Consider the following 60,948-nt stretch of genomic DNA (forward strand, 5'->3'; position numbering starts at 1 on the left):
AAGCTCATCCCTTTTCACCTGGGTCCCTCTGGGCATTTTTATCAGGCTGTTTATGAACGGTTTTCATAGCCATTGCGAGGGCTTCCACCTGTTCCTTTGTCTTTTTTTCTTTCTTTCCCTCATATTCCCTACCATAATAGACTGTTTGAGCCAGATGAAACAGATTATATAAAGTCTGATTTGGTCCATACGCCCATTTTAATAGCTTACAGCGGATATCTGGAGCCGACTGAGTGAGAAATCTATCCTTTAAGATCACTTTTCTCTCTTCACTTTCGGGCTCAATCTCAGTGAATCTGCGAAGGGCTTCTCTCAGTCTATCTAGGAATTTACCAGGAGCTTCCTTTTTCTTCTGTTCTATGTCTGCCAATTTGCCATAGTTTAAAGGCTTAGCACTTGCCTACCTGAGTCCTTTAAGAATACATCTGACAAAATGACTCTGATCCCATCTTCTTTTAGCTGTGTTGTAGTCCCAGTATGGTTCTGTAGTTGTGACCGCCTGATTCCCAGTGGGGAGGTTGGTTATCTCATCCTCCCTCTTCCCTACTGATTCATTACCAAACCATTCATCTCCATAAGCAACCGCTTTTCCCCAAAACTCGAGTCTTTGAGTCGGGAGTCAGCGTTTGTCCCAAGATGTATATCACATCCTTCCAAGTAAAGTCATAAAGCAGAGTAACACCTTTAAAAGCTCTAATATATTTTTCTGGGTCCTCTAAATAGTCTCCCAGATCCCCCTTGATTCTTTGTATTTCTTGATAAGAAAAAGGCTTATTAACTCTCATAGACTGATTATTTCTCCCGGTGGGTGTTTCATAAAGAGGCAACAGCTTGTGTGGCTGTTCCTCAGTCTCTTTGGCTGCTCTGCGCATATGATCCCAGGGACAGATTGAAGAAACCTGCTTTTATTTATCTCTTTGTCTCCTGTCCTCCATCTCATCTAGCAAAGTAGGGAGGACAGGAGGGAGCTGAAGGAGTCACACCCAAATCTGTACCCATAGGACATAAGTCTGGCATATTTCTCAGAGAGGAAAAGGGCAACACATATGCTACTTCTACCCATTTTCCTTGTTTTCTACAGAACCGCTGTAATTGTAAAACAGTGTTGTACTTAAGAGACCCTCCAACCAGCCACCATTCGCCATCCTCCAATGGGTACCACAGCCATGCAGTATCACATAGGAAGACCAGGTGTGTCTTATTTAAGCCCTGGGGATCAAATCTATCCCAGTTTTTCAGGATACAGTTCAAAGGAGTGAGGCTGGAATTGTTAGCTCCCATCTGTAAGAGAGAAAAAAAGCGACCAGCACCATCTTTCTACCAGAGGTGTCCCTCCCTGCTCTAGATGGGGGTGTAGACAGACTTTACACCAAATCTTTTCTTTCCTGGTCGGACTTTACTGACGCAGGTGATATACCATCGCAGGTGACACACCAACGCAGGTGACATACTCATTCCTCCCGGTTCTACCACCAAGACGGGGTGGAGATGCACCAGGGGTAGACCTGATGGAATCCCTGACTGACGTTCAGCTCCTCACCTTGCTTGCCTCTGATGCAACCCGGGATGCAATCAGAGTAACCTTCTGGAATACCTCCAAGGCTAAGACCACTGGGGGCACCTTTCATCACCTGAGTGCCTGTGCACGACCCTGAGTATATTCCTGACCACAATAAGACTGATACGAACATAAAACTGAGATGTTCCTTCCAAGCATCACCACACCAGTATAAGAGTCTCCTCTGGTCCACTAAGAGCCAGCGTTACCAAAGGGAAAAAAAAATCCATTGTAATTCCAATCTGAGTAACCTTTAACCTCAGAGATGCTCTTGGAGCTAGTGCTCCATCTAGCTTCCAAATTTTCCATGCCTAGAGAGGCTAGGTGCTTCCTGACAACCAATCCAAGTTTGGGATCTAAGTCACAGTAACAGTACAATCACAAGTCCCTTGAAAGTCTATGAACCGACAGATTAGTTTCGTACTTCTAATTCCCAAGGAGTTATGAAACGGTCAAAGAGACCGAAAAGTTTGACCGAGAAAGGAGAGTTTGGTCCACATGCTTTATCCATTTCTGGTCAGTCCCCAAAGGAGACATTGGGTGTCTCTTGGCATTGGCAGGTTGGTATAAACCCCCAACAGGTTTCTGCCATAAGCTGTATGAGGTCACCACGGAATCACAGAGCAGGGCTCCTCACTTGCTTCATGCAGGGCATTTCATTCATTCATGTAAGCACACTGTAGAGTTAGTAAAGCACAGCAGAAAACGTGTTTGCTAGGAGAACAAAGAACTAGAACTCCAAGCATCCTTACCTTGTCCTGAAGAATCCCGTATGAGCCCCCAAGATGAAAGGTTGTTGCTGAACCATGCAAAGACGCCGGGATTCTTGGCCTCCCGAGGAGAAGAATTCAATCTGGGGCCAGAGACAAGGCTTGATTGCTCAGAGCTTTTGTGTAATAAAGTTTTATTAAAGTATAAAGGAGATAGAGAAAGCTTCTGACATAGGCATCAGAAGGGGGTAGAAAGAGTACCCCCTTGCTAGTGTTAGACATGGAGTTATATACTCTCTAATTAGTTATTACAGTGAATCAATACACTGTTGGTGGGAATGCAAACTAGTACAGCCACTATGGAGAACAGTGCGGAGATTCCTTAAAAAACTGGAAATAGAACTGCCGTATGACCCAGCAATCCCACTGCTGGGCATACACACCAAGGAAACCAGAATTGAAAGAAACACGTGTACCCCAATGTTCATCGCAGCACTGTTTATAATAGCCAGGACATGGAAGCAACCTAGATATCCATCAGCAGATGAATGGATAAGAAAGCTGTGGTACATATATACAATGGAGTATTACTCAGCCATTAAAAAGAATACATTTGAATCAGTTCTAATGAGGTGGATGAAACTGGAGCTGATTATACAGAGTGAAGTATGCAAGAAAGAAAAACACCAATACAGTATACTAACGCATATATATATGGAATTTAGAAAGATGGTAACGATAACCCTGTATGTGAGACAGCAAAAGAGACACAGATGTGTAGAACAGTCTTTTGGACTCTGTGGGAGAGGTGGGGGGCGGCGCTGATTTGGGAGAATGGCATTGAAAAATGTGTAATATCATAAAAGAAACGAATTGCCAGTCCAGGTTTGATGCAGGATACAGGATGCTTGGGGCTGGTGCACTGGGATGACCCAGAGGGATGGTATGGGGAGGGAGGTGGGAAGGGGGGTTCAGGATGGGGAAAACGTGTACACCCGTGGCAGATTCATGTTGATGTATGGCAAAACCAATACAATATTGTAAAGTAATTAGCCTCTAATTAAAATAAATAAATTTTTTAAAATGGCAATTATTATATATATATATATATATATATATATATATATATAAAGAATGTCTGGAAGTTGTAAAGACCTCACTAGACCTACTCCCATAATTTACAGCTTAAGATAACAGGATTAGCCAGAAGGTTTTTTCCAGAGACTGTCTTCAAGCAGGATACATTATTGTTATATAATCCTAAGGAATGTAGAGGGACAAAAAAGTTTGTCCTTTCTTCCTCCTTGAGAATTCCAGACCCCTCTCTCCTTGGGACCCCTAGACTTATTATCAACCTGCCTAGGAAATGACTCTCTCAATGATCTTCATTTTTTGAATGTTGCATTTTAAGCCAGTTTTTTCACTCTCCTCTTTCACCCTCATCAAGAGGCTCTTTAGTTCCTCTTCAATTTCTGGTATCATCTGCATATCTGAGGTTGTTGATATTTCTCCCAGAAATCTTGATTCCAGCTTGTGATTCATCCAGCCTGGCATTTTGCATGATGTACTCCGCATATAATTAAATAATCAGGGTGACAATATATAACCTTGTCGTACTCCTTTCCCAATTTGGAACCAGTCCATTATTCTACGTAAGGTTCTAACTGTTGCTTCTTGACCTGCATACAGGTTTCTCAGAAGACAGGTAAGGTGGTCTGGTATTCCCATCTCTTGAAGAATTTTCCATAGTTTGTTGGGATCCACAGTCAAAGGCTTTAACCTAGTCAATGAAGCAGAAGAAAATGTTTTTCTGGAATTCTCTTGCTTTTTCTATGATCCAAAAGATGTTGGCAATTTGATCTCTGGTTCCTCTGCCTTTTCTAAATCCACCTTGAACATCAGGAAGTTTTCGGTTCACGTTCTGTTGAAGCCTAGCTTGAAGAATTTTGAGCATTACCTTGCTAGCATGTGAAATGATCACAATTGTGTGGTAGTTTGAACATTCTTGGGCATTGCCCTTCTTTGGGATTGGAATGAAAACTGACTTTTCCAGTCCTGTGGCCACCGCTGAGTGTTCCAAATTTGCTGGCATATTGAGTGTAGCACTTTCACAGCATCATCTTTTGGATTTGAAATAGCTCAGCTGGCATTCCATCACCTCCACTAGCTTTGTTCACAGTGATACTTCCTAAGGCCCACTGACTTCCCACTCCAGGATGTCTGGCTCTAGGTAAATGACTATACCATTGTGGTTATCCAGGTCATTAAGACCTTTTTTGTATAGTTCTTCTCTGTATTCTAGCCACCTCTTCTTAATCTCTTCTGCTTCTGTTAGGTCCTTACTGTTTCTGTCCTTTATCGTGCCCATCTTTCATGCCCATCTTTGCATGAAATGTTCCCTTGGTATCTCCAATTTTTTTTAGAGACTTGGACTATGCTAGAAACAAATAAGACCTAATTCACATATAGAACAATCCACCCAAAAGTAGAATATAAATTTTTCTTAAGGGTACAGGGAGAATTTACTATACCATAAAACAAATTTTCAATTTTAAAAAGTACAAATGATACAAAGAATGTTCTCTGCCCACATGAAGTAAAATTACAAGTGGGATAAAAAGCAGAAAACTCACAAATATATAGAAATTAAACAAAACCCTCCTAAATAACAAATGGGTCAAAGAAGAAATCAAAATAGAAATCATAAAATAATTTGAAATAAATGAAAATACTTTTATGAAAATTAATAGGATGCAGATAAAGAACTGCTCAGGGGGAAATTTATAACTGTGAGTGAAAGTGAAGTGAAGTCGCTAAGTCATGTCCAACTCTTTGCGACCCCATGGACTGCAGCCTACCAGGCTCCTCCCTCCATGGGATTCTCCAGGGAAGAGTACCGGAGTGGGTTGCCATTTCTTTCTCCAGGGGATCTTCCTGACCCAGGGATGGAACCCAGATCTCCCACATTCCAGGCAGACGCTTTAACCTCTGAGCCACTCCTGGAAGTTCAGAGGTAAAGAATCTGCCTGCAATGCAGGAGACCCCGGTTCGATTCCTGGGTTGGGAAGATGCCCTGGAGAAGGGCATGGCAACCCACTCCAGTATTCTTCCCTGGAGAATCCCCATGGACAGAGGAGCCTTCCGGGCTGCAGTCCATGGAGTCACAAAGAGTCGGACACGACTGAGCGACTAAGCACACACAGCACAGAGAAAAAGAAGATCTCAAATCAATAACCTAACTCTACACCTTAAGGAACTGGAAAAAGATGAATAAACTAAAAGTAAATCACACATAAAGAATGGAATAAGATTAGAGCAGAGATAAATTAAATGGAGAGCAAAAAACAAAAACAAAATAGAATCAACAAAATCAGAAACTGGTTCTTTGAAAACAAATTGACACCATCTTTAGCTAGATTGACCAAGAAGAAAAAGAAGATTCTCAAATCACTAGAATTATAAATGAAAGAAGGGACATTACCACTGACCTTACAAAATTTAATATTCCATAAAGTAATACGATGAACAATTGGATGCTGACAAATTGGATAACTTAGATGAAATGGAGATATTTCTGCCAATACACAAACTACTGAAACTTACTCAAGAAGACATAGACAATCTGAACAGAGTTATAAGAAGTGAAGAAATTGAATTAGTAATCAAAACACTACCCACAAAGAAAAGCTCACACTCAGATGGCTTCATTGCTAAATTCTAGCAGATATATAAAAAAGAATTAATACTAGTTCTTCACAAACTTCCCCAAAAAGCAGAAAAGGAAGGAATTTTAGGAGGCCAATATTCAGTTCAGTTCAGTCGCTCAGTCATGTCCAACACTTTGCGACCCCATGAATCGCAGCACGCCAGGCTTCCCTGTCCATCACCAACTCCCGGAGTTCACTCAAACTCATATCCATTGAGTCGGTGATGCCATCCAGCCATCTTACCCTCTGTCGTCCCATTTTCCTCATGCCCGCAGTCCCTCCCAGCATCAGAGTCTTTTCTAATGAGTCAACTCTTTGCATGAGGTGGCCAAAGTACTGGAGTTTCAGCTTTAGCATCATTCCTTCCAAAGAACACCCAGAGCTGATCTCCTTTAGAATGGACTGGTTGGATCTCCTTGCTGTTCAAGGGACTCTCAGGAGTCTTCTCCAACACCACAGTTCAAAAGCATCAATTCTTCGGCACTAGGCATTCTTCACAGTCCAACTCTCACATCCATACATGACCACTGGAAAAACCATAGCCTTGACTAGACAGACCTTTGTTGGCAAAGTAATGTCTGTGCTTTTCAATATGCTATCTAGGTTGGTCATAACTTTTCTTCCAAGGAGTAAGTGTCTTTTAATTTCACGGCTGCAGTCACCATCTGCAGTGATTTTGGAGCCCCAAAAAATAAAGTCTGACACTGTTTCCATATTACTCTGATGCTAAAGCCAGAAGAGGACGTTACAATAAAAGAAAACTATAGACCAATAAATATCATGAATAAGAATGCAAATATCCTCAATAATACTAGAAAATCAAATTGAAAAACATTTTAAAAATTATATACCATGATCAAGTAGGATTTATACCAGGAGTGCAAGGTTAACTCAACATCCAAAAGTCAATTAATGTAATACATTATATCAATAGAATAAAATCACATGATTGCCTCAAAGATGCAGAAAAAGCATTTGACCAAATCATAAGGAATGCACTAAAAAAAATTGGGAATTTCCTGGCTCTCCAATGGTTAGAACTCAGTGCTTTCACTGCCAGGCCCCAGGTTCTGTGCCTGGTTGGAGATCTAAGATCTGCAAGCTCTGCAGTGCAGTCAAAATAAAAAGACTGAAAAATGCTATGAAGAATCCAAAAATGTAAAATTAAGAAAGCAGATAACTTAGCTGAAGAAGTTCAAGACTTGTAAACAGAAAACTACAAATCTTTATTGAAAGAAAATTTAACATACCTAAATATATTGAAAGATATTCTATGTTCAAGCATTGGAAGACTTAATTTCATTATGATGGCAGGCAGTATTCCCCAAATTGATCTATATATTGAATGAAACCTCAATCAATATCACAGCTGCCTTATATGCAGAAACTGACAAGCAGATGCTAAAATTCATATGGAATTGAAAGGGGCCCCAAAATAGCCAAAAACAATCTTGGGGAAAAAGGAACACAGTAGGAGGCTCTTGCTTCCCAATTTCTAAACTGACTACCAAGCTACAACAATCAAGACAATGTGGTACTGGCAGAAGACTAGACACTAGACATAGAGCAATGGAATAAAATTGAGAGTCCAGAAATAAACCAGTCTACGGTCAACTGACTTTCAACAAGGGTGTCAAAATCATTCAGTGGGGAAAGAATAGTCTCTCCAACAAATGGTGCTTGAACAACTAGATATCCACATGCAAAAGAATGCAGCTGGACCCCTACCTTATAGCATATATAAAAATTATCAAAAAATGAAATATAGACCTAAATGTATGAGCTAAAACTACAAAACTCTTTGAAGAATGCATAGGAGTAAATCTTCATGTACTTGAATTTGGCAAAGCCTTCTTAGACATGATATCAGAAGCACAAGCAACAGAACAAAAATAGATAATCTTCATCAAAATCTAAAACTGCACTTCAAAGGGCACCCTTAACAAAAGTCAGAAATGGACACACAACATGGGAGAAAATATTTACAAATTGCATATCTGATAAGGGACTTGTACCTACAATATATAAAGAGCTCTTATAACTCAATAATAAAATGATAAATAACCCAATTTTAAAATGGGCAAAGGGGCAATTCCCTGGTTGTCCAGTGGTTAGGACAACACACTCTCACTGCCATGGTCCCAGGCTCAATCCCTGGTGGGGAAATAAGATCCCACAAGCTACTTGCTCACCACTTGGCATGGCCAAAGAAAAGAAAAGAAAAAGAAAGAAAAGGCAAAGGATCTGAGTCTACATTTCTCCAAGCCAGATATGCAAATGGCCAATAAGAATGTGAAAATATGCACATTGTCATTAGTCATCAGGGAAATGTAAGTCAAAGCCACAATGAAATACTACTTCATACTCACTAGGATGTCTAGAATCAAAAAGTCGGAAAATAAGGTGTTGGAAGATATGGAGAAATCAGAATCCTCATGCATTGCTGGTAGGAATGTAAAATGGTGCAGCTGCTGTGGAAAACATTCTAGCATTTTTTCAGAGGATTTAGCATAGAGGTACTATAGGTCACAGGAATTCTGCTCCTAGGTTAAAATCCAAAAGAGTTCAAAGCTGGGTTTTAACAAAAACTTGTACATGAATGTTCATAGCAGCATTATCCATAATAGTCAAAACGCGGAAACAACCCAAATGTCCATCAACAGATGAATGGATAAACAAAATATGGTATGTCATACGATGGAATATTATTCAGTTATAAAAAGGATCAAAGTCTTGATACATGTTACAATGTGGATGAACTCAAAAACATTATGATAAGTGAAAGACGTCAGTTACAAAAGTCCATATATTGTGTGATTCCATTTATCTGTAATTACATCAGATTGGAAAGAATTAATACAGAATATCACATATGATGCTTGAAGTAATGCCAAAGAAATGGTCTTTTCAAGCCTCACTGTTAGGGCTTTTAACTGCTGTAAACTTGTTGCTGAAACTTGGCCTCTGTTCAACGGTGCCAAATAGGAACAGGGACACAGAGTTCTAGGTAAAGTAGAAAATAATAGTTTTTTTATTGCTTTGCCAGGCAAAGGGGGCCACAATGGGCTAATGCCCTGAAGACCCTATGACCCTTACTACCCTGGAGCGGGTAGTAAGGAGTTTCTATAGTGTTCAAGGAGCAGGGTGTGATCAGCTTGTGGACAGTTCTTGGATTGGTTGACATCAAGGTGACATTTCAAGCATTATCAGCCTTCTGGTTTCAGCCAGCCTCGGGTCTGTGTTCTTGAGGTCAGCAGTTTTCATCTGGTGGGAGGGTGGTGTCTGCTTCCTGTAAAAACAACTTAGGAATATGTATCAGGCCTTTATCTATATCCTTCAGGGAACTGGGACTTTGGGTGATTCTGTTATGTGGCAGAATTATAGTCTAAATTGTTACCAGTTCCTTAGCCCGACAGCTATTCTTTGTTTCTAAATCTTCACATTTTCCAATCATTGACTCAACTCAGCATTTTACTTCAAAAGACAAGGCCACAGAGGCTTGAACACAGTTTTAAACTTTGTACTGGTTTTGTCAGGAGTAAAGTTAATGATTTTAGTACATCATATTCAAAGACTACAAGATGTTCACTCTGCAATTTATAGTCTTGGGAGAGCCAGACACCCCACTGTACCCGTCCCACTGTGGCAGGATTTAATTTTATTAAAGTAACTTCTGATAGTTTTCCTAAGAAAAAGAAAAGAAAAAAAGAAATGGTCTTTTCAAATTTTGCCAACTAGAATTTAAATTGCTAAGTATGTTTTCAAAGTATAATGGCCATATCTATAACATTTAAAATATTCATACTCTTTGACTTTTTGGTCTTTCTTTTTAAAACCCTATTTCATAGAAATAACATATGTGTTGTTTATCCATCTATCTGTTGATGGACATTTGGGTTGTTTTGCAGCATTGTTATGGCAAAAGGAAACTGAGTTGGAAATAAAGAGATGTCTATGATTCTTTATTAATTGCAAAAAGGAAATGTCAGAACGGTCCAGTTTGATCAAATTTGTGTAAAATCAAACAGCAATAAATGTGTATATGTATATATTTTATAGAAATACATGTGGAAGAATATATAGCAAACTTCATATTTCTTTTCAGTATATTTGTACTGTTTCACTAGTTTTAATGAAGAGGTGTTACTTTTGCTATTTGAAAGATAGAGAAAATTTTTAATTAAGAAAAGGAGGTGGGTGGAAGAAAGGAAGTTGTTGTTCAGTGGCTAAATCGTGTCCAACTCTTTGTGAACCCATGGACTGCAGTACACCAGGCTTCACTGTCCTTCACTATTTCCCGGAGTTTGCTCAAAGCATTGAGTGGGTGATGCCATCCAACCATCTTATCCTCTGCCATCCCCTTCTCCTCCTGCCTTCAATCTTTCCCAGCATCAGGGTCTTTTCCAGTGAGTCAGCTCTTCCCATTAGGTGGCCAAAGTATTGGAGCTTCAGCCTCTGCATCAGTCCTTCCAATGTATATTCAGGGTTGATTCCTTTAGGATTGACTGGTTTGATCTATTTCCAGTCCAAGGGTCTTTCAAGAGTCTTCTCCATCACCACAGTTCAAAAGCGTCAATTCTTCGGTGCTCAGCCCTCTTTAGGGTCCAACTCTCACATTCATAGGTGACTACTGGAAAAACCATAGCTTTTACTATAGGTACCTTTGTTCACAAAGTGATGTCTCTGCTTTTTAACAGGCTGTCTAGATTTGTCATAGCTTTTCTTCCAAGGCTTCCCTAGTGGCTCAGACGGTAAAGAATACGCCTGCCAATGCAGGAGACCCGGGTTTGATCTCTGATTCGGGAAGATCCCCTGGAGAAGGGAATGGCAATCCACTCCAGTATTCTTGCCTGGAGAATCCCATGAACAGAGGAGCCTGGCGGATTACCACCCATGGAGTCGCAAAGAGTCTGACACGACTGAGCGAGTAACACTGTCTTCTTCCAAGGACCAAGCGTCTTTAATTTCCTGGCTGCAGTCACCATAGCCTTTGATTTTGGAGCCCAAGAAAAGACAGTCTGTCACTGTTTCCATTTTCCTCCCCCCATCCGTTTGCCGGGGGAGTGATGAGACCGGATGCCGTGCTCTTAGATTTTTGAATGCTGACTCTTAAGCCAGAAAGGCAGGGAACTAGCTTCTGCGCCCCCAACCCCCGCCCCCGCCCGCCCCCGGCCATTTCTGTGTGCGCTGCTCTTACAGACAATGCGGTGCTGGGCGTCGCCTCTACCTGGAGGATTACAGTAAGCCTGTTGTCAGTGATGAGTCAGAGTGCGTGGTGCTGATGCTGCTGCCATTTCATCACCTCCGCGAGCGCAGCATCCATCCCTCGGTCCTCCCCGCGCCTGGGCCTACCTGGCCTGAGGCTCCCAGGCCAACGATGCCCTCGTGGCCGATCTAGATCAGGACCGAGCCGCGCTCTCCGAGGCCCAGGCCTGGCGCCCCCATCTCGCCGCCTGAGGCCCGGGCCAAGGAGACCTGCCGAGCCTCGGCAATGGAGGCCATCTGGCTGTATCAGTTCCGGCTGATTGTCATCGGGGATTCCACGGTGGGCAAGTCGTGTCTGATCCGCCGCTTCACCGAGGGCCGCTTTGCCCAGGTTTCGGACCCGACGGTGGGGGTGGATTTCTTCTCCCGTCTGGTGGAGATCGAACCCGGAAAACGCATCAAGCTCCAGATCTGGGATACCGCGGGTCAAGAGAGGTTCAGGTGGGAGCGCAGACTCGGCCCGTGAGCAGTGGGAGGTCTTCTGGGTTTTCCCGATCCCCGGGGGAAGAGGACTTCCTGGTCCCGGTCGCCGCCCTTAGCGAAGGTAGCGAGGCTCTGAGAGTTTCTGCTCAAGCCCACCTTCAGCTATCTGGGAATTCAGTTCAGGGAAAGATACATCCTGGCAGTCAATAATGCATATTGCTCGTACCACAACTCCACCAACTTGCCCCCTTCGTGGTTAATCAACTCGCTGGAGTTGATCTCTGTCATTCATCAATTTCAGTCCCTATGCTACATTTCAAAAAATGTTCCCAGGTCATCCTAATGTAGGATGACAGATCTAGATAGGTGATGTAGAGATAAAGATATAGATAGAAACATAAATACTAGATAGAAATAGAGATGTATGTGATGATGGATTCTTTCTTGCAACTAGCATGCATGCAATGATCATTCACTCTCTGCCAGACACTGCACCTATCACTGGGAAAACAGCCTGAGGAACCTCCTGTAAGGGGATGCCATGTAAACAAAATAGACACAGGCATTGCCCTCCTAGAATGTCTCTGCTAGCATAGTGGAGGGGGAACTAGGTCAGTAATTACACAAAAGAGTGCCTTGTTCATATTTGTAGGCTCACCACCTATGATAACACTTAGCACATAATGAGTGATAAATAAACAGGTGGAATTTTCTCTTCCAATACTTTGTTTCACTTGTAGCATGTATCACGTGTAATTATATGTATGGACACAGATGAGGGAAGGCTTACTGGAGACAATGACGCCTGATGAGTGCGAGGAAACTGCATGTATAAAGACAAAAGTCAGAGCAGCGTACGCAGAAAACTTTGAGCTACAGTCATGCAGAGCAGCCGAAACTCGATCAAGAGGCCTCAATAAATCATCATTTATCTAGTGAACAAGAATCAAACATAGAAGATATTGGTCAGCTGGTTGAAGAGGGGTGGGGAGAAGAGAAAAGTTAGACTTGTCTCCACTTCCCCACTTCTGCAAACAAATATCCTTGTCCAGGTTCACTTTGAACTTGTGATTTCATGTTTCATATTATAACCAAAGAAAGGCATCTTTTGTGTTTGTCACAATTTCTTTCTGTATGAACAGCATTTTCATATCCACAGATTATTATTTATTGGATGATAGTGACTTCTAAGGGTTCTTTGTATATTAAGAATATTAATCCTTTTCTGTCATGGATGTTGTAAAGTGTTTTTTCAGTTTTTCATTTGTCTTTTAACTTTGTTTACATTAAGAAAATTTTTTGCTGTTTTGTTCTTACCATCATCTAGCTAGGACTCCAATTCCCTGGACAATGTTTGTTCTGTTATTACTGGGCCATTTGTCCTAAGGCTTAAGCTATCGAGTCCTTCATTGTTTATATTCTTCATCCAAGGAGAAAGAAAAACTAAAAATAGACATAGGTCAAAAAGCATGGTAGTCTAAGGAAAGTGACTGGATAAGCAAATAGTTCTACAATGTCTAAGACGCCCTGAGAAAAGTACCATAATGCACATTGAAAATTAAGCTCCTCAAATCAAGAAGCGAAAATACATGTGGTTTCTTCCATTTCAGAAGTAGAGAAAATGTATAATAGGTTTTAGAAACATTCTGATTACAATGCTTTAAATAAATCATATGATTTTAAGGGGAAGCTTTGTCTATTTAGGCAGTTTCTCCCACCTGGTGGCTCCTGAGTCAGCCTTTCTGAAGTGGGGCAGACAGACAATTGGCTCAAGGTCTTTGCAGACAATCCCTCTTTTTCCTATTCCCACATGGCCTGCAAAGTAAAAAAACAAAATCATGTTCCTCTTCACAGAAGAGGTTGAAGACCTCTGGTGAAAATAAAAAGGTAACAGAGAAATACGGTAATGATAAATGGAGCACTTTTGTGATATATACTTGTATTTCCTGTCAACTATCATAAATTCATTTTTCTTTTTTAGAAAATCCTATGCCAACTATGATCATTTGTAATGAGCTCTCCAGGTGACAGAATACTTAATCCATTATTTCATTTGCCTCATGATAACCTGTTACTTAGATATCCCACTTAGCAGAAAAGGAAATCTCATTCAGCTCTTCAGTGGCGAGAATGGACAGGTTAACTATGGTTTGACCTAAGCTGAGGGAAAATGCCTGTATGCACATGAGCATTCATTTCTAGAAGATACCATGTCAAAGTTTAGCTCAATTGAAAAGTTTAGCTCAATTGCAAATTCATGTATCATTATTATGATGGAATGATGTTTGTATTCCTTTGTTACAAAGAGAAAAGCATTTTCACTGAAGGACTCTGTCGCTAACCAGAGACCACTCTTTGAGTTCACTGAAGTACAGGAGTTTGGGCTTGGCATTCAATCTTGACTTCTCTCTTGTGTTCTAGATCCATCACTCGTGCCTACTACAGGAACTCAGTAGGTGGTCTTCTCTTATTTGACATTACCAACCGCAGGTCTTTCCAGAATGTCCACGAGTGGTTAGAAGAGACCAAAGTACACGTCCAGCCCTACCAAATTGTATTCGTTCTCGTGGGTCACAAGTGTGACCTGGATACACAGAGGCAAGTGACTCGCCACGAGGCTGAGAAACTGGCTGCTGCGTATGGCATGAAGTACATTGAAACGTCAGCCCGAGACGCCATTAACGTAGAGAAGGCCTTCACAGATCTGACGAGAGACATATATGAGCTGGTGAAAAGGGGGGATATTACCATCCAGGAGGGCTGGGAAGGGGTGAAGAGTGGATTTGTCCCCAACGTGGTTCACTCTTCAGAAGAGGTAGTCAAATCAGAGAGAAGATGTTTGTGCTAGTCAGCCCTTGTGTCTCCAAAACCTGCTGTCCCACCTGGACTTCCAGCTGATCAAAATGATAGAATCATCATGCGACTCAAGAGAACTTAAACCTCTATATTGGATACCAAGTGAGCCTCTTCCCCAAGGGGCCCTCAGACAGGTGATTGGTAGGTGGGCGGGGGAACCTGGAACTGGAACTGGCCCTGTTTTGTGGCCCAAGCTGTGCACTGGCTGCTCTGTATGCCCTTTGTAGACTGTATGTCAAGAAGCTGAGGTCCAGGGAACCAGGCCCCCCAGGAAAGTACACCCACAGTCAGGACAACTATTTTTCGGTGTTGCATAGGTCACGATCATAATAAAATATGTAAAGGGGATAAAAGTATCACATCGGGAACAATGATCAAACCTACAAAAATGAGAGATATCGACCCAACCAATGAGAATATCCTGCACTAAATGTATGTGTGGGGTTTGGTTAAAAGGTACCAATTAGCTCTCCACAGCTCATATGTAAAATGAGGGGTATGGGCCAGTCTTTTCATAAGACCCTTTCAAGGCCTGGTGTTCTGGTAAAAAAAAATGGTGTGAATGTCAAGAGAGAGTCAATTTATACACTGTTATTATCACATTCAAAAAAATGTACAGTCTTGTGCAAGAATAACCAGCACTGTGTAAGAAATTTTCCCATGCAAATTATCATGGAATTAGAAGAGAGAAATACTATTAATACCGATGTCATCCCCCTTTTGCCTCTGACCACACCTGGGGTTTCACTGCTTTGGTGACTATGATCTGAACATAAACACCTGCTTAGGAGGGGCTGTAACCCTTACAGACACATTATGGTTCACTGAATGACCTGTTTGATCATTGTAAGAGGCCATGAGGTTTTCTTCCCCAGTTTACAAAAAAATTAACTGAGAGGCAGAGGAGAGTCACTAGGCCAAAGTGAAGGTCTTCTGACTCCTGGTTTTTACTTCACTGCATCATCCTGCTGCCCAATGAATAAACTGTTATTGTTTACTTTGGAAGAGATATGACTGCAAATAAATATTCTCTACATGTTAGGATATGTTTCCTTATTGATTATAACTCAGCTCTAACCCTGAGGAAACCTGGGCATAAGTCAAAGGTAAAGCCCATTCAGGTATTATTGACAAGAGGATTTTACACAAGTGAATAATTGCACAGTGAACACATGTTAGAACTGTTTGGGTTATGTGTTCTTATCGCTGAAATGCAGTGGATATATTATTGAAAGGAACTAAATACAGCAATGGGGAGTGGGGTGGGGGTAAATACTCACTTCACAATGACCTTGGCTCCTTGTTTGCCATATGCCTACACTGGGCTCCTATCTACCCTACAAAGTTAACTCTTAATTCTCAGGTGAACAGACAGCTAACTAGTTGCATCAGAAACTTGAAATGGTTGCCTTGCAGTTCCATTATCTTCTTGAAGAGAGGTGATGCTTTAAATGATTTTTTGATTGTAGCCAGTTCAGCTAGGCAAAAGCCATACTTTTTGTAGTAAAACAACCAATTCTGATTAGAGTCAGGTTTCTCATTTCCATTGTGATAGGAACGCCTAAGGATGGTAAATTGCTTTGAAATATGGTATTGAATCTCAGAATGGATGTAACTGAATCTGAAATTTGGAGGATTTACTTCAGCCAAAATAAAGCAGTAAAATCATGAAAATTATGGGAACAAACCACCTTAGACCTACCTGCAGCATCCACTACAAGTGACCCAATCATCATCTCTTCCTTGGTTTAGCGTGACCTAGCTTGGGTGGAGTAACTAATTTGCCAGCTTTGTGGTTGTAGAAGACAAACAAAAGATAGTAAATTGGGCTAACACAAAGTTTCATCAACTGCTATACTTAATTATGTTTAGAAGATTCTGAAAGCAAGATTATCCAGTGGATAGATGAGAGTTGACTGGATTCTGTCAGTTCAAGAAAAAAAGGATAGAAACAAAACTCTCTACCATTTTCTTGACTTAAATACATCATATGTATATTTTTCTCATTCTTTGCATTTTTAGGCAGGTTTAAAAATACTCATCATAGATTCAGCAGAAGTGGCTGAGCTTAACTGCTTAAACAAATTCTAGAACTTTAAAACTCATTTTAGTAGAATTCAGTGCTGTTGTCACTGCAATAAGTGGGTTTTGGAAAATGTGTGAAAAAGTCAGGTGTTAGTACAATATTAAGGGTAAAGCTCTAGAAGCTATTTTACTACATAGGTGAAGACAAGATAAACTAACTTGTAACAAAGACCACAACTGCATGTTGGATTAGATTGCCTCATATTCCAGAATAAAATGTACTGTGTACTTTTCCTCACTTTGTTGTGCACTGTAATGAAATGTGAAAAACTTTAGCTGTATGTGAATGAAAATATGCTTGTATTTAGTAAAATGGTTGATTATGTGACTGTAAGATTCCAAGTGTGTGTTGTAGCTATTTCCAGAGGAGTCTGTCCCTACAGTGTAGCAACTGCTACCAAGAACATCAGGTAGGTGGGACATATGCACAACAGTATTCACCAATATCTTAAAGCCAGAAAGTTACAGGATCATCAGGTTGAAAGTCACAGAGACCTCACTAATCCCTGGAAATGCCGTATGACTTTTGCAAACATTTGTTCTGTGAAGCCTAATATGAATCGTTGCAATTTTTAGTCAAGGGTTTTTTGTTTAAATTTAACTATTTTTGTTAAATAGCTCCTAAAAATTGGGGGGGGGTTGTTTTTTAATTGAAGTATATTTGATTTACAATATTATACTCATTTCAGATTTATAAAATAGTGATTCAGTATTTTATAAACTATACTCCTTTTAAAGTTATTATAAAATATTGGCTATATTCCCTGTGCTGTACAATATATCCCTGTAGCTTACTTATTTTATACATAGTAGTTTGTCCCTCTTAATCCTTTACCCCTATCATGCCTCTTCTCTTTCTCCCTGCTAGGAACTACTGATTTTTTTTCTATATCCATGAGTCTGCTTCTGTTTTGTTATATTCAGCAGTTTATTGTATTTTTTAGATTCCACATGCAGGTGATATATTTGTCTTTCTCTGTCTGACTTACTTCACTTTGGTATGATAATCTCTAGGTCCATCCATATTTCTGCAAATGGCACAATTTTGTTACTTTTTATGGCTGTGTAATATTCCACTATATATATATATATATATATCACATATCATATATATGTGTGTGTGTGTGTGTGTGTGTGTGTATATATATATATATATCACATCTTGTCTATTAATCTGTTGATGGCCACTTAGGTTGCTTCCATGGCTTGGGTATTGTACATAGTGCCACTGTGAACACTGGGGTGTGTGTATCTTTTAAAATTAGAGGTTTTATTTGCTTTAGATAGATGCCACGTAGCTTATTACAATTGTTTTCCCTAGAAAGTCTTCTTTTCTCAAGGCTACATTGCTTCTATCTTTTCAAATACTACTAAGATGTGCATTTTGTGTCAGGATCACTTGCAGTATGGTGCCCAGATCGCAACACAAGAGTTCCATACACTGCCTAGGGTTTATAGCACATATTTGGTGGAGGAGTTAAAAAAAAAAAAAAAGGAAGCCCTTCCCAATAGCTCAGCAGTAAAGACTCCATCTGCAATGCAGGAGACACAGGTTCTATTTCTGGGTTGGGAAGATCCCCTGGAGAAGAGAATGGCAACCCACTCCAGTATTCTTGCTTGGAGAATCCCATGGACAGGGGAGCCTGGCGTGCTACAGTCCATGGTGTCACAAAGAGTAGGACACAAATGAGCGACTGAACACACACATGAAAAAAAGGGAAAATGTTTGATTCAGAGTCTGGGCATAAGCTTTATCACTTTTATAATCATGAGTGAATGAGGGAGGTAGGGAGGGCGGGGAGAAAGGAGGGAGGGAAGGACCAAAAATGCAATATCATTCAGTTACATGACTGTAAATATCATCTGTCAGCCAATGAGTCCTGAATTTCTATCTCCAGCTCATCTCTTTCTCCCTTGAAGTTTACACATTTAGAACCAACTGTGTAGCCAACGTCTCCATTTGAATGTCTATTAGGGTCATAAGTGTAACATGTCACACTGTCGTTTGTTGCCACGGTTGTTGTGATCGCTGATCTCCCTGCTTCCAGAGTCTATTCTCCACACAGCAGCCAGAAGGAGCCTGATAAAACATTTATTATCAGCAATCAGCTGCTCGTAATGCCCCAGTGGTTATCCATTTTAGTCAGCTGAAAACCCAAAGTATTTCCAGTGGCTTTCAGAAAAACTTTTAAAAATGAAGTTCAACCCCTTTGCATCACCTGTGTGGCCTTGTTCATCAAACACCCCCAGCACATTCACACCTCAGGGTGTTTGTACTTGCCCTTCACTGAATCTTAGATTCTCTACCTTGAGATGTCTGCATGGATTTCTCCCTGACCTCCATCAAGTTCTGAAACCAACAGCTGCTGAAATCTGCAAGCAGCTTCCTGATCCTAGAGAAGATGTGGCTTGAGAAGTTGTTCCTGACAGTGCAACCTATAATCTAACTCCTTAGTCTGCCCTGGGAAACAACAAGGTTTAGGGAAAGGGAACTTCAGTTCAGTTCAGTTCAGTTCAGTCACTCAGTCATGTCCAACTCTTTGCGAACCCATGGACAGCAGCACACCAGGCCTCCCTGACCATCACCAACTCCCGGAGTCCACCCAAACTCATGTCCATTGAATCTGTGATGCCATCTAACCATCTCATCCTCTGTTGTCCCCTTCTCCTCCCGCCTTCAATCTTTCCCAGCATCAGTGTCTTTTCCAAAGAGTCAGCTCTTCCTATCAGGTGGCCAAAGTATTGGAGCTTCAGCTTCAATATCAGTCCTTTCAATGAACACCCAGGACTGATCTCCTTTAGGATGGATTGGCTGGATCTCCTTGCAGTTCAAGGGACACTCAAGAGTCTTCTCCAACACCACAGTTCAAAAGCATCAGTTCTTCGGTGCTCAGCTTTCTTTATAGTCCAACTCTCACATTCATACATAACTACTGGAAAAACCATAGCCTTGACTAGACAGACCTTTGTTGGCAAAGTAATGGAACATAGAAGGAGAGAATGGGAAACTTTGAGAGCACAGTTTCACAGGAAGGAGTAGACAGTAGTATCCCCAAGCAGCAGTGGGTTCAGAAAGACAAGTCTGAAAATATATCCCTAGGATTTCAGGGAGCAGGAAGGCATGCATGACCTTTGCCAGTATAGTGCTGGTGGAGTGATTTCTGCCGACACCAAGCCTCTTAGTAAGTTGATGTTCTTAGTTCTGTTGGGGGCCCAATCTTTTATGATTTTAGTCACTGTCTTTGTATTGATGACTCCCAACTGAAGGATTCCAGCCCACTCTTGTGTGCACTATACCAATACAACCAACCTGCCTACTAAACACATCCAGAGATTCCTCAAACTTGACATATCCAGTATGAAATCAATGGTAGTCAAAACGAGCTCCTTCAACCTCAGACTTGCTTCTGTAAATGACACCACCATCTACCCCCTTGTTCAACACAGAAACTTAAAAGTTATTCTATTTCCTCACTTCCCCTCACTTCCCATATCAAATAGGTCATCAAGTCCTATCAATTCTTTCTCCAAAATATAGCCAACTCTGCCATTTCCTCTGCCCCTATTGCTATCACCTTTGTCCAAACCACTATCAACTCTTTGCTGAACTACTTACTATCTTTCTAAGTGGTCTCCCTACTTCAGCTCTTATTCCCATGATACATTCTCAATATAACAGCCAGAATGATCGTTTCAAAAAGGAAATCACATCAAGTCATTCACCTGCTTGAAACCCACCAACAGTTTCTCATCACATTTAGAACAAAGTCCAGACAAACTTGACATTTCTTAACGTGGCTACAGGCCATGCATGATCTGGCCTCTGGCTACAGCTCCAGTTGTAAGGTCCATGAAAGTAAGAACATTATTCATCTTGTTCACAGATATTTCTATTCTACAATGTGTACTATAGATATAGGTTTGAATCATGATTTCTTCTTGCCCAACTTCAATTCAGTAAGAAAGATATACCCACCTGAATGCAGAGTTCCAAAGAATAGCAAGGAAAGCCTTCCTAAGTGATCAGTGTAAAGAAATAGAGGAAAAGAATAGAATGGGAAAGACTGGAGATCTCTTCAAGAAAATTAGAGAGACCAAGGGAACATTTCATGCAAAGATGGGCTCAATAAAGGACAGAAATGGTATGGACCTAACAGAAGCATAAGATATTAAGAAGAGGTGGCAAGAATACACAGAAAAACTGTACAAAAAAAGATCTTCATGACCCAGATAACCATGACGGTGAGATCACTCACCTAGAGTCAGACATCGTGGAATGTGAAGTCAAGTAGGCCTTAGGAAGCCTCACTATAAACAAAGCTAGTGGAGGTGATGGAATTCCAGCTGAGCTATTTCAAGTCCTAAAAGATGATGCTGTGAAAGTGCTGCACTCAATATGCCAGCAAATTTGGAAAACTCAGCAGTGGCTACAGGACTGGAAAAGGTTAGTTTTCATTCCAATCCCAGAGAAAGGCAGTGTCAACGAATGTTCAAACTATCACACAATCACACTCATTTCACATGCTAGCAAAGTAATGCTCAAAATTCTCCATGCCAGGCTTCAACAGTACATGAACTGAGGACCTTCAGATGTTCAAGCTGGATTTAGAAAAGGCAGAGGAACCAGAGATCAAATTTCTAACATCCCTTGGATCATATAAAAAGCATGGAAATTCCATAAAACATCTACCTCTGCTTCATTGACTACACTAAAGCCTTTGACTGTGTGGATTACAACATACTGTGGAAAATTCTTCAAGAGATGGGAATACCAGACCACCTGACCTGCCTCCTGAGAAACCTGCATGCTGGTCAAGAAACAACAGTTAGAACCAGACATGGAACAACAGACTGGTTCCAAATTGGGAAAGGAGTAGGTCAAGGCTGTATATTGTCACTCTGCTTATTTAATTTATATGCAGAGTACATAATGTGAAATGCTGAAATGGATGAAGCACAAGCTGAAATCCAGATTTCTGGGAGAAATATCAATAACCTCAGATATGCAGATGACACCACCCTTATGGAAGAAAGCAAAGAGGAACTAAAGAGCATCTTGATGAAGGTGAAAGGAGAGTGAAAAGGCTGGCTTAAAACTCGACATTCAAAAAGCAAAGATCATGGCATCCAGTCCTATGACTTCATGGCAAATAGATGTGGAAACATTGGAAACAGTGACATATTTTATTTTCTTGGGCTCCAAAATCACTGTAGACGATGACTGCAGCCATGAAATTAAAAGACACTTGCTCCTTGGAAAAGCTATTGTAAGAAAAGAAAAGCTTGGAATAAAATCTAGACAATACATTTAAAAGAAGAGACATGACTTTGCTGACAGAGGTCTCTATAGTCAAAGCTATGGTTTTTCCAGTAGTCATGTATGGATTTGAGAGTTGGACCATAAAGAAAGCTGAGCGCTGAGGAATTGATGCTTTGAACTCTGGTGTTGGAGAAGACTCTTGAGAGTCCCTTGGACTGCAAGTAGATCAAACCAGTCCATCCTAAAGGAATAAACCCTGAATATTCATTGGAAGGACAGATGCTGAAGCTGAAGCTCCAACACTTTGGCCACCTGATGCGAAGAACTGTCTCACTGGAAAAGATCCTGATGCTGGGAAAGATTGAAGGCAGGAGGCGAAGGGGACAACAGAGGATGAGATGGTTGGATGGCATCACGGACATGAGTTTGAGCAAGCTCCGGGAGGCCTGGCGTGCTGCAATTCATGGGGTCTCAGAGAGTCAGACCCGACTGAGCGACTGAACAACATAGCTGCACACAGACTGTCTAGATTAACACATGAATCCTTGTAGGTAAATTTTGGTAATTTATATTTTCTTTGAAACTTGTATCTTCCATCTAGAATTTCAAATGTATTGGCATACAGTTGAGCTTAGTATAATTTTAAAGTATCTGTATTTGTGGATAGAAACCTTTCATTTACAATGTTACATGTTTCTGTTTATTATTCAGAGGCATTATATTAGAGGTCTGCCTATTTTTATCAGTATTTCCAAAGAATCAGTTGTGTTCTTGGTTTTATGCTTTTTTACTTCTTCTGCATTGCGATGTATTAATTACTATGTTACCTACGTAAAAGGCCTTCCTTTTTCTGTGCTCCAGTCAGAATTCCCAACCAAGCCAACATGACTGAAGGCAGAAGGGGAGGTAAGAACAGAGTGTTAACTGCTGTACAAGTATAAAGCAGGGCTGTCTCTAGTAAACAGTGGCATCCATACTAGAGTTTATTTTTCTGGGCTCCAAAATCACTGCAGATGGTGACTGCAGCCATGAAATTAAAAGACACTTACTCCTTGGAAGGAAAGTTATGACCAACCTAGACAGCATATTAAAAAGCAGAAACATTACTTTGCCAACAAAAGTCCATCTAGTCAAGGCTATGGTTTTTCGAGTATTCATGTATGGATGTGAGAGTTGGACTGTGAAGAAAGCTGAGCCCTGAAGAATTGATGCTTTTGAACTGTGGTGTTGGAGAAGACTCTTGAGAGTCCCTTGGACTGCAAGGAGATCCAACCAGTCCATCCTAAAGGACTGAATATTCATTGGAAGGACTGATGCTGAAGCTGAAACTCCAATACTTTGGCCACCTGATGCAAAGAACTGACTCATTGGAAAAGACCCTGATGCTGGGAAGGATTGAAGGTGAGAGGAGAAGGGGACGACAGAGGATGAGATGGTTGAATGGCATCACCAACTCAATGGACATGAGTTTGGGTAAACTCAGGGAGTTGGTGACGGACAGGGAGGCCTGGCGTGCTACAGTCCATGGGGTTGCAAAGAGTTGAACATGACTAAGCAACTGCTGAACTGATACTAGAGTTAAGTACTCATGGGAAAATAAAGCAAGGAAGAGGGGTAAGGACACACATTAGTGTGTGTTGTGCAGGGGGCCAGTCCTTTCCAACGTGTGTACGGTGGCCTTAAGAAGCTCATTTAGGAAGTTATCTTTGAGCAGAGACTTGAATTTAGAAGAGTTCAGGGGGAAGCTATGTAGATAACATCTGGACAAAATGGGGAAGGATTTTCCAGGAAGAAAGAATAGCAAGCAAGAAAAGTCCTGAAATAGGAGCAAAATGATTGCCCATTCCAGGAAGAGCAGAACCAGGCATGCTAAAGCAGAAGGCCCACAGGGAAGGGTACAAGGTAGGCAAAGGGCCGGAGTGGAAACCAGCTCATGTCAGTGAATTTAGATCATTGTCAGGATGCTGGCTTATGCCCTGAGCTCTGACCTCTTCACATGGTGGACCACAGAGAGACAAGCGTGGAAGCAGAGAGCCCACCTCAGAGGCTGTGGTGGTGATCCAGGCAACAAATGTTGGGACTTGGGCCAGGATTGTAGCTGAGGAGGTGATGAGTCAGTCACATTTTGGATACACCACGATGTTAAGAGTCAGGATTTGCAGATGGATGAATAGGAAATCAGAGTATGTTGGAATGTGGGTAGACTTGAATTGGAGGTGAGGCAAGGGAAGGAGTTAAGTTTTTGACACGTTGAGCTTGAGATGCCCATGAAGTTTGGCAGATGGAACTGTCAAGTAAGCAGCTGGATACAGGCGTCCAAAATTCTGAACTCTCAAGGTCCAAGTTGGAGACCAAATTCTGAGGCTCACCAGGGCAGGAATGTTTTCCAACACAAAATGAGTGAAGTCACTCAGTCGTGTCCAACTCTTTCGACCCCATGGACTGTAGCCCAGCAGTTTCCTCCATCCATGGACTTTTCTAGGCAAGAGTATTGGAGTGCATTGCCATTTCCTTCTCCAGGGGATCTTCCCGAGCCAAGGATCGAACCCAGGTCCCCTGCATTGCAAGCAGATGCTTTCCTGGCTGAGCCACCAGGGAAGCCCTTGCAACATGAGGGTGAATGACAAACCAGAGGTCTAGGAGATAGAAGCGCTGGCACATGAATGTGAGAAGAAGCAGGCAGAGAGTTGAGAGGAAAACCAGGCAAGGATCCTAAAAAGCCAAGAGGGAATCTCAGGAGGAGAGAGCAATCTTCCATGTTTGCTGCATCTGACTGAGAACAGGAGAGAAAAAGGAGAAACAACGGGGACCATGAGTACAAACACTTTCAGGACAATGCTTTCTGCGAAGGGCAGAGAAATGAGGATGGCAGCTTGAGGGGAAGAGAGGCCAGGAGAGAATTGTTTTTAAGATAAGAAAAATTCAGTGGACAAAGATAGAGGATGCAGGAGAGAGGGGCCCTGGTTGCAGGGAAGGCGGGTGAAGTGGAGAGAGGCCAGCTGTTCTGCTGTGGACCATGACACGATGCCCATGCTCCTCTGACATTTCCAGAATCTGCAGGGCCATGCTCTGCCTCTGATGGGCTGACTTGTGTCCCCCCAGCAAGATATGTTGAGGTCACCACAGTGAATCTGACCTCGTTTGGAGACAGAGTCAGAAGCTGTCATTAGAGGGGTGGCCCCATGGATCCGTTGATGTCAGACTTCGGCCTCCAGAAAAAACTTGAAGACATTTCTGTTGTTTAAGACTTCCCTGGTGGCTCAGAAGGTAAAGCGTCTGCCTACAACACAGGAGACCTGGGTTCGATCCCTGAGTTGGGAAGATCTCCTGGAGAAGGAAATGGCCACCACCTCCAGTCTTCTTGCCTGGAGAATCCCATGGACAGAGGAGCCTGGGGGGCTACAGTCCACAGGGTTGCAAAGAATTGGACATGACTGAGCATCTTCACTTCCCTTCTAGGCCATCAGAGGCCAAGAGTTACAAGGACGAGGGAACAAACAGGTTTGGTCACTGGCACTGGGGACAGAATGTGTGCACTACCCAGGCCAGAACCTGGCTGAGCAGATATGGCCCCCACACACATTCAAGATGCTTCACATACCGCCCAGAATGCCTATGATGGTCCACATGTCTTGGCGAGGGTAGGGTGGCCAGAGGCTGACAGTAGGCAGAACTGAGTTGGGTGAGACAACTGTGGACGGAGGCAGTCATAGGCTGGGGGCTGCACTCAGCAAGGGGCCTCCTGCAAAAGCTTTTTTAAAAAAATTGTTTTAATTGGAGGCTAATTACTTTAAAATAAAAAAAGTTACAGAGAAACCACAGCACAAAAAAAGCTTCTGTCTTTTACAGCCAAAGAGACACAGATGTAAAGAACAGACACTTTTTTTGGGGGTGTGGTTTCTCTTTCACTTTTTCTTTTTGTAAATTTATTTATTTTCATTGGAGGCTAATTACTTTACAATTAAAAAAGCTAAAGAGAAACCACAGCACAAAAAAAGCTTCTGTTCTTTACAGCCAAAGAGACACAGATGTAAAGAACAGAAGCTTTTTGGGGGGTGTGGTTTCTCTTTAACTTTTTTTGGGGGGGTAAATTTATTTAATTGGAGGCTAATTACTTTACAATATTGGAGTGGTTTTGGCCATACATAGAAATGAATCAGCCACGGGTGTACATGTGTTCCCCATCCTGAATCCCCCTCCCACCTCCCATCCCGACCTATCCCTCAGGTCATCCCGGAGCACCGGTTTTGAGTGCCCTGTTTCATGCATTGAAACTGGACGGGTGATCTATTTCACACATGGTAATATACATACTTCAATGCTATTCTAACTTTTTTTGCTTTTGAGTGACAGAAGCAACAGCCAAGGCTGACAGATATTGACAGCTAGGAGCAAGAATCGGGGCGTGGAGGTCTGAATGGCTGACTTACGGATGGTGGAGCCTTGCACCCCTGACTTTAAAGTGCTGGGAATTTGCTGTCTGATTAAACAAGACACTGGCTTAGCCAGGTCAGGACGGCAAAGCAGGAGTGGAACCAAAGCATGTGTGGTGTGTGCAAGGACCTGAACAAGATAGACCATGAAAGAAGTAAAGATGTGGGGGACAGTGAAAACCTGGAAGGGAACAGAATGGCTTGAGGTGGAGATTAAGAAGGCACTGCAGGGATTGACAAGGTCTCAGCTGTGACTGAGGCTGAGAGATGGGGAGATGACAAGACACCCCAGAGAGGGAGATCAAACAGGAGAAACACTGTCCTTACCTTAAGGACAGACCAGCTGCAATCTCTATTGAGAAAGGCAACAGAAGTTAGTTTGTTTGACATTTTTGTTTCAAGTTTCTATTTTCATCCAAATCCCTTGTTCCCAAGTTGCCTATGTCCACATTCCATTAAATTCTGCAAGACACAAAATTGATTCTCCAAAACCTCCCACTGCTATCTCACTTGAAGTGTTCAAAACATTTTAAAAAATGTTACTCTGAAAAACTTCATTTGTATTAATGACAATTCCATGCAAATATTTTTTGTGGGTGGGAAAAAAGCAGAAACAGGTGGGTTAACAAAAGTCAAACTAGATAATGTTTACAATATGAATACTGATTTCCATAACCAGCGTTCAGTATACCCCACCACTTCTAAAGCTTAATATTAAATATTGGTATATATTTGCCATTATTCAGCTACCTGAATCATTTTTCCTTATGACATACGCAGAGTCATACATGAAAGTTTCGAGCTACACAAAAGCACTCTGACCATATTCCTGCCCTTTTTAAAACTCTTCCAAGCTTTGTTACTATCTGCTTTTAAAATATCGTTTCCCTTGGTCATTCCTGCTGCTGCTGCTAAGTCACTTCAGTCATGTCCGACTCTGTGCGACCCCATAGACGGCAGCCCACCAGGATCCCCCGTCCCTGGGATTCTCCAGGCAAGAACACTGGAGTGGGTTGCCATTTCCTTCTCCAATGCAGGAAAGTGAAAAGTGAAAGTGAAGTCACTCAGTCGTGTCCGATTCCTAGCGACCCCATGGACTGCAGCCTACCAGGCTCCTCCATTCATGGGATTTTCCAGGCAAGAGTACTGGAGTGGGGTGCCATTGCCTTCTCCGTTGGTCATTCCTACGGGTGAACAATTCTCCCTATGGTCACTAGTTATCTGGATTTCTCCCAGAAGTATGTTGGGACCCATCAACTTTCAGCAGTTCGTGGTGTGACCACCTGAATACGTATAGGATAGGAGGAGAGTCAAGGACGGGATCTTCCAGGACTATTTTATCTTGGACCAATTCTTATTTTTCCGGGACCTTCTTTGTATCATCTGAACTGTGCAGATTCTATCCTTAAAGCCAAGGTCAGTCCTAGACGCTGGTCATCTCTTGCATAGCTGAGGACCAATGGAAAACAAGGGCAACTACAGTCCACTTGTAACTGAACCCTGGAGTCGATGTTTCAGGGTGACACCAAGTCGATCCTGAAAAGCTAATATTGTCACTTTGCTGTGGTATTGCAAGCAACAGTGATCTTGGAGTTGAAAATTACATGTCCCGGGTCAGTTAAAATGTAACTCTTAAGCTGCCTCTGGACCACCTGGCTGAGAATAAACAATTGCCCAAGCCACTCCAAACATGGACCTAAGTAGCCAAAGATGTAGGTATTGACGAAAAGGAAGAGATCATTATCTCCTGACCTTTAGCTTTTTAAAATTTTTGTGTATTTTACTCTCTAGAATCCACAGCTTTGAGCTGGAGAAAATAAGCTGATTCAGCCTAAAATGGGTTTACTTGGAGGTGCTAATAGAACCAGGAAAAAACTCACGGCCCCAAAGACAAGTTGTTACACAACCTACTGAACATAAGCCATGGCAAGGAGGCATGATCCTTTATACACAAACTGCTCAAATACACTGTGCACACAAAACAAGAAAGAGACACAAATAAAAGTCAATTCTTTACATGAACTTTGAAGCACTATCCACACCTCAAAGGAGTCGGCTCTTCACATCAGGTGGCCAAACTATTGGAGCTTCAGCTTAATATTATATCAACTTAGTAATATATTACATATTATATTAGCTTAATATTAGCTTATCATTATACTAGCCTATTAGCTACTAATATATAATTTTAGCATTAGTTTATTGTTAGCTTATTAAATATACACAATTTATATACATATATATCCAATTTATATATATACAACTTATATAATTACATAATTTTGTATTATATTAATACAGAAGTGTATTAATATAGAGATGTGGCGAATTAGCAAGCCCATGTAGTCTATGATACTGGTTGTGGTTATAAGATTTCAAAATAATACATGTACAAATTCAAAAGTTTATTGACTAGTTTTGGCCACAAAACTAAAAAGTCACTCTATGAGCTCCTGAAGTTCAGTAAATTTATAGCAACACCTGGCTTTGGGTTAAGGAGAAAACAGCTCTCCAATCTATCATGTCATTGTCAAACTTGACCTCTCAGCTGATTCCTGAGTTTTGCCTCACCTAGACAGAACTTATTCCATCTGGCTCTTTAAAATATCTTAACTTTTTGTTGATATTTTAAAATAAACAAGATTATTGCTTTTGTTTTTTTGCAGAGGCAGATACTAGCTAAGCAGCCTTATGAAGAGGACTAGAAAAGGAAGTATCCCACTGACAAAAACTGACCATGATCATGCAAGATCCAACAGGCCAGGTGAGAGGTGTTGAAAAACCTTTTCTCCCTCAAGCAAGATGCTCACCTTGGATCAGCTTTCTAGTTTGGTTGTCCTGGAAACATGATGAAGGTGTATGGTCCTCTGTGGGATTGCTGGGCCTGCTTCCAGTACAAAGTCATGGGTACCTGACTCCTGGCCTGGGAGGGCTACAATTGAATGTAAACATCTGCTGGGGGCCACAGCTCAGGGTCCCTGAGTGCAATGGACCTCTTGTTCCCAGGCCTTGACCCTAGCTGGGACCCAGGCTGTGCACAGGGGGCTGTTAGAAGATGGCCTCTAAACCCAGCAGCTCTTGCACCCATCTGTGTCGTCTGTGGGGACCACTGCAAGAATTTCCACCTAAGGATGATGCTTCAAGCTGACCCCTGGCATGGTGTCCATGGGGTCTTGCCTGTCCCGTATTCTTCAGAGTAAACTGGTATTCAGGCATGGCCTATCCAGGTCTTGGGAGTTCAAATGTGTTGTTAAACACAACTCTAACTATGATGAGTATTGCCTGTGCTCTTGGCAGTCTTCAGAGACAATACACCCCCACATTTAGCACTAAACAGACAACAGACATGGCTCCATAGGGGATCAGGACCAACCAAGATGAACCTTTAAGAAATGATTTGAGACCCTTAAAGATATTGTGAGGTACAGGGCCAAGAATAGCAAACATAAAAGAACGGAGAGTATTCATTCATTAAGGAACTGAACTTAATGAATTACTCAGTATGTGCCATGGTACAGAGGGAAGGAAATTCACCTGGGAACCAGACCTTGGTTTCACTTTGGCTATGTGGTTGTGGCCGTCAGTATCTATAGTGTGTCAGACATTTTTTTTTGGGGGGGGACATTTATTTTTGTTTCAAGTTCCTGTGTTCATCTGAATCCCCTGTTGCTTCCCATCATCCCCTTACCAAACTCCTCTCAGTTAACCCCAGAAAATAAAATGCTATGATCTTTGACTCTGTAATTCTATTTTTGGTAATCTAATCTCAGGAAAAATCCTAAATACAGGAAAAATCCTTTTGTAAAAATGTAAAGTGCTGAATTATTTACTTCACACAAAAAAATTTTAAAACATCAAATGTCTATAGGTCACAGTTTACTAGGGTCCAGCTATTTAGAATACTGTTAAACCAGTAAAATAATGTTAATTTAAAAGCATTCTATAATAGGCAGATTGCAAATTCCATGTTAAGAAAGTATGATAAAAATTATACAGACAAAATAATTTAAATTATGTTTTTTTAAAAACCTATGCACAGTAAAAGAAATGGAAGCCATAGAATCATTAAGGGGCGGCTGCAAGTGGAACTGAAATGTCTTTTTTCCTCCTAATTTCAAAACGTTCTCAAGTGAACATGTTTTACAATGGAAACGTTGATTTCAGTTGCATTTTCAACGCATTTGTTACTCAATATCACAATTTTATAGTCAATCTTGTGCTCATTATGCTTTCAGGTATACTATACTAGTATTAGGCTTGAAGAAATCATGTCAAATCAGGATGGTTATGTTATTCTGAAAATGTAAACTGTTACAAGAGAAATAATCTGGCAGACGCAAGATTTAAATATCTTTTATTTAATTAACAAAGCCTAATACTCTCTCTGACACATACTGCATACTTAGGTAATATTTGTTGTGCTTAGAAAACCTAAAATTCCTATTTAGATTTTCATGGACTTAAAGGAAGACAAAAGGAAGATCTTCTGACTAAATCATTCCTGTTAACAGGAACATTTCACACCAATATACTTACCATAATAAAGTTTGGGGAAAAAGTAACACAAAAATATATTAAGATGTTTACAAAGCTCAAATTCTAAAATACGGGAATTTAAACTCATGAAAGAAACCCTGAGAGGAAACTTTGGTATCTCTCAGATTTAACTTCTGAATTGTTTGCTTATCTATATTCCTTCCAAAGGGATCTTATGTTGTTTCTACAAACATAAAAGGTTCTGGACATGGCCAGTTATACGTGCAAGTAAATAAACTTTACAAAAGACCCATGTTGATTTTAGCAAGAATAACATTTAAAGGTTCTGTGCTACAATTGTTAACTTCACTGCTTTAGTATCATGAAATACCAGTACAAAACACTGTACGAGTATACTCTTTGCTACAAGGACATGGAACAATACATTTGTGTTTTTACCAGAATTCTGTATCACCCAGCCACTGTACCAAGGGCTTTCCACAGGGATTTTCTACCACTCTTATGAAGTTTTACCATGAATAAAAAATCTCACAACTCTTTTAAACCACTGCAGATTTATATTTATCTTAATATTCCTGTCTTGCTGCTTTGGAGAATTGTCAAGAAGTACAAAATCACCTCAGGCAAGAGTTTTCAGTAGGTAATTTTGTTATTTTATGTTGGCCAAGATCTCCTTTATGTTGGCCAAGATCTCCTTTATGTTGGCATTGCAAAGGCTCTGTGTACCTATATCGGGTTAGAAAAGGTGTTGTCTCAATAGCCCTCTTACGATTTAGCAATGCAAATTGCCATTTCCTTAAAAGTATAGAACATTACATAGTTATTAGCTAAGCAGTAATTCATGAAACTCAATTTACAAAGGACAAATAACAACAACAGAGGACCATAAAGCCCTACGTGTACTAAAGAAAAACAAATTTTCAAATATTTCAACTGTTTTTTTCTACCTCTAAACTCATTTAACCATATCACAAGTGAGAGTAACACCAGGCAATACAGAAAAAGTAAACTGCGCTAAACTGTCCAGAAATCAGCTTCTGTAACATATCTCACAGTTTCTAGCCATTTTGGCTAAGACCTTCCTTATGAAAAACAGACAAACAAAAATGATGAAAGCAGCATTTACTTTGTTGGAAATGCAAAAAATAAAATAACAACACTGTAAGTTTCATAAGATATTTGCAACTAATTTTGTTTTTATAAATAAATAAAGTGGTGCTTATCTGTTTTTAAAGTTTTAATTATTCTTGCTGTTAAAAATCATTTAAAGTTATGTCAACTTTTAAGCATAAACATGTTTCGAAAATTGAACCACATTTTTAACTGCCATCTTTATGCTTTGTTCTTGGTAGAATCATCTTTGTTTCTTCTCTTAACATCCCAATTATAAACTCTGGCCATATCTGCAAGAATTGTCAAAGAAAATGCCACAGCAATTCAAAAGATAATGTGCAATCACACACTGAATGAAAGACAGAAATCACACACACAAAATACTAGTGTCTACAGCAAGGTGTAGTATCATCTGCCAAGCAAAGACTGGAATAAAATTCCACCAAAACCTAGTCAAGACCTCAAATCAATGATTGTTTAGCGTAGCTGGTCAACTATAGTATTATATTTGACACATGTGTGCTTGACACTCCCAACAGTTTTCAAGAGAGCCCCTCATCCACAGTATTTCAAAGGTGGTTCAAAGCATAACCTGACATGCAATATTTAAATTATTACAATTTAATTATCACTAATTTTATCTCTTACCCTCTGTTTGGCTTAATTTATGCAATCTATTCAGCATCTATATCTTTTCCTTTCCACAAGCACCACCCTGCATAGGCCTTCGCCTACTGGTGCTTTCTTTCCCAGCTCATGCCTTTGGTGGTATGTCCTGAAGGTACAATACTATCTTCTAGGTATTTTATCTTTTTTTTTCCCTCTGAATGAAGCCTCCACGTTACCAGTCATGTGCTAACCCCTGCTCTAGGCCTCAGACAGGTCTTCACCCAACCCCTTAAAACCTGTCATGCACTACATGCTATGGAGGACAGAGAACATGGAGCTCCTACACTTGAAGAGCTCCCAGTCTGGCACGAAAAACAAATTTTAAGTACTATATGCAAAGTGCTCAGGAATCACAAAGGAGCAACAGAACACCCTGAGAGGACTAGAAAATGTTCAGAAATGTTCTGCTGCTTGAGCTGAAAGATGAAAGATAAGATGGAGGAACCCAAGCAAATAGGGGGAAATCAGTTTAGGTAGGAGGAACCAAGTGTGGACGTATAAAGGGCACACCCCATTTAGGGGGTGAGGAAAACCACCTGGGGTGATTTGGACCTTGGGTGCACCAGGGGAGGACCAGAGCACGAAATTAGTCAGTGGCACATGGAATCGAGACTGGCAGGGACCACCCCCTAAGAGTGCCCATGTGCATAGCTGATAAGTGACAAAGAACCACTGAAGCATTATAGCCAGAGGAATAAAAATAAGACGTGTGACTCAGTGAATTCATGGCAGAGAGAGTGTGAAGGACTAGGGGGAGGAAAACAGAGTAGAAAACTGCCATATGACGCAGCAATCCCACTGCTGGGCATACACACTGAGGAAACCAGAATTAAAGAGATGCGTGTACCCCAGTGTTCATCACAGCACCGTTTACAATAGCCAGGACATGGAAGCAACCTAGATGTCCATCCTTAGACGAATGGATAAGAAAGCTGTGGTACATATACACAATGGAATATTACTCAGCTATTAAAAAGAATTCATTTGAATCAGTTCTAATTAGGTGGATGAAACTGGAGCCTATTGTACAGAGTTAAGTAAGTCAGAAAGAAAAATACCAATACAGTATACTAACACATATATATACAATTTAGAAAGATGGTAATGATGACCCTAGCAAGAGAGGCACAGACGTAATGAACAGACTTTTGGACTCTGTGGGAGAAGGCGAGGGTGGGATGATTGGAGAGAACAGCACTGAAACATGTATATTATCATATGTGAAACAGATCGCCAGTCCAGGTTCGATGCATGAGGCAGGGTGCTCAGGGCTGGTGCACTGGGATGACCCTGTGGGATGGGATGGGGAGGGAAGTGGGAGGGTCAGGTTGGGAAGACATGTAAACCCACGGCTAATTCATGTAAATGTATGGCAAAAAACACCACAATATGGTAAAGTAATTAGCCTCCAACGAAAATAAATAAATAAGAAAACTACTGACCCTCAGTTCTAAAAGGCCAAAATGAGTGTAACAGAGAGCTAAGAAGATTGACTCCCAGGTTTCTGTCTTGAATGACTGCGTGGGGCAGATGGAAAACGCCAAGAGCTGGGTTTCAACACGAGAGCCTTCCCTTTCTCTCTGCTAAAAGAAATCCTACATTACCTTTAAATACAGTCTCAGCCCTATCTTCTCAAAGACTTCTGAAATCCCTGAGCTCACATCTATCGCCCTAATTTTAAACTGCATTGGTGTTGGCTACCTGAAGTTGAATGACTTCTATTTTGCTATGAAATGATCACTAGCTATCTTACGTGTGTTTTGTCATTCTTTTTTTACACTGATCTCCTCACCAGCACATGCCCCACACAGCTTAGCACAGTTGTAGGAACACAGGAGACCCTTAATAAGAGCTGTGGAACTCTAGTACTTATCTAGCTATAAAGATTATCTTGAGAAAATATTTGAAATAGAAATACTCATGTACTAAATTGAATTTGCTATTTCCACACTTTCACACCTCAAATTCAGATAAGTCTATCTATAAACTTATTTCAGTATTAGTTCTAAAATATGTCATTTACTACTGTTATAAAATCTGCAACTTAACATTAGTCTAAGAGTAAGGACATTCTTCTCATTAAAGCAATGCACATAAGAACATAAAAAACATTTTTCTCCTTTCCCCCTTTTGCCTTTCTTTAGCAAAGGATACTGACTTCCGTGGTAGTAAACTGATCTCGAAGAAAGTCGAGGTCTTCCTCAAGAGACTCAAGATTCTTTGTGGCCGTCAATAAATTCTTTTCCAACAACGCCTGAGCTTCATCAATATCATATTCAAGCATTACGTTCGCCTGCAGAGAAAAGCGTGACAATGAGTGAACACTGACTTTGTGCTTCATAGGTTAGAGCAGCGGTTGGCAAACTACAGCCTTTGGGTCAAATTTGGCCAGCCATCTCTTGTCCTAAGTTTTTTGGAAACCCAGCCACTCTTCATTCACTTAAGACTTTCATGCCGTATTGGTGAGCCAAGTACTAGTTGTGACAGAGACCATGTGGTCTGAAACACCAAAAATATTTACTCTCTGGCTTTTAACACAATATTTATTGCCCCCTGAGTTAGAGAATATATTTACATACATTATATCATTTCCTCCTCAACTTCTCTACAGTGAAGAAAATAGGCTCTGAGAAGTCAGCTTACCTATGATTTCAGAGATACTAAATAAATGGAAGAATTAGGATAGGAACCAGTATCTTTAGTTATCAAACCCTATCTTTCTACCACCTCTATTGGGACACTAAATCAACTGAAGTAGTTGTTTCTGAGCTTAAGGTAGAACTTTAAAGCTTTCAAAGACATATGTATTATCTACATTTGGTCCATTAAGAGAAACAGCTAGCTTTAACTGCCCCCTTCCAACCTACAACAGATGCCAGAGGCGAAGGCAAGGTGACCAAGTCTGGATCTAAGATCTGGAGTAACTGCTGACACTTGGGAAGGCATGCGCTCTGTAACAGGGAACCATACCTTTCACAGCTCTGAACTATCACCTGACATAACACCAGGCATTTCCTGAACCACTTTCATCACATGACAAATGAAATTTAAAAATTACTCAAAGGATTGTTGTAAGAATTAATGAGACAACATGAAAGGACTTAGCACCAAGCAGGTGCTACATACTTATCGACTGAATATGCCAGTCCATTATAATTGCAAGTGAGTGAGTGAAAGCCGCTCAGTCGTGTCCGACTCTTTGCAACCCCATGGACATGGATTTCTCCAGGCCAGAATACTGGAGTGGGTAGCCTTTCCCTTCTCCAAGGGATCTTCCCAACCCAGGGATCGAACCTAGGTCTGCCGCATTGCAGGCAGATTCTTTACCAGCTAAGACACAAGGGAAGCCCTTGTGATAATTAGAAAGCTGCATAAATTCAGACAGGACTAAAATATTCAGTGCAAAGTAAATTCTTCTCCAAACCCAGATTCCCAATCTCACTTCTCAATTACTGATACTTATTAGCACTTTTTTTTCCCCCAGAAAATGTGTACACTTTGCTTACCTGTAACAAGAGGAAATAGAATACATTTTAAAACACTTCATTCGTGTCAAAAACTATCATTCATTCATTCAAGTATATCTCCTTAGTTGATTCACTCCTCAAACACTGCCTTATCAGCCTCTCTACTTGACAGTCTAACAGACATCTGAAGATTGACATGCCCAAAAGACAACTCCAAGTCGTCCTGCAAACCTGTTAGTCCTTTGCATGCAATATGAGTCACATATATTTTTTCTTGTTGTCTTTTTACTTTGCTCATGGTTTTCGAGTTTTGAGGCCTGAAAAACCATCCTTATTCCAGGGCTACAATTATCTGTGACTTGGTCTACAACTTTGATGGTGTCACTATTTCATGTGAGTACATGATCCATTTGAAATCCATCTCGTGTAAGGTAGGCTCCAGCCGTGATTCTTAGGACAGTGCTCCCTGTTGTCCCAGTCTACTTTATGGAATCATCTTATCCCCACATGCTGATTAAGTGTGGGCCAAGGAGAAGAAAAACCAAGGAGGATAACCCCTAAGATCTGAGCTACTGGGTGGCTAGCTGTTCCATTTTTAAAACTAAAACTAAGCAAGAATGGGAATTATGTTTGTAGAAATAAATGCATAAACTCTGAAATGTTACTGCTAACAGAAATCAGGAAGGAGGAACTAACAGACAGAGAAGTGAGTTTCCATGTATGATCTGCCAACCTTTCATGGCCCTAGAGTGCCTCTTGGGGATGACTATATAGGATAGCAGCAAGTGGAAATCCTCCCAATTTGCTACTTTGCATAGGAACTTGCCTGAGGTAGCAAGACCTACCTGTGTAGTCAGGCATGACTTGTTTGTTCATGGGACTCAAGAGTAGTAACAGGAAAAATCACAAACAAGGTCTCTGAAATCATCACAACTGAAATGTTTGACTTTTTCAAATGGGTTCCAACCCCAAGGTTTTTATAATAATCTGTTCCCCCTTAAGTTCAGAGAGCTCTTTCTAGAAGTCATAAATTCTGATGATGAACAAACATCTATCTGAGGTTCAACAATACCTTCTGTTACATTTAACAGATAAAGTACTAGCTGGAGGGAAAGTCGGGTATTGGTCCATTTTGTTTTGACTGGAAGAGACTAGAGCATGTTTCTGTGGCAATCTTTCTCATACTCCTCGTCCCCCGCAATGCTACCCCTTCATTCCATCTATGGTCAAGTGCTCCTCTCCAACACTGCCATGTTGGGGAAAACACACTGCCTTACCAAATGTCAGCCAAGGAAGCTGTGACAATGACACTGACTTACCCCCAACCACAGACACACTTTATCGGTAGGAGGAACTGAAGCTTTGCAATACAGGTTGTCTGCCAATAAGAACCTGGTCTCCAGTGAACTGGTGGACTCCTTCAAAAAAAAATAAATAAATACATGACGGTACTGTAAACTGTCCATCTTAATACCAAGGTCATACAGGCGATTGCAGAGCTGAGCTTAAGCCATTTAAAACAGTCCCAGATCAGATCAGATCAGTCACTCAGTCGTGTCCAACTCTTTGCGACCCCATGAATCGCAGCACGCCAGGCCTCCCTGTCCATCACCAACTCCCGGAGTTCACTCAGACTCACACTCATCGAGTCAGTGATGCCATCCAGCCATCTCATCCTCTGTCATCCCCTTCTCTTGCCCCCAATCCCTCCCAGCATCAGAGTCTTTTCCAATGAGTCAACTCTTCGCATGAGGTGGCCAAAGTACTGGAGTTTCAGCTTTAGCATCATTCCTTCCAAAGAAATCCCAGGGCTGATCTCCTTCAGAATGGACTGGTTGGATCTCCTTGCAGTCCAAGGGACTCTCAAGAGTCTTCTCCAACACCACAGTTCAAAAGCATCAATTCTTCGGCGCTCAGCCTTCTTCACAGTCCAACTCTCACATCCATACATGACCACAGGAAAAACCATAGCCTTGACTAGACAAACCTTTGTTGGCAAAGTAATGTCTTTGCTTTTGAATATGCTATCTAGGTTGGTCATAACTTTCCTTCCAAGGAGTAAGCGTCTTTTAATGTCATGGCTGCAGTCACAATCTGCAGTGATTTTGGAGCCCAGAAAAATAAAGTCTGACACTATTTCCACTGTTTCCCCATCTATTTCCCATGAAGTGATGGGACCGGATGCCATGATCTTCGTTTTCTGAATGTTGAGCTTTAAGCCAACTTTTTCACTCTCCTCTTTCACTTTCATCAAGAGGCTTTTGAGTTCCTCTTCACTTTCTGCCATAAGGGTGGTGTCATCTGCATAGCTGAGGTTATTGATATTTCTCCCAGCAGTCTTGATTCCAGCTTGTGTTTCTTCCAGCCCAGCGTTTCTCATGATGTACTCTGCATATAAGTTAAATAAACAGGGTGACAATATACAGCCTTGACGAACACCTTTTCCTATTTGGAACCAGTCTGTTGTTCCATGTCCAGTTCTAACTGTTGCTTCCTGCCCTGCATACAAATTTCTCAAGAGGCAAATCAGGTGGTCTGGTATTCCCATCTCTTTCAGAATTTTCCAAAGTTTATTGTGATCCACACAGTCCAAGGCTTTGGCATAGTCAATAAAGCAGAAATAGATGCTTTTCTGGAACTCTCCTGCTTTTTCAATGATCCAGCGGATGTTGGCAATTTGATCTCTGGTTCCTCCGCCTTTTCTAAAACCAGCCTGAACATCAGGAAGTTCACGGTTCACATATTGCTGAAGCCTGGCTTGGAGAATTTTGAGCATTACTTTACTAGCGCGTGAGATGAGTGCAACTGTGCGGTAGTTTGAGCATTCTTTGGCATTGCCTTTGGGATTGGAATGAAAACTGACCTTTTCCACTCCTGTGGCCACTGCTGAGTTTTCCAAATGTGCTGGCATATTGAGTGCAGCACTTTCACAGCATCATCTTTCAGGATTTGGAATAGCTCAACCGGAATTCCATCACCTCCACTAGCTTTGTTCGTAGTGATGCTTTCTAAGGCCCACTTGACTTCACATTCCAGGATGTCTGGCTCTAGGTCAGTGATCACACCATCGTGATTATCTGGGTCATGAAGATCTTTTTTGTACAGTTCTTCTGTGTATTCTTGCCATCTCTTCTTAATATCTTCTGCTTCTGTTAGGTCCATACCATTTCTGTCCTTTATCGAGCCCATCTTTGCATGAAATGTTCCTTTGGTATCTCTGATTTTCTTGAAGAGATCCCTAGTCTCTCCCATTCTGTTGTTTTCCTCTATTTCTTTGCACTGATCGCTGAAGAAGGCTTTTTTATCTCTTCTTGCTATTCTTTGCAACTCTGCATTCAGATGTTTATATCTTTCCTTTTCTCCTTTGCTTTTCCCACAGACAAATCAGGTGGAGGAACCAAGGGACAGAGAGGTAAAGGAGAAGGGTAAAGAAAGGACCACTGGGGCCACAGGACTCCGCAGGGAGTGCATGCATCCTGACTCAGCTACTTACTGCACCCCTGAAGGCTGTGGCAAGCAGCGCTTGTACGAACACAAACACATACACTTCAGTGCCTGGCACAGAGTAAGCACTAGACAAGCGTGATTATTATCATTTCATCAGTACTTCATGCTCAACCAACCAGTCTTCTGAAGTCTCTTATAAAGTTTGTGACATAAAATAAACGGTCTCGAGATGTAGCTACTCTGCCAGTCAAGTAATAAACCATATATATACACACACACACACATATATATATATAATAGGTTAAATATTTTCTGAAACTTCATTTTTACACCCTGCTTTTATTTAACAAAAACAAAAACAAAAACGGGTGAGAACTCAGAAGATTCTCAAATTCAGTTCTGCCAGTAACTAGCTATGTGACACTGGTCAAGTATACCCTCTTTGTAAATATTTCCTCAACTGTGAACTGAGAGCCACAAACAATAAAGACTATTCATTTCTTTTTGCACTTAAAATAATTTCAAGTTGCATTTAAACTTCACAAATACTACATATAAGTAAAAGCCCCCAAGCAGTGTGGGCCCTAGAATTAAACCTGACTTTCGGTGGAAAGCCACATGTCTCACAGAAGCACACCATCTGTGATATTACTACATGTGCTTAGGAAGGCAGACTGGATCTTCCAGCACAGGTTCAAATACCAGTGACCAAGGAGTCAAGGAACACATGTCTCTGCTGAACTATTCTGGTTTGCTCATGTTTACAAACAAAAAAGGCACTTACTTTTTTCTTCTGCATGTATTTTAGAATTTCTAAAGTCTGCTTAATTTCAGGAATCTGGCCTTTTAGCCTGTGAATAAGAAAAAGGTTACTTTAGTATCTGGCACCAAGAAACAGTCTTACTAGCTTTGTACTTTCTATTGATATGTTTTGAGGACAATATGTAAATATGAAATAGTCAATATATTTTATATGTAAGATATTAATGAATTGTTTATTAAAATATCTAAGATATTTCAGACAAATATTTACTAAACTACTTAGATATAATAGCAAATACTTATGGAACACCTATTGTGAACAGAGTCCTGTTCTGTATGTCAAATCCTCCATTAGTTAACTTTTCTGGGCTGTGTGTGCTTTAGTCACTCAGTCGTGTCTGACTCTTTGTGACCCCATGGACTGTAGCCTGCCAGGCTCCTCTGTCCATGGGGATTCTCCTAGGCAATACCAGAGTGGGTTGTCATGCCCTCCTCCAGGGGATCTTCCTGAATAAGGGATTGAACCCAGGTCTCCTGCACTGCAGGCAGATTCTTTACCAGCTGAGCCACCAGAAAGTCATAGCCCCCAGAGGTGATTCAAAGGTTCTACATTTAATTAGAATTGCATTTTAAATAGATTAATTTTTAAAATAACATGCATTCAAGTATTATATTCTCAACTGGAAACCACCAACCCAACAGCAGCAAGTGCAGGGACAGCTTCTCAGCACCTGCACTTCTCACAATGCAAAATCAACTGAATGTGTAACACACCACAGTAAGATACAGTATAATTTCATGATCCTTTTAAACTTTGGAAAGAATAAAATACTTAGGAATATATCTACCTAAAGAAACTAAAGACCTATATATAGAAAACTATAAAACACTGGTGAAAGAAATCAAAGAGGACACTAATAGATGGAGAAATATACCATGTTCATGGATTGGAAGAATCAATATAGTGAAAATGAGTATACTACCCAAAGCAATCTATAGATTCAATGCAATCCCCATCAAGCTACCAACAGCATTCTTCACAGAGCTAGAACAAATAATTTCACAATTTGTATGGAAAAACAAAAAACCTCGAATAGCCAAAGCGATCTTGAGAAAGAAGAATGGAACTGGAGGAATCAACCTGCCTGACTTCAGGCTCTACTACAAAGCCACAGTTATCAAGACAGTATGGTACTGGCACAAAGACAGAAATATTGATCAATGGAACAAAATAGAAAGCCCAGAGATAAATCCACGCACATATGGACACCTTATCTTTGACAAAGGAGGCAAAAATATACAATGGATTAAAGACAATCTCTTTAACAAGTGGTGCTGGGAAATCTGGTCAACCACTTGTAAAAGAATGAAACTAGAACACTTTCTAACACCATACACAAAAATAAACTCAAAATGGATTAAAGATCTAAACGTAAGACCAGAAACTATAAAACTCCTAGAGGAGAACATAGGCAAAACACTCTCTGACATACATCACAGCAGGATCCTCTATGACCCACCTCCCAGAATATTGGAAATAAAAGCAAAAATAAACAAATGGGACCTAATTAACCTTAAAAGCTTCTGCACATCAAAGGAAACTATTAGCAAGGTGAAAAGACAGCCTTCAGAATGGGAGAAGATAATAGCAAATGAAGCAATTGACAAACAACTAATCTCGAGAATATACAAGCAACTCCTACAGCTCAACTCCAGAAAAATAAATGACCCAATCAAAAAATGGGCCAAAGAACTAAATAGACATTTCTCCAAAGAAGACATACAGATGGCTAACAAACACATGAAAAGATGCTCAACATCACTCATTATCCGAGAAATGCAAATCAAAACCACTATGAGGTATCATTTCACACTAGTCAGAATGGCTGTGATCCAAAAGTCTACAAGTAATAAATGCTGGAGAGGGTGTGGAGAAAAGGGAACCCTCTTACACTGTTGGTGGGAATGCAAACTAGTACAGCCACTATGGAGAACAGTGTGGAGATTCCTTAAAAAACTGGAAATAGAACTGCCTTATGATCCAGCAATCCCACTGCTGGGCATACACACTGAGGAAACCAGAAGGGAAAGAGACACATATACCCCAATGTTCATCGCAGCACTGTTTATAATAGCCAGGACATGGAAGCAACCTAGATGTCCATCAGCAGATGAATGGATAAGAAAGCTATGGTACATATACACAATGGAGTATTACTCAGCCATTAAAAAGAATACATTTGAATCAGTTCTAATGAGGTGGATGAAACTGGAGCCTATTATACAGAGTGAAGTAAGCCAGAAAGAAAAACACCAATACAGTATACTAATGCATATATATGGAATTTAGAGGGATGGTGACAGTGGCCCTGTGTGCAAGACAGCAGGAGAGACACTGATGTATAGTAAAGTCTTATGGACTCTGTGAGAGAGGGAGAGGGTGGAAGATTTGGGAGAATGGCATTGAAACATGTAAAATATCATGTATGAAACGAGTTGCCAGTCCAGGTTCGATGCACGATGCTGGATGCTTGGGGCTGGTGCACTGGGATGACCCAGAGGGATGGAATGGGGAGGGAGGAGGGAGGAGGGTTCGGGATGGGGAACACATGTATACCTGTGGCGGATTCATTTTGATATTTGGCAAAACTAATACAATTAAGTCAAGTTTAAAAATAAAATAAAATTTAAAAAAAATAAATAAATAAACTTTGGGTGATTTTTCTATGTTGAAAAATACTATTTTCTTTTCAAGTTAGGTAATAATTGTTACCTAAAAGTTAGGTATATATTATAATAATATAATAAAATTATAAATGGATCATTGGTTTGAATCCAGGAAATTTACAAAAACAATGATAGACATGATGAGACTGATCAGACTGAACCAACTGGACATCCACACATAAAAAAATGAATCTAAACACAGACATACATACACATTTCACAAAACTTAAGTTGAAATGAATCACATATGTAAAGTATGATGCAAAACTATAACACTCCTAGAAGATAAAACAGGAAAAAAGCTAGATGACCTTGAGTCTGGTAATGATTTTTTAGATATTAATACCAAAGACATAATCCATAAAAGAAATAATTGATATGATAGACTTTAATGAAAAGACAAGCCACAGACTGGGATAAGATATCTGCAAAAGACACATGTGATAAAGGACTGGTATCCAATATATACAAAGAACTTTCAAAACTCAACAATAAGGAACAACTGTATTAAAAAATGGACCAAAGGACTTAATGCCCTACCAAAGAAGATATACAAATGGCAAATAAGCATATGAAAAGATGCTCCACATCAGGTATCATCAGTATCAGTATCAGTTCAGTCGTTCAGTCGTGTCTGACTCTTTGCAACTCCATGAACCGCAGCATGCCAGGCCTCCCTCTCAATCACCAGAGAAATGCGATTTTAAACAATGACATAACCACTGCACACCTATTCTGGGCTTCCCAGGTGACGCTAGTGGTAAAGAATCTGCCTGCCAATGCAGGAGATGCGTGTTTGATTCCTGGGTCAGGACGATCTCTTGGAGGCGGGCATGGCCACCCACTCCAATACTCTTGCCTGGAGAATCCAATGGACAGAGGAGCCTGGTGGGCTACACTCCATGGGGTCGCAAAGAGTCGGACACGACTGAGCCACTGAGCACACACACACCTATTACAATGGCCAAAATCCAGAATACTGACAACTCTGGATGCTGGTGAGGATATGAAGCAACGTTAATTTTCATTCATTGCTGGAGGGAATGCAACATGGTACAGTCACTTTAGAAGACAGTTTGTCAGGTTCTTACAAAACTAAACACATTCTTACCATATGATCCAGCAATCATGCTCCTTGGTATTTATCCAAAGGAGCTGTAAACTCAGGTCCACACAAAAACTGCACACAAATGCTTATAACAACTTTATTCATAATTGTCCAAACTTGAGAGCAACCCAGATGCCCTTGGTAGGCAAACGGAGAAATAAATTGTGGTCCATCTGGACAATGGAATAATATTCACTGCTAAAAAGAAATGATCTATCAAGCTATGAAAAGACATGCAAAAAGCCTAAATGCATATGAGTAAATGAAAGAAACCAACCTGAAAGGGTACTACATACTGTAGGATTCTGGCTGTAAGACATTCTGGAAAAGACACAACTATGGAGACAGTAAAGCATCACAGGTTGCCAGGAGTTTAGGAAGGGGAGGGAGGGATAAATATATTGCACACAGAGCATTCTTATGGCAGTGAGACTACTCTGTATGACACTATAATGACAGATACATGTCATGGTGCATGTGTTCAAACCCATCAAATGTACAACGTAAGAGTGGACACTAATGTAAACTATGGACCTTAGTTAATAAAAACATATCAATATTGGTTCATCAACTGTAACTAATGTTCCACTCTGGTGAAAGATATAGATAATGGGAAGGTTATACATGTGTAGGGGCAGGGGCTAAATAGGAAACCTCTGTACTTTATGCTCCATTTTGCTACAAAACTAAAACTGCCTTTAAAAATAAAGCTTATTCAAAATAATTTTAAAAAACTACTAGCAACTGATTCCCAAATGAAGTCACTCTCACTGACAACAGGTAACAATATGCTGAAAACACTCAAGGCCAAACTCAGAGAATACAGAATGAGACCTTTTTTAGCTCTTTTGTTTTTGACGATTAGAAGCTGCCCAAGGCTTTCAAATGTTTCACATGGAAAAATGTGCAAAACTATTCTGGGAGTCCTGTCAAATCACAGTATAATTTGTAACCAAATGGACTAAAAGCAGACTAAAAATAAAGCTGTGGTTCTTTCAGAAGACATGCAACTAAATATTATTAGAGGTCAGCATGTAAATAAATTCTAAATATGATAATGAACATGTATTTCCTGAATCATACAAAGGAAGTCACAGTACTGTGTGAATGAGGTTAGCATGGCAAACTTCTTTACAATCTGTGCTACTGACCTGGGAAATGTGTCACAGTGGCCTGCTGCTTGAAAAATAGTATCACTATCTGGCAAGACAACTCAGTGAAGAGTTGAGAAATACACACTTAGCACTGACTTTTTTTTTAAAGCATAGCTTGAAGGCTACTGTTCTGTGAACTCTTTACAATTCAATATAGATGTCAAAGGTCTCCCAATTTTGCTTTTTTGTCTATGCTGATATACGTAAATGAGAGAAAGATGTAGACATGTTCATGTGTATAGTATCTGATAGACATGTAACATTAGTATGTTCAGATCAAATTGTTTTGGTCATACAAATGATTTCTATGTTATATTGTTGAACATGTAGATATTACATGTAATATATACGTTATGAAGCATAGCAATCAATCAAGCAGCTGCAACCCCAGACATCTCAGGAACTAGACCACCAAGGCCACTGTGCATGTCTGAGCAATACACCCTCCCCACCCTTGTTGTTCATTCACTAAGTCATGTCTGATTCCCACGACCACATGGACTGCAGCACACCAGGCTTCTCTGTCCTTCACTATCTCCCAGAGTTTGCTCAAACTCACGTCCACTGAGTCAGTGATGCCATCTAACCATCTTATCCCCTACTGCCACCTTCTTCTACCCTCAATCTTTCCTAGCATCAGTGTCTTTTCCAATGAGTCGGCTCTTCATATCAGGTTCCCAAAGGATTGGAGCTTCAGCTTCAGCATCAGTCATTATCATGAATATTCAGGGTTCATTTCCTTCAGGATGGACTGGTTTGACCTTCTTGCTGTCCAAGGGACTCTTAAAGAGTCTTATACAGCATCACAATTTGAAAGCATCGATTCTTTATTGCCCAGCCATCTTTATGGACCAACTCTCACATCCATATATGACTACTGGCAAAACTACTGACATCACTAGAAAAGTGATGTCTCTGCTTTTTAATATGCTATCTAGGTTTCTCACAGTTTTTCTTCCAAGGAGCAAGTGTCTTTTAATTTTGTGGCCGCAGTCACCATCCACAGTGATTTTAGAGCCCGAGAAGATAAAATCTACCACTGTTTTCACTTTTTCCCCATCTATTTGCCATGAAGTGATGGGACCAGATGCCATGATCCTAGCTTTCTGAATGTTGAGTTGTAAGTCATTTTCATTCTCCTCTTTCACACTCATCAAGAGGCTCTTTAGTGCCTCTTCGCTTTCTGCCATTAAAGTGTGGCATCTGCATATCTGAGGTTGTGATTTCTCCAGGCAGTTTTGATTCCAGCTTGTGATCCATTCGGCCTGGCATTTTGCATGATGTACTCTGCATAGAAGATAAATTAGCAGGGTGACAATATACAGCCTTGATGTACTCCTTTTCCAATTTTGAACAAGTCTGTTGTTCCACATCCAGTTCTAACTGTTGCTTCTTGACCTGCAGACAGGTTTCTCAGGAGACAGGTAAGATGGTCTCGTATTCCCATCTCTTTTAAGAATTTTCCAGTCTGTTTTGATCCACACAGTCAAAAGCTTTAGCATAGTCAATGTTTCAGAAGTAGAAGTTTTTCTGAATTCCCTTGCTTTTTCTATGATCCAACAGATGTTGGCAATTTGATCTCTGGTTCCTCCACACCCTGCTCTGTTCCAAAAAATAGCAGCTCTCCTGAATTGTGTGTTTATAGTCTCTTTATTACTTCTTCAAATAGTTTCATTACAGTTACGTGTATTCCTAAACAATATATTCTTTGCTAGTTTCTTGATACAAATGGGCTCATGTTAGTTGCATTTTTCTGGTGTTTGCTTTATAACCCAATCAAATTCCTAAGAGTTTTCATCCATTTTCACTTATGTGTAATATACATTTACAAATATAACACAACTTGTTCATCCATTCTCCTGTCAATGGACATTTGGGTCAGTTCCAGTCTTTGTCATTCTATGAACAATGGAAATTTCTAGGTGAGAGGAGAGACAGAAGGGAACTAGAAGGGAACTAGATCAAGTTTTCAAAGGGAGGAGCATTTAAGGCTAAAGGGCAAATTTCTAGTTGTTTTTCCTCCCTCTAAATTGCCCTGCGTGAATCACATTACCTACCCCATGACTGTGCTACTGCTAAGTTGCTTCAGTCGTGTCCGACTCTGTGTGACCCCATACATGGCAGCCCACCAGGCTCCCCCATCCCTGGGATTCTCCAGGCAAGAACACTGGAGTGGGTTGCCATTTCCTTCTCCAATGCAGTAAAGTGAAAAGTGAAAGTGAAGTCACTCAGTCGTGTCCGACCCTCAGTGACCCCATGGACAGCAGCCTACCAGGCTCCTTCGTCCATGGGATTTTCCAGGCAAGAGTACCGGAGTGGGGTGCCATTGCCTTCTCCGACCCCATGACTGTAACAGGGCAGAAAAACAATACAATTGGCCAGAGGCAGGGAGAAGGTCAGACTGAGGGCTGAGAAGAAAGTACTGGCCCCTAGTAGTTCTGTTCTCCCCATCATCCTCCCAGGGGAGATGCCAGTGAAACCAGTCAAAGAGAAAGGAATGGAAACAATCTCCCAGAGCCTGAGGCACTTGGCTGAAGAGAAGGAGCATTTGTCTGATGGCCATGCCATAGAGTGTAAACTCTGCCCACCAGGAAGGACTTGAATTACTCACTCCCACTTCCACACATATTACTGGCCAAAGGGAATGGATATCCCTGAGGGAATATGAGCTGACAGGGGAAAAAATGGTCATCTGATAAACTCAACTACAAAATAAAACAAAGAAAATAAACTCAACGACCTCTACCAGATGAAACAAGTGCAGTTTAGTTCAGTTCAGTCACTCAGTCATGTCCGACTCCTTGTGACCCCATGGACTGCAACACGCCAGGCCTCCCTGTCCATCACCAACTCCTGGAGTTTACCTAAACTCATGTCCATGGAGTTGGTGATGCCATCCGAATACTAAAAGATTATACAGTGAATATTTTTAAATATCTCAAAAAGACAAGACAGGATACTGGTAATATAAAAAAGAAATGAGTAGCTGTAAGAAGAACCAAAAATACTAGGTTTAAAAAATGTAATGGCTGAAATAAAGGACTCATGGATAGCAATCCATTTAATCACCAAAAGACAAAATTACTGAAGTCAGCAGAAAAAAGGAAACAATAAACAGAAAGGCAAGGCAGAATTAGAAGAGTTAATTAACATCCACATTAACACGAATCCCAGAATGAGAAAAGGAAAAAAATTAACAGATGATCGAAAAAAAATGATAATCACAAAATTTCCAGTTACAGAAATTTATAAAAGCACATAAAAATTCATGTGTTAAAGAGACCACCACACGAAAATTATGAATTAATAAGTAACTTTTCAAGCTGAAGGTAAATTTATATGACAGGGTGCAAGAAAAGATAAACAACATGTGTAAAGAAAAGGTTAATATCCACACTACACAGAGCCATCTGCTGTAAAACAATCAACCACAGAAGTAGTTTTGTTGCATAGCTGATATCACAGAGGTAAGGGAACTTTCAGGAAGAAAAATAAGATAATAAAACTGGAAAACGCTTTGAGTTGAGCAGTGAGGACTACAGAAAAGCATGTGTCTCGAGGCAGGTGCCAATAACAGCTGGAGACCTGAGCCTGGGCCCCTGACTCACACTTCAGTTGGGAGCTCACATACTTAAGTGCAAGAAGTAGGAACAGGGTTCAAGAGGTCCAAGGCTGATACAGATGCACAGCTCCCAAAAAGCAAACTCCTCTATGCATAAAAGCAATCCATACAGGTATCCATGGCTACAGGAACCTGAATATAAGTCAGTTAAGAAAGAATTTAAGAAAGATAGCCTCAAAAAAACACAAATCTGTATGCAGGTCAAGAAGCAACAGTAAGAACCAGACATGGAACAATGGACTGGTTCCAAATTGGGAAAGGGGTATACAATGCTGTATGTTGTCATCTTGCTTATTTAACTTATATGCAGAGTACATCATGCAAAATGCCGGACTGGATGAAGCACTAGCTGGAAGCAAGATTGCCAGGAGAAATATCAATAACCTCAAATATGCAGATGACACCACCCTTATGGCAGAAAGCAAAGAAGAACTAAAGAGCCTCTTGATGAAAGTGACACAGGAGAGTGAAAAAGCTGGCTTAAAACTCCAACATTCAAAAAACTAAGATCATGACATCCAGTTCCTCACTTCATGGCAAATAGATGGGGAAACAATGGAAACACTGAGACAGACTTTATTTTGGGGGGGCTCCAAAATCACTGCAGATGGTGACTGAAGCCATGAAATTAAAAGACACTTGTTCCTTGGAAGAAAAGCTATGACCAACCTAGACAGCATATTAAAAAGCAGAAACATTACTTTACTGACAAAGGTCCATATAGTCAAAGTTATGGTTTTTCCAGTAGTCATGTATAGATGTAAGAGTTGGACAATAAAGAAAGCTGACTGCCAAAGAATTGATCCTTTTGAACTGTGGTGTTGGTGAACTCTTGAGAGTCCCTTGGACTGCAAGGAGATCCAACCAGTCCATCCTAAAGGAAATCACTCCTGAATATTCATTGGAAGGACTGATGCTGAAGCTGAATTCCAAAACTTTGGCCATCTGATGTGAAGAACTGACTCATTGGAAAAGACTCTGATGCTGGGAAAGATTGAAGGCAGGAGGAGAAGGGAACAGCAGAGGATGAGATGGTTGGATGGCATCACTGACTCAATGGACATGAGTTTGAGCAAGCTCCGGGAGTTGGTGATGGACAGGCATGCTGCAGTGCATACGGTCACAAAGAGTAGGATGCGACTGAACTGAACTGAAAACAAAAGAGCTGACAATCTTGAAAGTATCCAAAAAGAAAAATGAGCTTATCTAAATAGATACGTTGGATTAAAAAAAAAAACACACCATATGTTGTTTACATGGAACACCCTTAAATATAAATAGTAAAAACAATTGAAAGAAAAGGCATTGGAGAAGATATACCAAGAAAATGTTAGCCACCACTCCCGGGCATATATCTGGAGAAAGCCATGATTCAAAAGGATACATGCACCTCAGTGTTCATTGCAGCACTGTTTACAACAGCCAGGACATGGAAACAACCTAAATGTCTATGGACAGAGGAATGGATAGAGAAGATGCAATACATATGTACCATGAAATATTACTCAGCCATAAAAAGGAATGACATCATGCCATTTGCAGCAACATGGATATACCTAGAAATTGTGATATGGAGTGAATTAAGTCAGACAGGGAAAGACAAATATCATGTGACACTGCTTACATGGGGAATCTAAAAAAAAAAAAACCAGGTACACATGTACTTATTTACAAAACAGAAACAGACTCACAGATGTAAAAAACAAACCTATGGTTACTAGGGAGGAAATAAAAGGTGAGGGATAAATTCAGAAATTGGGATTGACATATATACGCTGCTGCTGCTACTGCTAAGTCGCTTCAGTTGTGTCCGACCCTGTGGGACCCCATACACGGCAGCCCACCAGGCTCCACCGTCCCTGGGATTCTCCATGCAAGAACATCGGAGTGGGTTGCCATTTCCTTCTCCAATGCATGAAAGTGAAAAGTGAAAGTGAGGTCACTCAGTCCTGTGCGACTCTTAGCAACCCCATGGATTTCAGCCTACTAGGCTCCTCCATCCATGGAATTTTCCAGGCAAGAGTACTGGAGTGGGTTGCCATTGCCTTCTCCAATATATACACTACTTTACAGAAATCAGATAACTAGTGAGGACCTACTATATAGCACAGGAAACTCTGTAATGACCTATATGGGAAAAGAATCTAAAAAAGAGTGGATATATGTATATGTGTAGCTGATTCCCTTTGCTATATGGCAGAAACACAGTATCTATTATAAATCAACATACACCAACAAGTTTTTAAATGTTAGCCAAAACAAAGGTGAAATAGCTCTAAGTTTCCAAAAAAACTGACTAAAACAAGAAGCATCATTTTACATGGCTTTAAAATCAGCAAGAAGACTTCATAATTCTCAAACTGCATGTACCTAAAGAAACAGAGTAAAAAGCTTAAAAAAAAAAAGGACAGAAATTATTTCAGGTTAAGATGGCGGCAGACCCAACATGTACGCTTCTAACTGTTCAAGTAGCCAGGGAAAATACACATTTTCTTTGCAGCTAGGCAGCAGAGAGCTGTTGAGGTGACAGGGACTACAGGGCTAATCTTGCCGGGGACAAACTGAGACGTGAGCCAATTTCTTACAGCCACTTTTACCAAAGAGAACATGAAGGAACGTTTCTGTTTATAGCAACATGCCAACTTATTAAGAAATAAAAAATAAATAACTGAATTAGAACATCAGCATTTTGCGACTCATCATTAATGGATTGAGGAATTAAGTATCATTGTAGGAGAGAACTAGATACTATTTACCTCTTAATGGAGAAACCATACACAAACCTATGAAAGTATTACCAAAACAAAAAAAGAGAGAAAGAAACAAAAGAAAAACCTGATTATGAACAAGACTGCAGAGACAACTATCAATGTATAATACACAGAAAGGGCAAAGAAACATACTTGAAAAGCCCACAACTGCTGTGAAATTTAGCAACATCCTTCTGAATAACCCACAGATTATAGATCTAAGTGTGAGATAAACAATAAAGCTCTGAGAATAAAACATGAAGAGAATACCCTCATGAACTTGGGATATCTCTTAAACAGGATACAAAAAGCACTAACCATTAAGGAAAAAAACCCTGTTAAATCAAAGTACATTCAAATTAAATGGTAAGTCAAACAGGATGTCCACAGTGTATCCTAAAAACAAAGAGGAATTCCCATCTAAACACCAACTTTTGTATCTCTGCCTAAGTGGTACCCTCATACCCAGACTACCCTTCCTCCCTTTAGTCTGCTTCTAAGCTCATAACCAGCCTTCAACATTCTACACAGCTATCTGCTCCTCTTGGAAGTTTCCCCTGAACCCGTGTCTCCCTGCAGCTCACCCCTTCCCCTCTGCTAACTCATCACTCTGTACCACAGCACCTTAACTGCTATATTTTGTGTACTTCTTTTATTTACATACCTATCATGCCACTAGACTACACCCCTACTGAAAGCAGATATTGGTATTTTACCCCAAAACAGTATCTGGCACCTATTAGGAACTCCATAATATTTGATATCAGAATGCTGGCATATGTGTGTAACAGGTCTCCATAAGTATTTATTACAGTGAATTGACTGCATAAGCTGCTATAAAAACATAGGGGAATAAAGGACTAAAAATGGGAATACTTTTGGCCCAAGCTTATTAGTTATGAAATCTTGGGAAAGTCGTAACTTCTGTGGGTCTGCCATCTCATCGGCAAAATGAAAAAATGAAGTAGACATTTAGGATGTTATGATCCTAGATGCTATGGAATAAGGACTTCAATACTCATTCTGTTAGGTCTTCAAAAGCATCTTAGACTGACAACAGCAAGTGCTGGCAAGACTGAAGAACTGGAACTCCCACACATTGCTGTAATGTAATATACAACAATAATTGCATATAATGCAATTATAATTGCATATAATAACTGCAATAATGTAATACTGCTGTAATGTAATAATGTAATGCGGCTGTATAATATGCTAGAGCCACCTAGGATTTTTGGCAGTTTCTTATAAAATTAAACATACTTACAAGTCAGCGATTCTACCTCCTGGATAATAATCCAGGAGAAATGAAAATATATGTCCATGGAAACATTTAAAACCAAATGGGGAAACAACCCAAATGTCCATTAATAAGCAAATAGATAAAAACAGACAAAAACTGTGGTAAACCCACATACAGTGGAGAATGACTCAGCACTAAAAAGAAACTAATGTATTGATACCCACAGTACCATGGATGATGACTCTCAAAACCACTATACTAAGTGTAAGAAGCCTGACATAAAAGAGTAGTTACTATATGGTTCCAGTCATATGACGCTCAAGAGCAGACAATACTAATTTATGGTGAAAATAATCAGAACAGTGTTTGTCTCTAAGAGTGGGCATGGTTGGCCAGAAAGGACCAGGAAGAAACTTCCTGGGTAACAGAAACGTTCCATATGTTTATCTGGGCAGTGGTTACCGAAATGGATACATTTATCAAAATTCATAAAACTGAATATTCAACACATAGACATTTTATCTGTGTGCAAATTATCTCAATCTTTCAAAAGTTTCAGCGATGTAATATTAATCTTAAAAACTTAGAAATTTTTACACTTACCTCCTTTTTTTTTGGGCAAGATTGAGTTCCATAAACTTATACTTCTGATACTGTTCATCCAGCTTCTTCAGTACAATATCTGCAGTCTCATTCCCAGGCTGTTTCATGAAGGAATCTACATCTTCCTTTTAATATCAAAAAGAATACATTAAGAATTTTACAATTCATACCTCAGATTTTTGACTGCTTTAGCTTTTTTAAAACATAAAAGGAGCTTGGGGGCGAGGTGGGGGGGAAGAGCTTGTGTTTCTTTTTCTCCAAAGACTTGTTTTTAACTTTTTTAGTTATAAAAAGTTAGAGACCATTTCAGACAGTGCAAATATGTTATGTAGTCAATATATTCTTCTCCTACCTTCCTATTTACATATAGGGAAAGAAGACCTTGCTGAGTTATATATATGCCATGCAGCACTCACAGTAAATACAAAAATTACCAACAAACATGTCATTTAGTCATGTGCCTTAGCCACAAAATGATTCAAAATTATCCATTTTATTACTTACAATTTTAACTCTACAAGTTCTGCCATAAAAATCATGCTAAATATGGTCATTAGGTTCCCAAGAGAAGCCACAAATACTTCCTTAAGTTATCAACTGATCGAAATAAAGTAAGCCAAAGTGTAAAAGTGTTAGTTGCTCAGTCGGGTCCGACTCTTTGTGATCCCATGGACTGTAGCCTGCCAGACTCCTGTGTCCATGGAATTCTCCAGGCCAGAATACTGGAGTGGGTTGCCATTCCCTTCTCCAGGGGATCTTTCCACCCCAGAGATCAAACCTGGGTCTCCCGCATTGCAGGCAGACTCTTTACCATCTGAGCCACCAGGAAAGCCCAAGCCTAAAAGGCAAACAAAACAATCTTTTCTAACAGGAATAAATAAGCAAAAGCAAAGCAATAAAACTGAACAGCATTTTTAATGTATATTACACATGCTTGTCCCTGAAGAAAAGCTAGTTAAATAGATAACGATCAGGAACTAAATGAAACTCTATGGAAACAAAGGAGATTCTCTAAAAACCTTCCAGTAGTTTAAACAACTTTAGTCCTTCAATACAGGAAACTTAAATTTAGACTTTTGCTGCTGTAGTTCATTCTCCTTGCTCATATCTAAGCTTCTAATAACACGTGCTGGAAACATTTCTTTTCCTATAACAATCCTTCTAGGAAGATGCTATCTCCATTTTATTTCCAAATCATCTTACAGTTTCTGGGATCTTTACTTATCTGGGATAAGCATTATTCTTATCCATGCTTACTAGCTAGGGTTTCCCTGATGGCTCAGCAGGAAAAGAATTGGTTTGCAACACAGGAGATGCAGGAGATAAGGGTTCAATCCTTGGGTGGGGGAGATTCCCTGGAGGAGGGCATGGCAACCCACTCTAGTCTTCTTGCTGGGAAAATCCCATGGACAGAGGAGCCTGGCAGGCTATGGTCCATGGGATTGCAAAGAGTTGGATACCACAAGTGACAACAGGTGAGCACATGCTTACCAGCTTGAAGGGAGTATTTTAGCCAAAACCAAGCAAGAAGAAAAAGGAAGAGAAACACAGCAAAGGAGTGAACTATGAAGCCATCAAGTTAGACACTGTAAAAGAAAACTGAAAAGGTGAGCCTGAGGCAACATCTGAGTTCTGCATGGTGATCAAGTGTAAGGAGATAGCATTTTGGAGATAGCATCTTCCTAGAAGGATTGTTGTAGGAAAAGAAATGTTTCTGGGACATGTTATTAGAAGCTTAGACACGAGCAAGAAGGAACTATAGCAGCAGAAGTCTGTGGTTAAGACCCAGAGGCTGCATGGCTTGAATGCTGGCTGCATCACGTACTAGCTGTGCGGACCATGAGGCAGTTGTTTAACTCTTGTCTTGGCCTCAATTTCCTCATCTGTAAAAGAAAAAAGTGCCTCTTCCCTACAGGGGATTAAATGAGTTACCACATGTAAAAGACTCAGAAGAGGACACAGTAGCTAGTAAGTGTTCAACAAACATTAGATATGGCTAAGGGAACAGATGGAAGCACCAAGAATTCTATCCTGGGGTGGTGGTCAGGAAAAACCACAGAGGTCATATCTGAACTAGATGTTGAGAGATGGGAGCAGCCAAACAATGGACAAGGGGGAAAAAGATCAATTAAAGCAGAGAAAGAAAAAAATTACTGTACCAACTGGAATGGGGAAAAGGCAGTCTGACTTCTAACCACTATGGTACACTGCCTCATTACCGAAATGAATATGTATTAAGTATCTACTTGCAATACTGAAAGCACATTCTGTTTCTCAGAATATGTAAGTAATGTTATCCTTATTTCAGTTAAAGAAACAGAGGGGCTCAAAGTTGTAAAACAATATGCTCAAGATAAATAGCAACTGGGAAGCAGAGGCAGAATTCAAACTCTAGTCTCAAAACCAATGTTCTTCATAAAATACGTTATTTCCCATTAGTTGGGGAACATAAAAATATTTATATAAATTTGGATTGTTTATATATTGTATTGATGGAAATTTTAAAGATCTATAAAAAGCAACTCATAACATTTCAGAGAAAATGCATTTTAAGATAACACTTTATATAGCCCCTTGATAAACTTTATCTTCCTGAATCAGATTTCTGAAGCCATCATTTGTTGAGCGCCATGAATGCAGGATTTTAAGGCACTATGGAAATTCAATCTGACATTTAGTTACGAGTTTATACTGTGTGTCAGGCACTGTGCTAGGATCAGGGGAAATGCCAGTGAGCAAGATCATGACCTCACTAGAGGTCTGGAGCCCACAGACTGACCAAGTTTAAAGCTTGGATAACTCACTTACACATTGTGTGACTTGGGGCAAATTACTCAAGGGCTCTGGGGCTCAGTCTGAACATGTACAAAATGAGAATAACAGTACTTGCCTCTTACTGAGTTGTGTAAAAGCATTAGGAATGTGCCTGGTACTCAACAAATTTTGTCTCTTGTTGATGATTAACTGGGAAATGAGCGGAAAGAAATACATGGCACATTTCAGGGACAAAAAATAAAATAAAATAAAAAAATAAAATAGGAGAAAACTGTATCAGCCAATGCAAATATTCATACAGTGCATATAAAAGTGGTCTAAATAAAAGACAGGGGTCTTCTGAACGGTGGAAGATTTCATCAACAAAAAGCCAATCCAGGTTCGATGCATAAGACAGGGTGCTCAGGGCTGGTGCACTGGGACGACCCTGAGGGATGGGATGGGGAGGGAGGTGGGAGGGGGATTCAGGATGGGGGACACATGTACACCCATGGCTGATTCATGTCAATGTATGGCAAAAACCAGTACAATACTGTAAAGTAATTAGCCTCCAATTAAAATAAATAATTTTTTTAAAAAGGCAGAAGATTAAGACAATATTGGGACAAAGCAAAAGGTGGAGAAATTTCCATTAAGGTTTTATAGTAGTTCAGCCAGAACTGTGTGAACAAAGATGGGTGATACTGGCCTGGAACACCCATCAGGTTTTCTCAACACTCAACTAGTTCTCAAACACTATTTCGAGAACAGCCTTATGGAGAAACAGGATTGAAAGCCTCTACGTGCTTCTCTGTTTGGCCTTGGTTTAGTCTCCCCGTTCAGTGAACCCTTCAACACGGCTTGCCAGCTTCCTCTGTGAACTGCACCCAATGGACTCTCTACGTTGTTAGACCCATGTACCTCAAAGTGATTACAAGTGGCTTCACTTAGACAACCTTCTAGTGAGCGCCCGCAGCCAGCGGGCTAAGGCCTCCATGGCCTAACGGGTTCCACATGGCCTTTGAGAGCTTTCCCGGCCGACGCGCCCATCATGGGGTCTTCTTCCGAGGCCACAAGCCGCCGCAGCCCTTCCACACCCGAGGTGTCATTTCCGAGCGTCACACCTGAGCCCCAGCTCCGTTACCCCCTCCCCCTCGGTCTCCCCAGAATCCAGGCTGAGGCTCCAGCTTCTCACCGCCTCCCGTCTTAACGCAAGCGGGGTCGGAACCTCAGGCCGCGGAGGGCGGAGGAAGGCGGTCCTTCGAAGCGGCCCCGCCTCCGCCCCCCGAGTCCTCAGCCCCCGAGTCCTCCGGCCCCGCGCCCCCTTAGCGCCTGTGACCAGCTCGGACGGCAGGCCCCCTCCCAGGCAGGTCCCGCCCCAGTTTAGTCCGTTCAGGCCGGAGCGCCCCCTCCCAGGTAATTGGGCCCAACGGCTCTCCCTCCAACAACCAAGGCCCGGGTGAGGGGCCAGGAAGAAAGGGAACAACAGCGTAGCATCAAGCACCCGCTGGCCACTTACCACAAAAACCGCTTCAGGAATCCCCAGGTGGAGTCGCCTCCCGTTCCCCGCGGCCACTTCTCCGACACCACAACCGTCCTTAGAGGCCGCCATTTTGGAGAAGCGAGCGCGCGACTAACGTGCCTCGCGAGCGGCCTGTAGCCCGGGGCCTCTGATTGGCTCGGGTCACAGCCGCGGGCCCGCCCTCTGGCCTGGTAGTCTGTGCGTTCGTTGGCTTACAGGAAATACCCGCCCCGTCCCCGCTCGGCAGGGTCGCTCGATCTGTGGGTTCTAATTGGCTGCGCGGGTGAGTGACGGGCGTGGAAGGGCCGCGGAGGCGAGGCTGGCTCTGCGGGAAGGACCAATACCGAGTCCTGGGAAAAGGGATTCCGGGGGTTTTGTGGGTGGGGCGGCGGGCTGGAGGATGCTCACAATCCCGGAAGAAGCCGGAACAGACTACACTTCCAGCCTGGAACAGGCCTCTCCAGAAGAACCTTCGAAGCTACCCGATCCCTTCTCGAACTCAAGCAGTCTCGAGACCTAGACGCCACCACGGGACTTGGGCCTCGGTGACATTCTGGGCCCACGATCCTCGCAAGCTTTTTGGCCCCTGAAGGGTGCTTGTTTTGAGCCTGCTTCCGAGGGGACCTAGTGGCTTGATTCCAATAAATACCCCGCCCGTTGCATCACAATTTACCGAAAGCCACCTTTGGTCAGACTCTCACCACCAGCTCAAACGTTTTCCAAACTTCACACTGTACATATTAATACAAAATCCTAGGAATTTTCCCGATGTTTCTAGACCCAAGGAATCCCCAAGCTCATCCACCACTACACCCCTGTTTTCTGACATCGAAGCACCGTGTTGGTTCCTGCCTCGGGCTTCCCTGGTGGCTCAGTGGGTAAAGAATCCACCTGCCAATGCAGGAGACATAGGTTCGATCCCTGGGTCAGGAAGATCCCCTGGAGAAGGAAAGGGCAACCCACTCCAGTATGCTTGCCTGGGAAATACCATGGACAGAGGAGCCTGGTGGGCTACAGTCCATGGGGTCACAGAGTCAGACGTGACTTAGTGACCAAACCACAACCAAGAAACACGGACGTCTCTATCTTGCCTGCACGGGGTAGGAAAGGAGCACAGGTGAAGACACTATCTGAGTTATTTAAAAATTAAAATGACAATGGGTACCAACAAGGCTGTTGTAAAGATTAAATGAGATTATGTATATAGACTACCTGGGTTTTCATGCTGGTTCAGATTGTAAAGAGTCTGCCTGCAATGCATAGATTCGATCCCTCCGTCAGGAACATCCCCTGGAGAAGGAAATGGCAACCCCCTCCAGTATTCTTGCCTGGAAAATCCCATGGACGGAGGAGCCCAGCGGGCTACGGGCTACAGTCCATGGGGTTGCAAAGAGGCAGACACGACTGAGCGACTAACACTTTCACTTTTCGCGCAGAATACCTAATAAGTACTTGGCATACAGTAGGACTACAGTAGTGAGGGGACTTGGCCAGGATGAAGAAGTGGAAAGAGGGAGGCAATTGTTGTTGTTGTTCAGCCGCTAAGTGGGCAGGGCTTTGAGCTGGACTGAGTGGTGAAGGACAGAGTTTGCCGGAAAGTTTGGAGGACAGGAACGAGGGCGCTACTAGAGGTGGGGTAAGGGCTAGAGGACTGGAAAGATGGGAGGGGTTGGAGGGGTGGGGGGATGGCTGGTATCCCAGGAATGGAGAAAGTGGGCAGGTCAGTAAGACTCAACTGTGAAGGGGCTGAGGACTCGAGACAGTGGCAAGGCTTGAGGCCTTGGAACAGGGGTGGTGGTGGATGAGAGTGAGAGCCTTTATATAGTAGTGACAAAACTTAGAAAGTGAAATTAAAGAATACCATTATGGTAGAATTAAAAAACATAAAATACTTGGTAGTAGTCTTTATTTACATATTGAAAAGTGCTAGTAACTGTTCAAAACCTCAAATCAGAAGACAGAAGTTAAAGAATGCCTGAGAGCTCCAGCATGTTCATAATTGGGAGGGACAGATATAGTTAGGATGTCTATATGTCTGTTTTCTCCAAATTGAACTAGAGAGTCAATGTAGTCCTAAGCAGCATGTTCTCTGAGGCCTTTTCTTTATCATAGAAATTGATCAGTTGATTGGAATGTTTTATGTAATTCAAAGAACACCTGAATACGTGAACCAATCTTGAAAAATATGCATAAACCTAGAAGACTAATACTGCCTGATTTTGAGACCTACAGGAAACTGTGATAATCAAGACAGTGTGTTATTGGACTAAGGACAGATCTTTGGATCAATGGAACAAAACAAAAGGTAACACAAACCCATAAATATGTTGTCAGTTGGCTTTTGAGAAATGTTCCTAGACAATGCAAGGTGAAACGAATTTGTTTTCCCCAAATGTTTCAAGAACAACTGGATAATTATATAGAAAAAAGTTAACCTCTACCCCTGTCACCAAGCTCAAAAATGTAGTTTAGATGGATCATAGATCTAAACATAAAAGCCACAAATTCCCTTGCTGTCCAGTGATTAGGACTCTCCACTTCCACTGCAGGGAGCACAGGTTCGATCCCTGGTTGGGAAACTAGGATACTGCAAACCATGTGGTGCAACCAAAGGAGGGGGGAAACTCAAAGGAAAACATTAAAATGGGAAAAACAGTTGGATGCTTCACACAGTAAAAGAGATGATGGAATAGCCAATAAGTATATGAAAAGTTGCTTAGTCATTGGGGAAGGGTAAATTAAACCACTGTGAAATATTACTTACAAACCCACCAGCGTGGCCAAAATTTAAAATACTAACAGCAGTCATTTTTGTCCAGAATTCAAAGCAATAGAATTCTCATAGACTGCTGGTGGGATAAAGTGGTACAGTTATTTTCAACAACTTTTGGCAGTTTTAATTTAATTTTTTGGCCATGCAGGGTCTTCATTGTGGTGCGCAGGCTTCTCTAGTTGTGGCATGTGGGCATCTGTAGTTATGGTGAATGGGATTAGTTGCCTCGTGTCTTGTGGGATTTGAGCTCCCTGACCAGGGATTGAACCCACATCCCCTGTCATTGGCAGGCAGATTCTTAACCACTGGACCACCAGGGAAGTCCTGGCAGTTTTAATTTTAGATAAACACCTACCTGATGACCCTGTCATTCTACTCCTAGGTATTTACCCAAGAGATAGATCCACATTTGTCCACAAAAAGATTCAAACAAGAATGAT

At 41.1% G+C, this 60,948-nt stretch overlaps 2 protein-coding genes and 1 long non-coding RNA gene across 4 annotated transcripts; 2 read left to right on the top strand and 1 right to left on the bottom strand.

Moving 5' to 3' along the window:
• The first annotated feature begins 11,246 nt into the window (after positions 1–11,246).
• On the top strand, positions 11,247–16,938 carry RAB39B (RAB39B, member RAS oncogene family). Its single transcript, XM_055564436.1, has 2 exons — positions 11,247–11,681; positions 14,085–16,938. The coding sequence occupies exons 1-2, from the start codon at positions 11,467–11,469 to the stop codon at positions 14,509–14,511; spliced, it is 642 nt and encodes a 213-aa protein (XP_055420411.1). The 5' UTR covers positions 11,247–11,466; the 3' UTR covers positions 14,512–16,938.
• A 14,962-nt stretch (positions 16,939–31,900) lies between these two features.
• Positions 31,901–57,930, bottom strand: VBP1 (VHL binding protein 1). Of its 2 annotated transcripts, XM_055563394.1 has the most exons (6): positions 57,733–57,921; positions 53,460–53,584; positions 40,275–40,341; positions 37,363–37,461; positions 34,731–34,869; positions 31,901–32,197 (listed from the first exon to the last, which is right to left on the bottom strand). In XM_055563394.1, the coding sequence occupies exons 1-6, from the start codon at positions 57,823–57,825 to the stop codon at positions 32,127–32,129; spliced, it is 594 nt and encodes a 197-aa protein (XP_055419369.1). In that variant the 5' UTR covers positions 57,826–57,921; the 3' UTR covers positions 31,901–32,126. The 2 variants fall into 2 exon arrangements, with proteins under 2 accessions (XP_055419369.1, XP_055419370.1); XM_055563395.1 differs by lacking the exon at positions 37,363–37,461 and having other exon boundaries at positions 57,733–57,930.
• Positions 57,931–58,139: 209 nt separating this feature from the next.
• LOC129639642 (uncharacterized) lies at positions 58,140–60,416 on the top strand. The gene is made up of 3 exons (XR_008708527.1): positions 58,140–58,328; positions 59,888–60,040; positions 60,285–60,416. It is a non-coding gene; the product is annotated as an uncharacterized LOC129639642 (long non-coding RNA).
• The last annotated feature ends 532 nt before the right edge of the window (positions 60,417–60,948 follow it).

This window comes from Bubalus kerabau, chromosome X (assembly GCF_029407905.1).
Source record: "Bubalus kerabau isolate K-KA32 ecotype Philippines breed swamp buffalo chromosome X, PCC_UOA_SB_1v2, whole genome shotgun sequence".
In the NCBI taxonomy this organism is placed as follows: Eukaryota; Metazoa; Chordata; class Mammalia; order Artiodactyla; family Bovidae; genus Bubalus; species Bubalus kerabau.

Coding starts and splice junctions, on each gene's coding strand:
- VBP1 (XM_055563394.1), bottom strand. CDS start 57,825: ATGGCGGCCTCTAAGGACGGTTGTGGTGTCGGAGAAGTGGCCGCGGGG. Junction 37,462..40,274: donor AATACATGCAGAAGAAAAAA/GTAAGTGCCTTT, acceptor TTTTTTTTGAAG/GAGTCCACCAGTTCACTGGA. Junction 32,198..34,730: donor GTTTACTACCACGGAAGTCA/GTATCCTTTGCT, acceptor CAATTCTTGCAG/ATATGGCCAGAGTTTATAAT.
- RAB39B (XM_055564436.1), top strand. CDS start 11,467: ATGGAGGCCATCTGGCTGTATCAGTTCCGGCTGATTGTCATCGGGGAT. Junction 11,682..14,084: donor GCGGGTCAAGAGAGGTTCAG/GTGGGAGCGCAG, acceptor CTTGTGTTCTAG/ATCCATCACTCGTGCCTACT.